This window comes from Taudactylus pleione, unplaced genomic scaffold, assembly GCF_031769625.1.
Source record: "Taudactylus pleione unplaced genomic scaffold, aTauple2 ptg000426l, whole genome shotgun sequence".
Lineage (NCBI taxonomy): Eukaryota > Metazoa > Chordata > Amphibia > Anura > Myobatrachidae > Taudactylus > Taudactylus pleione.
Window position 1 is genome coordinate 752364 of NW_028284828.1, and position 72089 is coordinate 824452.

At 44.3% G+C, this 72089-nt stretch overlaps 1 protein-coding gene across 1 annotated transcript; it reads right to left on the reverse strand.

Annotated features, from left to right (window-relative positions):
- Nucleotides 1-2552: 2552 nt before the first annotated feature.
- Nucleotides 2553-55959, reverse strand: MGST1 (microsomal glutathione S-transferase 1). Its single transcript, XM_088447260.1, has 4 exons — nucleotides 55711-55959; nucleotides 46822-46948; nucleotides 37551-37645; nucleotides 2553-2954 (listed from the first exon to the last, which is right to left on the reverse strand). The coding sequence occupies exons 2-4, from the start codon at nucleotides 46945-46947 to the stop codon at nucleotides 2708-2710; spliced, it is 468 nt and encodes a 155-aa protein (XP_088303386.1). The 5' UTR covers nucleotide 46948; nucleotides 55711-55959; the 3' UTR covers nucleotides 2553-2707.
- Nucleotides 55960-72089: the final 16130 nt, after the last annotated feature.

Sequence of the window (72089 nt, forward strand, 5' to 3'; positions counted from 1 at the left end):
TGCAGAAGTGACCATGGACTGTAAGGTACCAATGAAGAGTTGGAAGTAAACTTGGTGGATACTGTTTGAAACTAAACAGAAAAATGGCATAATTGGGCACTTTGGCAGTGGATCAGAATGATTTACCATGGGCTGCATGGCCGGCGGTTCAAATCCCGGCAGCAGCACCCGACAGAGGAGGAAATTTTGATAGTCTAGAGGCAAGTATAACTCTAATTCCCCCCCTAACCCTCCTTTAGGGTGCCTAACCATAACCTCCCCCCAAGTGCCTAAACCTAATCCCCCATTCCCCGTCGCCTAAATCTAAGTCCCCCGGGGGGTGCCTAATCCTAACCTCCTCCTGGGGGTGCCTAACCCTAACCCCCCCTTCCCCTACCCTAACCTCCCGGGGGGGGTGCCTAACCCTAAGTCACCCCGGGAGCCCTAAACCTAACCCCCCGGTGCGGATGTCCAATCAGGATACAGGGCACCGGTCTCCCGACGTAGGTAAAATGACACTCGTCAGGATTTCGATGCCTATCATTTAACCCTTGCCAGGATTAAGCAGTCGGGAAGCCGGTGGTCGGCATTGCATCCGCCGGCTTCCCGACTGCTTCTCCTTTGGCAGAGCTGTAGGCATACCAAGATTGTTGCACCTTACTTTGGCATCAGATGTTTACAAGTCTGATCTGTCCTCTCCCCCCTTCCCCCTCCGCAGCTCCCTTGACCCCATTACATCCCAGCTCTTCTCCTGATTGTTTCTACCTCACACATCTCTTCTACCTTTTCTCTTTCTTCACTTTTCCTAGATCACCCATCCTCACTGAACCCCAACTCTCTGACTAGTGCCCAATCTCTCCCGTCCCCTATGCCTCTATCTTTCCACCTAACATCATTTCTTTCTACTCACTCACTTCTCAACCAACTTCAACCTGTCTTCTGTCTTTTCCACTTGAAACTGCCCTCACCAAGGTCACCAATTACTTTTTCACAGCAAAATCCAAGGGTCACCCCTCTCTCCTCATCCTCCTTGGTCTGTCTAAGGCCTTGGAACACCCTCTGCACTTCATTGGCCTCTGTGCCCCTAATCACCCTTAGTGACAGTCACTTCATATACCCTTAATCTAGTTACAATGACCCAATATACTATGTGTAGTGACAGTGACCTGATGGCAATTTAGTTGAGTGACCTCATAGTCCCTTGATCTAGTGACAATGACCAACAGTAATAGAGACCCTCAATCTAGTAACATGGATATGATCGAGGCACTCTACAGTCAGTAACCCAGGAGACCCTGTCTAAAAATAGTGAGTTGCTAGTGACCCTCATAGACCCTCAGTTGAGCAAAACTCAGCTGATATCTCTCTGGTTAAAATTACACAATAGAGACCTAAAATCTTGTGACAATGGCCTGATAGACCTTTAATTTGGTAACACAGAACCCTCAGCCTAGTAAAAATGGACCCTAGACAAGCGATAGTGACCCTATGGTGCAGTGTTTCTCAAAACCGGTCCTAACGCACACCCCCAACAGGTGATGGATCTAGTGCAGTTGTCTTGCTCAGTAATAATACAGAAATCCTGAAAACATGAGCTGTTTGGTTGCTTGAAGACCGGATTCGGGAAACACTTAAGAAAGCCACAGCTAGTGACAATGTCCTAGTTACTGTCTGTATTAGAATACTTTTCTGCTCTGTATACTGTATGTGTTACCGGTATATGTTTCTGCTCTGTATACTGTACGTGTTACCGGTATAATTTGTTTCTGCTCTGTATACTGTACGTGTTACCGGTATAATATGTTTCTGCTCTGTATACTGTACATGTTACCGGTATATGTTTCTGCTCTGTATACTGTATGTGTTACCGGTATATGTTTCTGCTCTGTATACTGTACGTATTACCAGCATAATTTGTTTCTGCTCTGTATACTGTACGTGTTACTGGTATAATTTGTTTCTGCTCTGTATACTGTACGTGTTACCGGTATAATATGTTTCTGCTCTGTATACTGTACGTGTTACCGGTATAATATGTTTCTGCTCTGTATACTGTACATGTTACCGGTATAATATGTTTCTGCTCTGTATACTGTACATGTTACCGGTATAATATGTTTCTGCTCTGTATACTATGTATGTGTTACCGGTATAATTTGTTTCTGCTCTGTATACTATGTATGTGTTACCGGTATAATATGTTTCTGCTCTGTATACTGTGTATGCGTTACCGGTATAATATGTTTCTGCTCTGTATACTGTGTATGCGTTACCGGTATAATATGTTTCTGCTCTGTATACTGTGTACGCGTTACCGGTATAATATGTTTCTGCTCTGTATACTGTGTACGCGTTACCGGTATAATATGTTTCTGCTCTGTATACTATGTACGTGTTACCGGTATAATATGTTTCTGCTCTGTATACTATGTACGTGTTACCGGTATAATATGTTTCTGCTCTGTATACTATGTATGTGTTACCGGTATTATTTCTTTCTGCTGAACCAAGAATATTTTGGCTGCAATAATTCAGGGTATAAGAAAGTAGCTAAGAAATATCCCAGAGAGACCTGAGGCAAAATCCAAATTTATTTTTTCTAATGGACACAAAAGGATTTCCTGCAGGAATGTTGTGTCCAGCTCATCCCAACATCACAGAACTCAATCTCATTACTGCGCCCATGGAACAGAGGACCACTTGGTTCTGGAGACAAAGCGGATCATCTTTAGAGATAGGAAATGCTCCGCAGAGTTGCATACGCCATGGAGACATTAACGAGGAATCCAACAAAAAAGGTCAGAGCTCGGCAGGGCTGCGGCAAAGGGGTCAAGTAAGAAATTGTGTGCAGGAAACGAGAGCCGGCAAAGATCCGGAAATGTAGAAGAGCCATGTAGAGGTCAGGATTACTGAGTGCGTACACCAGGCCAATACCGATAAACGGGACGATGTTCTCAATGTCGTTTAGATGACATCTGTAATCACAAAGAAACCCAGCAATGAGATGAATCACAGAAAATGGCAGATTTCATAAGATTCATGGATGCAGTGCTGGACTTTACAGTAACCACGGATGAACATGAGAGCTTAACGTTAGCCGGATGCCGCCATATAACGCTGTGAGGAGCAGAAGCTACTGAACCATCCCGTGTGTGTGTATTAAACTGCCTATTTTACGTCCTTTTCTATCACGCTGAGATAATGTATTTTCTAGTAAAAGTCATCAAGCTCTAATATAACCTGGTTAGTGGCTGTAATATTACTTTACACCTATCTGCTAGAAAACAAAGCACAAAGCCCTCATTCTTCCTGAGTGGGGAAAACATTCTCCATTAGAGAAATTGCTTTAGAATATCTAACACCAGCACCTGTGTATGATAATCGATGCCCACTGCTCCCCATAAAGCTTCATGTCCTGAAATAAGAGCTGTAATTTTATCAAATCCAAATACTCGTCTCTTCTCCATGTGGGGAGACAGATTCCATCTGGCCTGATTGCAGCTTGTACAAGCTAAACGGTATGAATAAGAAATTGGAGAAGAGAGAAATACTAAATCTGACACGTCGCGTCCTTAATCTGCGGGACGTTGATGTGAGAAGTCATTAAGAAAAGTGACAAGCGACTGAATGTGGCCATCAGCAGGAGATCAAGTATCTGTCCAGACGTATTACTACAGGGCTAAAATATGATTTCAACACACAGACACAAAGTCCTGGCAAATGGTGGTGTACGCAGCTTTATCTTTCTCTGTGTGTATCTGTGATACTAGTGTATGGGGGCAGCAGGAGAGGAAGGTAATCAGGAGATATCTGTGATACTAGTGTATGGGGACAGTGGGCCATTCCGGGACAGAAAGGTAAGTAGGAGATAGCTGTGAAACTAGTGTATGGGGGCAGCGGGAGAGGAAGGTAATCAGGAGATATCTGTGATACTAGTGTAGGGGGACAGTATGACATTCCGGGTGAGAGAAAGGTAAGCAGGAGATATCTGTGATACTTGTGTATGAGAACAGCGGCCATTCTGGGAGAGGAAGGTAAGCAGGAGATAGCTGTGACACTAGTGTATGGGGACAGCGGCCATTCTGGGAGAGGAAGGTAAGTGGGAGATATCTGTGATAATAGTGTATGGGGACAGCAGGCCATTCTGGGAGAGGAAGGTAAGAAGGAGACATCTGTGATACTAGTGTATGGGACAGCGGCCATTCATGGATAGGAAGGTAAGAAGGAGACATCTGTGATACTAGTGTATGGGGACAGCGGCCATTCATGGATAGGAAGGTAAGCAGGAGATATCTTTGATACTAGTGTATGGGGACAGCGGCCATTCATGGATAGGAAGGTAAGCAGGAGATATCTTTGATACTAGTGTATGGGGACAGCGGCCATTCATGGATAGGAAGGTAAGCAGGAGATATCTTTGATACTAGTGTATGGGGACAGCGGCCATTCATGGATAGGAAGGTAAGCAGGAGATATCTTTGATACTAGTGTATGGGGACAGCGGCCATTCATGGATAGGAAGGTAAGCAGGAGATATCTGTGATACTAGTGTATGGGGACAGCGGCCATTCCGGGAGAGGAAGGTAAGCAGGAGATATGTGTGATACTAGTGTATGGGGACAGCGAGGCCATCCCGGGAGAGGAAGGTAAGCAGGAGATATCTGTGATACTAGTGTATGGGGACAGCGGGCCATTCCGGGAGAGGCATGTAAGCAGGAGATATCTGTGATACTAGTGTATGGGGACAGCGGGCCATTCCGGGAGAGGCATGTAAGCAGGAGATATCTGTGATACTAGTGTATGGGGACAGCGGGCCATTCCGGGAGAGGCATGTAAGCAGGAGATATCTGTGATACTAGTGTATGGGGACAGCGGGCCATTCCGGGAGAAGAAGGTAAGCAGGAGATATCTGTGTTACTAGGGTATGGGGACAGCGGGCCATTCCGGGAGAGGAAGGTAAGCAGGAGATATCTGTGATACTAGTGTATGGGGACAGCGGCCATTCCAGGAGATATCTGTGATACTAGTGTATGGGGACAGCGGGAGAGGAAGGTAAGCAGAAGATATATGTGATACTAGTGTAGGGGGACAGCGGCCATTCCGGGAGAGAGAGTTAAGCAGGAGATATCTGTGATACTAGTTTATGAGGACAGCGGGACATTCCGGGAGAGGAAGGTAAGCAGGAGATATCTATGATACTAATGTATGAGGACAGCGGGCCATTCCGGGAGAGGAAGGTAAGCAGGAGACATCTGTGATACTGGTGTATGGGGACAGCGGGCCATTCCGGGAGAGGAAGGTAAGTAGGAGATATCTGTGTTACTAGGGTATGGGGACAGCGGGCTATTCCGGGCGAGAAAGGTAAGCAGGAGATTTCTGTGATACTAGTGTATGGGGACAGTATGACATTCCGGGTGAGAGAAAGGTAAGCAGGAGATATCTGTGATACTAGTGTATGGGGACAGTAGGATATTCCGGGAGAGAAAGGTAAGCAGGAGATATATGCAATACTAGTGTATGGGGACAGCGGCCATTCCGGGAGAGGAAGGTAAGTAGGAGTGATCTGTGATACTAGTGTATGGGGACAGCGGGGCCATTCCGGGAGAGGAAGGTAAGCAGGAGACATCTGTGATACTGGTGTATGGGGACAGCAGGCCATTCCGGGAGAGGAAGGTAAGCAGGAGATATATGCGATGCTAGTGTATGGGGACAGCGGCCATTCCGGGAGAGAGAGGTAAGCAGGAGATATCTGTGATACTAGTGTATGGGGACAGCGGGACATTCCGGGAGAGGAAGGTAAGCAGGAGATATCTGTGATACTAGTGTATGGGGACAGCGGCCATTCCACAGCCTGAGAACTCACTGCGTGTGACAAGACTTGCAATGTCTGAGGCACGTCAGACCTGCTGTTATTCTGCGTGAGGGGCCGAAGTCACCAATGTATACGCACTCTAATCGTTGTAATCCCCGTGCTCAGGATATTATCCCAACCGCTATCCTATAGAGGTGCACATTCCCCACCAAACCGTAACAACTAGTCAAATGTCTGTTTTCACTGTCTAACTGGCACTAGACAAGTAATAAAGTAATTGTTGATAGGTTGATGTGGTTCAGTGTAGAGTTTGCACTTAAATGTAAGGTTAATAAATAATCTGTGTGGTAAATATACTCAGATGTTCGTTACTATACATACGCATCGTTCCACCGTAGCACTGTCTGAGGTATACTAGTGCCCTCTAGTGGAAAAATGATGTATAACAGTAAGATCTACCACAGACCCCTGGAAGGAACAGAAATTAAGGGGTCTAATAATGGCAGAACTGATGTGATTATTATCTATCCATATCACAGGGGATATTTTCTTTTATAATGAAACTATCCGCATTATGTACAAAGGGGAATTTGCAGGGACAGTGGTTGCGATAATTGTTTGTTATATTACCAGCAGATTGTCAAAGTCTTTCACAGAAGTGAAATACTTGACCGGTGGAAGCTGATACGTTGCATGCACCCAGTGTGCGCTAACAGAACAGATCGGAAGCCTGGAGCCTCCATAGACTTAAAAAAGTTGTGAGATAGCAGTAGTGGGTGTCTCTATGCTGGCTGTGCTGTGGCTGATGTTACAGATGTATACACAGGACTGTGAGGTATTACAGATGTGAGATAGCAGTAGTGGGTGTCTCTATGCTGGCTGTGCTGTGGCTGATGTTACAGATGTATACACAGGACTGTGAGGTATTACAGATGTGAGATAGCAGTAGTGGGTGTCTCTATGCTGGCTGAGCTGTGGCTGATGTTACAGATGTATACACAGGACTGTGAGGTATTACAGATGTGAGATAGCAGTAGTGGGTGTCTCTATGCTGGCTGTGCTGTGGCTGATGTTACAGATGTATACACAGGACTGAGGTATTACAGATGTGAGATAGCTGTAGTGGGTGTCTCTATGCTGGCTGAGCTGTGGCTGATGTTACAGATGTATACACAGGACTGTGAGGTATTACAGATGTGAGATAGCAGTAGTGGGTGTCTCTATGCTGGCTGCGCTGTGGCTGATGTTACAGATGTATACACAGGACTGTGAGGTATTACAGATGTGAGATAGAAGTAGTGGGTGTCTCTATGCTGGCTGCGCTGTGGCTGATGTTACAGATGTATACACAGGACTGTGAGGTATTACAGATATGAGATAGTAGTGGGTGTCTCTATGCTGGCTGTGCTGTGGCTGATGTCACAGATGTATACACAGGACTGTGAGGTATTACAGATGTGAGATAGCAGTAGTGGGGGTCTCTATGCTGGCTGTGCTGTGGCTGATGTTACAGATGTATACACAGGACTGTGAGGTATTACAGATGTGAGATAGCAGTAGTGGGTGTCTCTATGCTGGCTGTGCTGTGGCTGATGTTACAGATGTATACACAGGACTGTGAGGTATTACAGATGTGAGATAGCAGTAGTGGGTGTCTCTATGCTGGCTGTGCTGTGGCTGATGTTACAGATGTATACACAGGACTGTGAGGTATTACAGATGTGAGGTAGCAGTAGTGGGTGTCTCTATGCTGGCTGTGCTGTGGCTGATGTTACAGATGTATACACAGGACTGTGAGGTATTACAGATGTGAGATAGCAGTAGTGGGTGTCTCTATGCTGGCTGAGCTGTGGCTGATGTTACAGATGTATACACAGGACTGTGAGGTATTACAGATGTGAGAAAGCAGTAGTGGGTGTCTCTATGCTGGCTGTGCTGTGGCTGATGTTACAGATGTATACACAGGACTGTGAGGTATTACAGATATGAGATAGTAGTGGGTGTCTCTATGCTGGCTGAGCTGTGGCTGATGTTACAGATGTATACACAGGACTGTGAGGTATTACAGATGTGAGAAAGCAGTAGTGGGTGTCTCTATGCTGGCTGTGCTGTGGCTGATGTTACAGCTGTATACACAGGACTGTGAGGTATTACAGATATGAGATAGTAGTGGGTGTCTCTATGCTGGCTGAGCTGTGGCTGATGTTACAGATGTATACACAGGACTGTGGTATTACAGATGTGAGATAGCAGTAGTGGGTGTCTCTATGCTGGCTGAGCTGTGGCTGATGTTACAGATGTATACACAGGACTGTGAGGTATTACAGATGTGAGATAGCAGTAGTGGGTGTCTCTATGCTGGCTGAGCTGTGGCTGATGTTACAGATGTATACACAGGACTGAGGTATTACAGATGTGAGATAGCAGTAGTGGGTGTCTCTATGCTGGCTGTGCTGTGGGTGATGTTACAGATGTATACACAGGACTGTGAGGTATTACAGATGTGAGATAGCAGTAGTGGGCGTCTCTATGCTGGCTGCGCTGTGGGTGATGTTACAGATGTATACACAGGACTGTGAGGTATTACAGATGTGAGATAGCAGTAGTGGGCGTCTCTATGCTGGCTGAGCTGTTACAGACTTTAGCATTTTCTTTAGGGTCCACAGGGAGACATTGGGGTGTAGGTGGGACCTGGAGGACCGGACACCAACATCAAAGCTTTTCAATCCCAGGATGCTCCAGTCCTTCCCCCTATACCCTACCCACAGCCTGAGGGCACTTCAGTTTCATTGGTGATCGGCTGGAGCTGGACTACCATTATAACAGAGGGCTGCATTAAGCAGCCCAAGCTTTAATTTTAGGATTTAATAACATTTTTATGTTTTACAAAAGGGCGAGCAGCACCAGATTGTCCTCCTTTTCTTAGTTCAGAAGCCCCATGGGTCTCATCGGCCTGTCCTCCACCTCAAAACTATGAACAAGTTTATCAAGGTGCCCAGGTTTTGTATGGAAACCCTCCGTTCTGTTATCCTAACTATGGAGCCAGGAGATTTTATGGTTTCCCTCTAGACATTCAGGATGCTTATCTACATGTACCTATAGCGCCTTCTCATCAACAATAACTCCGGATTGCTACACTGCAGCAACATTACCAATTTCAGACTCTGCCATTTGGCCTTTCAACGGCCCCTAGGGTCTTTACCAAGATCATGCCAGTAATGGCGGCCTCTCTTCATCATCAAGGGATCAGACTGCTCCCATACTTGGACAATCTCTTGCTGTTGGCCAGCTCCCCAGAGACTCTTCACCGCCATCTGCGGCTAACCATTGCCTTTCTTCAAATGCACGGTTGGCTGATCAACTGGAAAAACTCTTCCCTGACACCCTCTCAATGGATGGTACATTTGGGAGCCCTCCTGGAGCCTCGAGTTCAGGGAATCTTTCTAACAAATGGACAAGATTGCAGCACAGACTACGCAGACTGTGCCACAATCACAGAGTGCCGGTGCACTCTGTAATGCAGGATTTGGGATCAATGGTGTCAACTTTTGACATGGTGGAATTCGCCCAGTTTCACTCCAGGCCTCTACAACACCTGATCCTCTCCTGGTGGAACTGGATACCACATCTGCTCAGATCCAAGATGATGAGCCTCCCCCCAGAGGTTCGCCTGTCCCTAGCCTGGTGGCTACAGACTTCCCATTTGAACAAGGGTTGTCTCTTTTGGATCCCGGACTGGGCTTTCCTCACCATGGACGCAAGCCTGTGATGGTGGGGCACAGTAACCGGCCATCACTCCTTCCAGGGCTGATGGTCGTCAGTCGAGGCAGTGCTGCCAATCAATATCCCGGAATTTCGAGCAATCTACAGAGCTCTCACTCTGGCTCAGAATATTCAGAAAAACAGGCCAGTACAAGTACAGTCTGACAACACCACGGCTGTGGCCTACCTCAATCTCCAAGAGGGCGATCAATCAAAGTCAGTCAGCAATGACAGAAGTGTCCCGTATTCTCACCTGGGCCGAACGCAATATCTCAGCCATCTCCGCAGTTTTCATACCGAGGATTCTCAGTTGGGAGGCGGATTTCCTCAGCCGTCATGACGTGCATGCAGGAGAATGGTCTCTACATCCAGAAGTCTTTCAGCTTCCAGTGGACAAATTGAGTCTTCTGGAGGTGGATCTCATGGCCTCAAGACACAACAACAACAAGCTTCCAATTTATGGAGCCAGAACAAATTCCCCTGACGCGGCCTTCATAGACGCATTGTCGGTGAAATGGAACTTCCATTTAGCATATCTCTTCCCTCCAATATCGCTGCTTCCTCGAGTGCTTCGATGGTTCAGACAGGAGGGAGGCACAGTCATGTTAATAGCTCTTGCCAAGCCCAGACATCACTGGTACTCTGATCTTCAAAGGCTCTCCATAGACGTTTGTCTTCAGCTTCCTCTACAAGTAGACCTGTTGTCTCAGGCTCCATGTCTACATCCGGACCTAGCCCATCTGTCTTTAACAACTTGGCTCTTGAGACATCCCTCCTAACGGCTAAGGATTTCTCCAGCTCTGTGCTCCAGACCATGCTAAAAGCATGTACACCAGCCTCAGCCAGGATTTACCACAGAATATAGCATACATATTTCCAATGGTGTGCTCCAAGAAACTATGACCCTAGAATTCTTGCCTTTCTTCAGGCTGGATTGGATTTAGGCCTTCGCCTAGCATCTCTGAAAGTGCAGGTCTCTGCTTTGTCTATCTGGTTTCAGTGCAGAATTGCTCCTAAACCAGATATTCACACTTTCATACAGGGTGTTCTACGAATGCAACCTCCCTTTATCCCTCCTGTGGCTCCATGGGATTTGTCAGTGGGGCTCCAAGCACTTCAGGAACCTCTATTCGAACCCCTGGAATCAGTAGATATCAAATGGCTCACTGCGAAGACTCGGTTTCTTCTGGCTATAGCACCTGCTCGTAGGGTATCAGATTTACAGGGGATTTCATGTCGCTCCACCTTTTTGATATTTCACAGGGCTGTTCTTCGAACACGCCCAGGCTTCCTTCCCAAGGTGGTTTCTCGCTTCCATTTGAATGAGGAAATTGTGGTTCCGGCCTTTAATTTAACAGTCCTCTTGGCAAGTGAGGCCTCTTTGGATGTGGTCCGTGCTCTAAAGATCTACGTGGACCATACTGTTTCCATCCGGAAATCAGACTCCCTCTTTGTCCTATATGGATTCCATAAGAAGGGATGACCAGCTAACAAACACACTCTGTCCAGATGGCTTCGCATGACTATCTCGAAGGCTTACACGCAGATGGACCTTCCTGAGCCGACTACAGTCTTTGCTCATTCAACTTGCTCTGGGGTTCCCTCATGGGCAGCCACCTGGTCTTCTGTCCACACCTTTTTGTAGGCTTTATGCCTTTAATACATTTGCCTCTCAGGATGGTTCCTTCGGATGGGAGTAGGGTTCTCCTATTGTCCTAGAAGCATTTCTGCCCTTGAACAACTTCTTTGGGACATCCCCAATGTCTCCCTGTGGAGCCCTAAGGACCCTGAACAAGAAAATGAGAGTTATGGTAAAACTTACCCTTGTTAACTCCCTTTCTTCAAAGTCCATAGGGTCCACAGGGCACCCGCCCTGATGCCCCTAGCTTCAGGGCTGGCGCTAGCATTAGGCAGCTGCCTAAGGGCGTCGGCACCTTAAGGGCGGCACTCACTGTTTCTCCCTAACAAGAAAATTAAGCCTGCTTTTTTATTTAAGGAGCTGTGACGGAGAGAAGAGAGTGCAGAACTGTAAGGCAACTAAAGGGGTGGCATATAGGGAAAGGGGGGATGACTATTGAAGGGGGTGAACATGCAACCGGTGGGGTGGGCAAAATATGTATGTTACACAGAGGGGGTGCCTGGTAATTACTGATGATGGATAAGTAGCATGATATTGAATAGATAGAAAGGGGGGGGTACTACACAAAACAATTAAGTGGAGGGGGATGATATGTCTCTATGTGCCCCCTCCGTGTCTCTATGTGCCCCCTCCGTGTCTCTATGTGCCCCCTCCGTGTCTTTTTGAATGTATTGGAGTTGCTCCTACCCCCATCAGTAAATACTATTAATATGCTCCAGACAATCTCCCCTCCTACTGAATTTTTTGTTTAGTAACACAGTCATTTAGCTGCTACAGACTCTCCACAGTTTCAGTCTGTACCTAGCAGCTTTACTGAGTGAGGGGGAAGGGGGGGGGGCACTAGGCTGAAGCTATGCCTAGGGGGCCAAGAAACCTTGCACCTGCCCTGCCTGGCATCTATGGGTGTCTTCTCCTGGTCACCGGTTTCCCTTTCTCTGTGTGAGAGTGTGATTCCTCAGTGTACCAGTCTTCCTTCTCTGTGTGAGAGTGTGATTCCTCAGTGTACCAGTCTTCCTTCTCTGTGTGAGAGTGTGATTCCTCAGTGTCCCCAGTCTCCTTCTATGTGTGAGAGTATGATTCCTCAGTGTCCCCAGTCTCCTTCTCTGTGTGAGAGTGTGATTCCTCAGTGTACCAGTCTTACTTCTGTGTGAGAGTGTGATTCCTCAGTGTCCCCAGTCTCCTTCTCTGTGTGAGAGTGTGATTCCTCAGTGTACCAGTCTTACTTCTGTGTGAGAGTGTGATTCCTCAGTGTCCCCAGTCTCCTTCTCTGTGTGAGAGTGCGATTCCTCAGTGTCCCCAGTCTCCTTCTCTGTGTGAGAGTGTGATTCCTCAGTGTCCCAGTTTCCTTCTCTCTGTGAGAGAGTGTGATTCCTCAGTGTCCCTAGTCTCCTTCTCTGTGTGAGAGTGTGATTCCTCAGTGTCCACAGTCTCCTTCTCTCTGTGTGAGAGTGTGATTCCTCAGTGTACCAGCCTTCCTTCTCTGTGTGAGAGTGTGATTCCTCAGTGTACCAGTCTTCCTTCTGTGTGAGAGTGTGATTCCTCAGTGTCCCTAGTCTCCTTCTCTGTGTGAGAGTGTGATTCCTCAGTGTCCACAGTCTCCGTCTCTGTGTGAGAGTGTGATTCCTCAGTGTACCAGTCTTCCTTCTCTGTGTGAGAGTGCGATTCCTCAGTGTCCCCAGTCTCCTTCTCTGTGTGAGTGTGATTCCTCAGTGTACCAGTCTTCCTTCTCTGTGTGAGAGTGTGATTCCTCAGTGTCCCCAGTCTCCTCTGTGTGAGAGTGTGATTCCTCAGTGTCCCCAGTCTCCTTCTCTGTGTGTGAGAGTGTGATTCCTCAGTGTCCCAGTCTCCTATCTGTGTGAGTGTGTGATTCCTCAGTGTACCAGCCTTCCTTCTCTCTGTGTGAGAGTGCGATTCCTCAGTGTCCCAGTCTCCTTCTCTCTCTGTGTGAGAGTTTGATTCCTCAGTGTCCCAGTCTCCTTTCTGTGTGAGAGTGTGATTCCTCAGTGTCCCAGTCTTCCTTCTCTCCTATCCTGCTCCTGCCTTGGGCTTGTTAACATAACTGAGTTGCCCTCAGGCTGTGGGTGGGGTATAGGGGGAAGGACCAGAGCATCCTGGGATTGACAAGCTTTACTGTTGATGTTCGGTCCTCCAGGTCCCACCTACACCCATTGTCTCCCCTGTGGACCCTATGGACTTAGAAGAAAGAGAGCTAACCAAGGTAAGTTTTACCATAACTCTTCTTTTCGCAGATTCATTGCGTGTTATGACGCAGCTGGGATCCGGGCTGAATCAGGCCCTTTCAAAAGACTCTATTGGCTTAAGGCCACACTGGGACTAAACTGTAGAAAGTTGGTGACCCAATCTGCCATAACGGGTGCACATAACTCCCAGCTGTTCCGCATTCTGCCGTTGTGTCCCGTGGTGGGGGGGGGGGTGAGTTGGGGGGAAGCATACACCGCTGCTTTGCATAACAGAACAGCGTGTATGTAGAGCGAGAATAGATGCTGTGCGCATACGCACAGCAACTATCCACAGTACAGGGGGAAGCCCGGGGGCAGCCCAGCATCTCGAAGATGCTGGGTACGCCCTTAGTGACGTAACGGGTCGTGCTGATAGGCCACGCCCCTTCTTGTATCGGCCACGCCCCCTTTTCGGGAGCGCGTGCCTCCGGCGCGCGGATATCCCGAGTTCATGTCTTCAAATGTTGTGAGTTATGGGTGCAGCAGAGTGACCCCAATATGTACAGTATTTACAGGAGCCGAGTTTTTTTGTGATATTAGGGTAAATCAGTGTACAAGTATAGAGACTGTATCAGCAGGTGTATTATAGTATAGTCAGTGTACAAGTATAGGGACTGTATCAGCAGGTGTATTATAGTCAGTGTACAAGTATAGGGACTGTATCAGCAGGTGTATTATAGTATAGTCAGTGTACAAGTATAGAGACTGTATCAGCAGGTGTATTATAGTCAGTGTACAAGTATAGGGACTGTATCAGCAGGTGTATTATAGTCAGTGTACAAGTATAGGGACTGTATCAGCAGGTGTATTATAGTATAGTCAGTGTACAAGTATAGAGACTGTATCAGCAGGTGTATTATAGTATAGTCAGTGTATAAGTATAGGGACTGTATCAGCAGGTGTATTATAGTCAGTGTACAAGTATAGAGACTGTATCAGCAGGTGTATTATAGTCAGTGTATAAGTATAGGGACTGTATCAGCAGGTGTATTATAGTCAGTGTACAAGTATAGAGACTGTATCAGCAGGTGTATTATAGTCAGTGTACAAGTATAGGGACTGTATCAGCAGGTGTATTATAGTCAGTGTACAAGTATAGGGACTGTATCAGCAGGTGTATTATAGTCAGTGTACAAGTATAGAGACTGTATCAGCAGGTGTATTATAGTCAGTGTACAAGTATAGGGACTGTATCAGCTGGTGTATTATAGTATAGTCAGTGTACAAGTATAGGGACTGTATCAGCAGGTGTATTATAGTCAGTGTACAAGTATAGAGACTGTATCAGCAGGTGTATTATAGTCAGTGTACAAGTATAGAGACTGTATCAGCAGGTGTATTATAGTCAGTGTACAAGTATAGGGACTGTATCAGCAGGTGTATTATAGTCAGTGTACAAGTATAGAGACTGTATCAGCAGGTGTATTATAGTCAGTGTACAAGTATAGGGACTGTATCAGCAGGTATATTATAGTATAGTCAGTGTACAAGTATAGGGACTGTATCAGCAGGTGTATTATAGTCAGTGTACAAGTATAGGGACTGGATCAGCAGGTGTATTATAGTCAGTGTACAAGTATAGGGACTGTATCAGCAGGTGTATTATAGTCAGTGTACAAGTATAGGGACTGTATCAGCAGGTGTATTATAGTATAGTCAGTGTACAAGTATAGGGACTGTATCAGCAGGTGTATTATAGTATAGTCAGTGTACAAGTATAGGGACTGTATCAGCAGGTATATTATAGTAAAGTCAGTGTACAAGTATAGGGACTGTATCAGCGTGTGTATTCTTGTCAGTGTACAAGTATAGGGACTGTATCAGCAGGTGTATTATAGTATAGTCAGTGTACAAGTATAGGGACTGTATCAGCAGGTGTATTCTAGTCAGTGTACAAGTATAGGGACTGTATCAGCAGGTGTATTATAGTATAGTCAGTGTACAAGTATAGAGACTGTATCAGCAGGTGTATTATAGTATAGTCAGTGTACAAGTATAGGGACTGTATCAGCAGGTGTATTATAGTCAGTGTACAAGTTTAGAGACTGTATCAGCAGGTGTATTATAGTCAGTGTACAAGTATAGAGACTGTATCAGCAGGTGTATTATAGTATAGTCAGTGTACAAGTATAGGGACTGTATCAGCAGGTGTATTATAGTATAGTCAGTGTACAAGTATAGGGACTGTATCAGCAGGTGTATTATAGTCAATGTACAAGTATAGAGACTGTATCAGCAGGTGTATTATAGTATAGTCAGTGTACAAGTATAGGGACTGTATCAGCAGGTATATTATAGTATAGTCAGTGTACAAGTATAGGGACTGTATCAGCAGGTGTATTATAGTCAGTGTACAAGTATAGAGACTATCAGCAGGTGTATTATAGTATAGTCAGTGTACAAGTATAGAGACTGTATCAGCAGGTGTATTATAGTATAGTCAGTGTACAAGTATAGAGACTGTATCAGCAGGTGTATTATAGTATAGTCAGTGTACAAGTATAGGGACTGTATCAGCAGGTGTATTATAGTATAGTCAGTGTACAAGTATAGGGACTGTATCAGCAGGTGTATTATAGTATAGTCAGTGTACAAGTATAGGGACTGTATCAGCAGGTGTATTATAGTATAGTCAGTGTACAAGTATAGGGACTGTATCAGCAGGTGTATTATAGTCAGTGTACAAGTTTAGAGACTGTATCAGCAGGTGTATTATAGTCAGTGTACAAGTATAGAGACTGTATCAGCAGGTGTATTATAGTATAGTCAGTGTACAAGTATAGGGACTGTATCAGCAGGTGTATTATAGTATAGTCAGTGTACAAGTATAGGGACTGTATCAGCAGGTGTATTATAGTCAGTGTACAAGTATAGAGACTGTATCAGCAGGTATATTATAGTATAGTCAGTGTACAAGTATAGGGACTGTATCAGCAGGTGTATTATAGTATAGTCAGTGTACAAGTATAGGGACTGTATCAGCAGGTGTATTATAGTATAGTCAGTGTACAAGTATAGGGACTGTATCAGCAGGTGTATTATAGTATAGTCAGTGTACAAGTATAGGGACTGTATCAGCAGGTGTATTATAGTATAGTCAGTGTACAAGTATAGGGACTGTATCAGCAGGTGTATTATAGTCAGTGTACAAGTTTAGAGACTGTATCAGCAGGTGTATTATAGTCAGTGTACAAGTATAGAGACTGTATCAGCAGGTGTATTATAGTATAGTCAGTGTACAAGTATAGGGACTGTATCAGCAGGTGTATTATAGTATAGTCAGTGTACAAGTATAGGGACTGTATCAGCAGGTATATTATAGTATAGTCAGTGTACAAGTATAGGGACTGTATCAGCAGGTGTATTATAGTCAGTGTACAAGTATAGAGACTATCAGCAGGTGTATTATAGTATAGTCAGTGTACAAGTATAGAGACTGTATCAGCAGGTGTATTATAGTATAGTCAGTGTACAAGTATAGAGACTGTATCAGCAGGTGTATTATAGTATAGTCAGTGTACAAGTATAGGGACTGTATCAGCAGGTGTATTATAGTATAGTCAGTGTACAAGTATAGAGACTGTATCAGCAGGTGTATTATAGTCAGTGTACAAGTATAGGGACTGTATCAGCAGGTGTATTATAGTATAGTCAGTGTACAAGTATAGGGACTGTATCAGCAGGTGTATTATAGTATAGTCAGTGTACAAGTATAGGGACTGTATCAGCAGGTGTATTATAGTATAGTCAGTGTACAAGTATAGAGACTGTATCAGCAGGTGTATTATAGTATAGTCAGTGTATAAGTATAGGGACTGTATCAGCAGGTGTATTATAGTCAGTGTACAAGTATAGAGACTGTATCAGCAGGTGTATTATAGTCAGTGTACAAGTATAGAGACTGTATCAGCAGGTGTATTATAGTCAGTGTACAAGTATAGGGACTGTATCAGCAGGTGTATTATAGTATAGTCAGTGTACAAGTATAGGGACTGTATCAGCAGATGTATTATAGTCAGTGTACAAGTATAGAGACTGTATCAGCAGGTGTATTATAGTCAGTGTACAAGTATAGGGACTGTATCAGCAGGTGTATTATAGTCAGTGTACAAGTATAGGGACTGTATCAGCAGGTGTATTATAGTCAGTGTACAAGTATAGAGACTATCAGCAGGTGTATTATAGTCAGTGTACAAGTATAGGGACTGTATCAGCAGGTGTATTATAGTATAGTCAGTGTACAAGTATAGGGACTGTATCAGCAGGTGTATTATAGTCAGTGTACAAGTATAGAGACTGTATCAGCAGGTGTATTATAGTCAGTGTACAAGTATAGGGACTGTATCAGCAGGTGTATTATAGTATAGTCAGTGTACAAGTATAGGGACTGTATCAGCAGGTGTATTATAGTATAGTCAGTGTACAAGTATAGGGACTGTATCAGCAGGTGTATTATAGTCAGTGTACAAGTATAGGGACTGTATCAGCAGGTGTATTATAGTCAGTGTACAAGTATAGGGACTGTATCAGCAGGTGTATTATAGTATAGTCAGTGTACAAGTATAGAGACTGTATCAGCAGGTGTAGTATAGTATAGTCAGTGTACAAGTATAGAGACTGTATCAGCAGGTGTATTATAGTATAGTCAGTGTACAAGTATAGGGACTGTATCAGCAGGTGTATTATAGTATAGTCAGTGTACAAGTATAGGGACTGTATCAGCAGGTATATTATAGTATAGTCAGTGTACAAGTATAGGGACTGTATCAGCAGGTGTATTATAGTATAGTCAGTGTACAAGTATAGGGACTGTATCAGCAGGTGTATTATAGTCAGTGTACAAGTTTAGAGACTGTATCAGCAGGTGTATTATAGTCAGTGTACAAGTATAGGGACTGTATCAGCAGGTGTATTATAGTCAGTGTACAAGTATAGGGACTGTATCAGCAGGTGTATTATAGTATAGTCAGTGTACAAGTATAGGGACTGTATCAGCAGGTGTATTATAGTATAGTCAGTGTACAAGTATAGGGACTGTATCAGCAGGTGTATTATAGTCAATGTACAAGTATAGAGACTGTATCAGCAGGTGTATTATAGTATAGTCAGTGTACAAGTATAGGGACTGTATCAGCAGGTATATTATAGTATAGTCAGTGTACAAGTATAGGGACTGTATCAGCAGGTGTATTATAGTCAGTGTACAAGTATAGAGACTATCAGCAGGTGTATTATAGTATAGTCAGTGTACAAGTATAGAGACTGTATCAGCAGGTGTATTATAGTATAGTCAGTGTACAAGTATAGAGACTGTATCAGCAGGTGTATTATAGTATAGTCAGTGTACAAGTATAGGGACTGTATCAGCAGGTGTATTATAGTATAGTCAGTGTACAAGTATAGGGACTGTATCAGCAGGTGTATTATAGTATAGTCAGTGTACAAGTATAGGGACTGTATCAGCAGGTGTATTATAGTATAGTCAGTGTACAAGTATAGGGACTGTATCAGCAGGTGTATTATAGTCAGTGTACAAGTTTAGAGACTGTATCAGCAGGTGTATTATAGTCAGTGTACAAGTATAGAGACTGTATCAGCAGGTGTATTATAGTATAGTCAGTGTACAAGTATAGGGACTGTATCAGCAGGTGTATTATAGTATAGTCAGTGTACAAGTATAGGGACTGTATCAGCAGGTGTATTATAGTCAGTGTACAAGTATAGAGACTGTATCAGCAGGTATATTATAGTATAGTCAGTGTACAAGTATAGGGACTGTATCAGCAGGTGTATTATAGTATAGTCAGTGTACAAGTATAGGGACTGTATCAGCAGGTGTATTATAGTATAGTCAGTGTACAAGTATAGGGACTGTATCAGCAGGTGTATTATAGTATAGTCAGTGTACAAGTATAGGGACTGTATCAGCAGGTGTATTATAGTATAGTCAGTGTACAAGTATAGGGACTGTATCAGCAGGTGTATTATAGTCAGTGTACAAGTTTAGAGACTGTATCAGCAGGTGTATTATAGTCAGTGTACAAGTATAGAGACTGTATCAGCAGGTGTATTATAGTATAGTCAGTGTACAAGTATAGGGACTGTATCAGCAGGTGTATTATAGTATAGTCAGTGTACAAGTATAGGGACTGTATCAGCAGGTATATTATAGTATAGTCAGTGTACAAGTATAGGGACTGTATCAGCAGGTGTATTATAGTCAGTGTACAAGTATAGAGACTATCAGCAGGTGTATTATAGTATAGTCAGTGTACAAGTATAGAGACTGTATCAGCAGGTGTATTATAGTATAGTCAGTGTACAAGTATAGAGACTGTATCAGCAGGTGTATTATAGTATAGTCAGTGTACAAGTATAGGGACTGTATCAGCAGGTGTATTATAGTATAGTCAGTGTACAAGTATAGAGACTGTATCAGCAGGTGTATTATAGTCAGTGTACAAGTATAGGGACTGTATCAGCAGGTGTATTATAGTATAGTCAGTGTACAAGTATAGGGACTGTATCAGCAGGTGTATTATAGTATAGTCAGTGTACAAGTATAGGGACTGTATCAGCAGGTGTATTATAGTATAGTCAGTGTACAAGTATAGAGACTGTATCAGCAGATGTATTATAGTATAGTCAGTGTATAAGTATAGGGACTGTATCAGCAGGTGTATTATAGTCAGTGTACAAGTATAGAGACTGTATCAGCAGGTGTATTATAGTCAGTGTACAAGTATAGAGACTGTATCAGCAGGTGTATTATAGTCAGTGTACAAGTATAGGGACTGTATCAGCAGGTGTATTATAGTATAGTCAGTGTACAAGTATAGGGACTGTATCAGCAGATGTATTATAGTCAGTGTACAAGTATAGAGACTGTATCAGCAGGTGTATTATAGTCAGTGTACAAGTATAGGGACTGTATCAGCAGGTGTATTATAGTCAGTGTACAAGTATAGGGACTGTATCAGCAGGTGTATTATAGTCAGTGTACAAGTATAGAGACTATCAGCAGGTGTATTATAGTCAGTGTACAAGTATAGGGACTGTATCAGCAGGTGTATTATAGTATAGTCAGTGTACAAGTATAGGGACTGTATCAGCAGGTGTATTATAGTCAGTGTACAAGTATAGAGACTGTATCAGCAGGTGTATTATAGTCAGTGTACAAGTATAGGGACTGTATCAGCAGGTGTATTATAGTATAGTCAGTGTACAAGTATAGGGACTGTATCAGCAGGTGTATTATAGTATAGTCAGTGTACAAGTATAGGGACTGTATCAGCAGGTGTATTATAGTCAGTGTACAAGTATAGGGACTGTATCAGCAGGTGTATTATAGTCAGTGTACAAGTATAGGGACTGTATCAGCAGGTGTATTATAGTATAGTCAGTGTACAAGTATAGAGACTGTATCAGCAGGTGTAGTATAGTATAGTCAGTGTACAAGTATAGAGACTGTATCAGCAGGTGTATTATAGTATAGTCAGTGTACAAGTATAGGGACTGTATCAGCAGGTGTATTATAGTATAGTCAGTGTACAAGTATAGGGACTGTATCAGCAGGTATATTATAGTATAGTCAGTGTACAAGTATAGGGACTGTATCAGCAGGTGTATTATAGTATAGTCAGTGTACAAGTATAGGGACTGTATCAGCAGGTGTATTATAGTATAGTCAGTGTACAAGTATAGAGACTGTATCAGCAGGTGTATTCTAGTCAGTGTACAAGTATAGAGACTGTATCAGCAGGTGTATTATAGTCAGTGTACAAGTATAGGGACTGTATCAGCGTGTGTATTCTAGTCAGTGTACAAGTATAGAGACTGTATCAGCAGGTGTTTTATAGTCAGTGTACAAGTATAGGGACTGTATCAGCAGGTGTATTATAGTATAGTCAGTGTACAAGTATAGAGACTGTATCAGCGGGTGTATTCTAGTCAGTGTACAAGTATAGAGACTGTATCAGCAGGTGTATTATAGTATAGTCAGTGTACAAGTATAGAGACTGTATCAGCAGGTGTATTATAGTATAGTCAGTGTACAAGTATAGGGACTGTATCAGCAGGTGTATTATAGTCAGTGTACAAGTATAGAGACTGTATCAGCAGGTGTATTATAGTATAGTCAGTGTACAAGTATAGGGACTGTATCAGCAGGTGTATTATAGTATAGTCAGTGTACAAGTATAGAGACTGTATCAGCAGGTGTATTATAGTATAGTCAGTGTACAAGTATAGGGACTGTATCAGCAGGTGTATTATAGTATAGTCAGTGTACAAGTATAGGGACTGTATCAGCAGGTGTATTATAGTCAGTGTACAAGTATAGGGACTGTATCAGCAGGTGTATTATAGTATAGTCAGTGTACAAGTATAGAGACTGTATCAGCAGGTGTATTATAGTCAGTGTACAAGTATAGGGACTGTATCAGCAGGTGTATTATAGTATAGTCAGTGTACAAGTATAGGGACTGTATCAGCGGGTGTATTCTAGTCAGTGTACAAGTATAGAGACTGTATCAGCAGGTGTATTATAGTATAGTCAGTGTACAAGTATAGGGACTGTATCAGCAGGTGTATTCTAGTCAGTGTACAAGTATAGAGACTGTATCAGCAGGTGTATTATAGTATAGTCAGTGTACAAGTATAGGGACTGTATCAGCAGGTGTATTCTAGTCAGTGTACAAGTATAGAGACTGTATCAGCAGGTGTATTATAGTCAGTGTACAAGTATAGAGACTGTATCAGCAGGTGTATTATAGTCAGTGTACAAGTATAGGGACTGTATCAGCAGGTGTATTATAGTCAGTGTACAAGTATAGGGACTGTATCAGCAGGTGTATTATAGTATAGTCAGTGTACAAGTATAGGGACTGTATCAGCGGGTGTATTCTAGTCAGTGTACAAGTATAGAGACTGTATCAGCAGGTGTATTATAGTATAGTCAGTGTACAAGTATAGGGACTGTATCAGCAGGTGTATTCTAGTCAGTGTACAAGTATAGAGACTGTATCAGCAGGTGTATTATAGTATAGTCAGTGTACAAGTATAGGGACTGTATCAGCAGGTGTATTCTAGTCAGTGTACAAGTATAGAGACTGTATCAGCAGGTGTATTATAGTCAGTGTACAAGTATAGAGACTGTATCAGCAGGTGTATTATAGTCAGTGTACAAGTATAGGGACTGTATCAGCAGGTGTATTATAGTCAGTGTACAAGTATAGGGACTGTATCAGCAGGTGTATTATAGTATAGTCAGTGTACAAGTATAGGGACTGTATCAGCAGGTGTATTATAGTCAGTGTACAAGTATAGAGACTGTATCAGCGGGTGTATTATAGTCAGTGTACAAGTATAGAGACTGTATCAGCAGGTGTATTATAGTATAGTCAGTGTACAAGTATAGGGACTGTATCAGCAGGTGTATTATAGTATAGTCAGTGTACAAGTATAGGGACTGTATCAGCAGGTGTATTATAGTCAGTGTACAAGTATAGAGACTGTATCACCAGGTGTATTATAGTATAGTCAGTGTACAAGTATAGAGACTGTATCAGCAGGTGTATTATAGTCAGTGTACAAGTATAGAGACTGTATCACCAGGTGTATTATAGTATAGTCAGTGTACAAGTATAGAGACTGTATCAGCGGGTGTATTCTAGTCAGTGTACAAGTATAGAGACTGTATCAGCAGGTGTATTATAGTATAGTCACTGTACAAGTATAGAGACTGTATCAGCAGGTGTATTATAGTATAGTCAGTGTACAAGTATAGAGACTGTATCAGCAGGTGTATTCTAGTCAGTGTACAAGTATAGAGACTGTATCAGCAGGTGTATTATAGTATAGTCAGTGTACAAGTATAGAGACTGTATCAGCAGGTGTATTATAGTATAGTCAGTGTACAAGAATAGAGACTGTATCAGCAGGTGTATTATAGTCAGTGTACAAGTATAGAGACTGTATCAGCAGGTGTATTATAGTATAGTCAGTGTACAAGTATAGAGACTGTATCAGCAGGTGTATTATAGTCAGTGTACAAGTATAGAGACTGTATCAGCAGGTGTATTATAGTATAGTCAGTGTACAAGTATAGAGACTGTATCAGCAGGTGTATTATAGTCAGTGTACAAGTATAGAGACTGTATCAGCAGGTGTATTATAGTATAGTCAGTGTACAAGTATAGAGACTGTATCAGCGGGTGTATTCTAGTCAGTGTACAAGTATAGAGACTGTATCAGCAGGTGTATTATAGTATAGTCAGTGTACAAGTATAGAGACTGTATCAGCAGGTGTATTATAGTCAGTGTACAAGTATAGAGACTGTATCAGCAGGTGTATTATAGTATAGTCAGTGTACAAGTATAGAGACTGTATCAGCAGGTGTATTATAGTATAGTCAGTGTAAAAGTATAGAGACTGTATCAGCAGGTGTATTATAGTATAGTCAGTGTACAAGTATAGGGACTGTATCAGCAGGTGTATTCTAGTCAGTGTACAAGTATAGAGACTGTATCAGCAGGTGTATTATAGTATAGTCAGTGTACAAGTATAGGGACTGTATCAGCAGGTGTATTATAGTATAGTCAGTGTACAAGAATAGAGACTGTATCAGCAGGTGTATTATAGTATAGTCAGTGTACAAGTATAGAGACTGTATCAGCAGGTGTATTATAGTCAGTGTACAAGTATAGAGACTGTATCAGCAGGTGTATTATAGTATAGTCAGTGTACAAGTATAGAGACTGTATCAGCAGGTGTATTATAGTCAGTGTACAAGTATAGAGACTGTATCAGCAGGTGTATTATAGTATAGTCAGTGTACAAGTATAGAGACTGTATCAGCAGGTGTATTATAGTATAGTCAGTGTATAAGTATAGGGACTGTATCAGCAGGTGTATTCTAGTCAGTGTACAAGTATAGAGACTGTATCAGCGGGTGTATTCTAGTCAGTGTACAAGTATAGAGACTGTATCAGCGGGTGTATTCTAGTCAGTGTACAAGTATAGAGACTGTATCAGCAGGTGTATTATAGTATAGTCAGTGTACAAGTATAGGGACTGTATCAGCAGGTGTATTACAGTATAGTCAGTGTACAAGTATAGGGACTGTATCAGCAGGTGTATTCTAGTCAGTGTACAAGTATAGAGACTGTATCAGCAGGTGTATTATAGTATAGTCAGTGTACAAGTATAGGGACTGTATCAGCAGGTGTATTACAGTATAGTCAGTGTACAAGTATAGGGACTGTATCAGCAGGTGTATTACAGTATAGTCAGTGTACAAGTATAGAGACTGTATCAGCAGTTGTATTATAGTATAGTCAGTGTACAAGTATAGAGACTGTATCAGCAGGTGTATTATAGTCAGTGTACAAGTATAGAGACTGTATCAGCAGGTGTATTATAGTATAGTCAGTGTACAAGTATAGAGACTGTATCACCAGGTGTATTATAGTATAGTCAGTGTACAAGTATAGAGACTGTATCAGCAGGTGTATTATAGTATAGTCAGTGTACAAGTATAGGGACTGTATCAGCAGGTGTATTATAGTCAGTGTACAAGTATAGAGACTGTATCACCAGGTGTATTATAGTATAGTCAGTGTACAAGTATAGAGACTGTATCAGCAGGTGTATTATATTATAGTCAGTGTACAAGTATAGAGACTGTATCAGCAGGTGTATTATAGTATAGTCAGTGTACAAGTATAGGGACTGTATCAGCAGGTGTATTATAGTCAGTGTACAAGTATAGAGACTGTATCAGCAGGTGTATTATAGTATAGTCAGTGTACAAGTATAGGGACTGTATCAGCAGGTGTATTATAGTCAGTGTACAAGTATAGAGACTGTATCAGCAGGTGTATTATAGTATAGTCAGTGTACAAGTATAGAGACTGTATCAGCAGGTGTATTATAGTATAGTCAGTGTACAAGTATAGAGACTGTATCAGCAGGTATATTATAGTATAGTCAGTGTACAAGTATAGGGACTGTATCAGCAGGTGTATTATAGTCAGTGTACAAGTATAGGGACTGTATCAGCAGGTGTATTATAGTCAGTGTACAAGTATAGAGACTGTATCAGCAGGTGTATTATAGTCAGTGTACAAGTATAGGGACTGCATCAGCAGGTGTATTATAGTCAGTGTACAAGTTTAGAGACTGTATCAGCAGGTGTATTATAGTCAGTGTACAAGTATAGGGACTGTATCAGCAGGTGTATTATAGTCAGTGTACAAGTATAGAGACTGTATCAGCAGGTGTATTATAGTATAGTCAGTGTACAAGTATAGGGACTGTATCAGCAGGTGTATTATAGTCAGTGTACAAGTATAGAGACTGTATCAGCAGGTGTATTATAGTATAGTCAGTGTACAAGTATAGGGACTGTATCAGCAGGTATATTATAGTATAGTCAGTGTACAAGTATAGGGACTGTATCAGCAGGTGTATTATAGTCAGTGTACAAGTATAGAGACTATCAGCAGGTGTATTATAGTATAGTCAGTGTACAAGTATAGAGACTGTATCAGCAGGTGTATTATAGTATAGTCAGTGTACAAGTATAGGGACTGTATCAGCAGGTGTATTATAGTATAGTCAGTGTACAAGTATAGAGACTGTTTCAGCAGGTGTATTATAGTATAGTCAGTGTACAAGTATAGGGACTGTATCAGCAGGTGTATTATAGTATAGTCAGTGTACAAGTATAGAGACTGTATCAGCAGGTGTATTATAGTCAGTGTACAAGTATAGGGACTGTATCAGCAGGTGTATTATAGTATAGTCAGTGTACAAGTATAGGGACTGTATCAGCAGGTGTATTATAGTATAGTCAGTGTACAAGTATAGGGACTGTATCAGCAGGTGTATTATAGTATAGTCAGTGTACAAGTATAGAGACTGTATCAGCAGGTGTATTATAGTATAGTCAGTGTATAAGTATAGGGACTGTATCAGCAGGTGTATTATAGTCAGTGTACAAGTATAGAGACTGTATCAGCAGGTGTATTATAGTCAGTGTACAAGTATAGAGACTGTATCAGCAGGTGTATTATAGTCAGTGTACAAGTATAGAGACTGTATCAGCAGGTGTATTATAGTCAGTGTAGAAGTATAGGGACTGTATCAGCAGGTGTATTATAGTATAGTCAGTGTACAAGTATAGGGACTGTATCAGCAGGTGTATTATAGTATAGTCAGTGTACAAGTATAGAGACTGTATCAGCAGGTGTATTATAGTCAGTGTACAAGTATAGGGACTGTATCAGCAGGTGTATTATAGTATAGTCAGTGTACAAGTATAGGGACTGTATCAGCAGGTGTATTATAGTATAGTCAGTGTAGAAGTATAGGGACTGTATCAGCAGGTGTATTATAGTATAGTCAGTGTACAAGTATAGGGACTGTATCAGCAGGTGTATTATAGTATAGTCAGTGTACAAGTATAGAGACTGTATCAGCAGGTGTATTATAGTCAGTGTACAAGTATAGGGACTGTATCAGCAGGTGTATTATAGTCAGTGTACAAGTATAGGGACTGTATCAGCAGGTGTATTATAGTCAGTGTACAAGTATAGAGACTATCAGCAGGTGTATTATAGTCAGTGTACAAGTATAGGGACTGTATCAGCAGGTGTATTATAGTATAGTCAGTGTACAAGTATAGGGACTGTATCAGCAGGTGTATTATAGTATAGTCAGTGTACAAGTATAGAGACTGTATCAGCAGGTGTATTATAGTATAGTCAGTGTACAAGTATAGGGACTGTATCAGCAGGTGTATTATAGTATAGTCAGTGTACAAGTATAGAGACTGTATCAGCAGGTGTATTATAGTCAGTGTACAAGTATAGGGACTGTATCAGCAGGTGTATTATAGTCAGTGTACAAGTATAGGGACTGTATCAGCAGGTGTATTATAGTCAGTGTACAAGTATAGGGACTGTATCAGCAGGTGTATTATAGTCAGTGTACAAGTATAGAGACTATCAGCAGGTGTATTATAGTCAGTGTACAAGTATAGGGACTGTATCAGCAGGTGTATTATAGTATAGTCAGTGTACAAGTATAGGGACTGTATCAGCAGGTGTATTATAGTATAGTCAGTGTACAAGTATAGAGACTGTATCAGCAGGTGTATTATAGTCAGTGTACAAGTATAGGGACTGTATCAGCAGGTGTATTATAGTCAGTGTACAAGTATAGAGACTGTATCAGTAGGTGTATTATAGTATAGTCAGTGTACAAGTATAGGGACTGTATCAGCAGGTGTATTATAGTCAGTGTACAAGTATAGAGACTGTATCAGCAGGTGTATTATAGTATAGTCAGTGTATAAGTATAGGGACTGTATCAGCAGGTGTATTATAGTCAGTGTACAAGTATAGAGACTGTATCAGCAGGTGTATTATAGTATAGTCAGTGTACAAGTATAGAGACTGTATCAGCAGGTGTATTATAGTCAGTGTACAAGTATAGGGACTGTATCAGCAGGTGTATTATAGTCAGTGTACAAGTATAGGGACTGTATCAGCAGGTGTATTATAGTCAGTGTACAAGTATAGGGACTGTATCAGCAGGTGTATTATTGTCAGTGTACAAGTATAGGGACTGTATCAGCAGGTGTATTATAGTATAGTCAGTGTACAAGTATAGGGACTGTATCAGCAGGTGTATTATAGTATAGTCAGTGTACAAGTATAGAGACTGTATCAGCAGGTGTATTATAGTCAGTGTACAAGTATAGAGACTGCATCAGCAGGTGTATTATAGTCAGTGTACAAGTATAGGGACTGTATCAGCAGGTGTATTATAGTCAGTGTACAAGTATAGGGACTGTATCAGCAGGTGTATTATAGTCAGTGTACAAGTATAGAGACTGTATCAGCAGGTGTATTATAGTATAGTCAGTGTACAAGTATAGAGACTATCAGCAGGTGTATTATAGTCAGTGCACAAGTATAGGGACTGTATCAGCAGGTGTATTATAGTATAGTCAGTGTACAAGTATAGAGACTGTATCAGCAGGTGTATTATAGTATAGTCAGTGTACAAGTATAGAGACTGTATCAGCAGGTGTATTATAGTATAGTCAGTGTACAAGTATAGGGAATGTATCAGCAGGTGTATTATAGTCAGTGTACAAGTATAGAGACTGTATCAGCAGGTGTATTATAGTCAGTGTACAAGTATAGAGACTGTATCAGCAGGTGTATTATAGTCAGTGTACAAGTATAGAGACTGTATCAGCAGGTGTATTATAATCAGTGTACAAGTATAGGGACTGTATCAGCAGGTGTATTATAGTCAGTGTACAAGTATAGGGACTGTATCAGCAGGTGTATTATAGTCAGTGTACAAGTATAGGGACTGTATCAGCGGGTGTATTACAGTCAGTGTACAAGTATAGAGACTGTATCAGCGGGTGTATTATAGTCAGTGTACAAGTATAGGGACTGTATCAGTAGGTGTATTATAGTCAGTGTACAAGTATAGAGACTGTATCAGTAGGTGTATTATAGTATAGTCAGTGTACAAGTATAGGGACTGTATCAGCAGGTGTATTATAGTCAGTGTACAAGTATAGAGACTGTATCAGTAGGTGTATTATAGTATAGTCAGTGTACAAGTATAGGGACTGTATCAGTAGGTGTATTATAGTCAGTGTACAAGTATAGAGACTGTATCAGCAGGTGTATTATAGTATAGTCAGTGTATAAGTATAGGGACTGTATCAGCAGGTGTATTATAGTCAGTGTACAAGTATAGAGACTGTATCAGCAGGTGTATTATAGTCAGTGTACAAGTATAGAGACTGTATCAGTAGGTGTATTATAGTATAGTCAGTGTACAAGTATAGGGACTGTATCAGCAGGTGTATTATAGTCAGTGTACAAGTATAGAGACTGTATCAGCAGGTGTATTATAGTCAGTGTACAAGTATAGAGACTGTATCAGCAGGTGTATTATAGTCAGTGTACAAGTATAGAGACTGTATCAGCAGGTGTATTATAGTATAGTCAGTGTACAAGTATAGAGACTGTATCAGCAGGTGTATTATAGTATAGTCAGTGTACAAGTATAGAGACTGTATCAGCAGGTGTATTATAGTATAGTCAGTGTACAAGTATAGAGACTGTATCAGCAGGTGTATTATAGTCAGTGTACAAGTATAGAGACTGTATCAGCAGGTGTATTATAGTCAGTGTACAAGTATAGAGACTGTATCAGCAGGTGTATTATAGTCAGTGTACAAGTATAGAGACTGTATCAGCAGGTGTATTATAGTATAGTCAGTGTACAAGTATAGAGACTGTATCAGCAGGTGTATTATAGTATAGTCAGTGTACAAGTATAGGGAATGTATCAGCAGGTGTATTATAGTCAGTGTACAAGTATAGAGACTGTATCAGCAGGTGTATTATAGTCAGTGTACAAGTATAGAGACTGTATCAGCAGGTGTATTATAGTATAGTCAGTGTATAAGTATAGGGACTGTATCAGCAGGTGTATTATAGTATAGTCAGTGTACAAGTATAGAGACTGTATCAGCAGGTGTATTATAGTCAGTGTACAAGTATAGAGACTATCAGCAGGTGTATTATAGTATAGTCAGTGTACAAGTATAGAGACTGTATCAGCAGGTGTATTATAGTCAGTGTACAAGTATAGGGACTGTATCAGCAGGTGTATTATAGTCAGTGTACAAGTATAGGGACTGTATCAGCAGGTGTATTATAGTATAGTCAGTGTACAAGTATAGAGACTGTATCAGCAGGTGTATTATAGTATAGTCAGTGTACAAGTATAGGGACTGTATCAGCAGGTGTATTATAGTCAGTGTACAAGTATAGGGACTGTATCAGCAGGTGTATTATAGTATAGTCAGTGTACAAGTATAGAGACTGTATCAGCAGGTGTATTATAGTATAGTCAGTGTACAAGTATAGGGACTGTATCAGCGGGTGTATTATAGTCAGTGTACAAGTATAGAGACTGTATCAGCGGGTGTATTATAGTATAGTCAGTGTACAAGTATAGGGACTGTATCAGCGGGTGTATTATAGTCAGTGTACAAGTATAGAGACTGTATCAGCGGGTGTATTATAGTCAGTGTACAAGTATAGGGACTGTATCAGTAGGTGTATTATAGTATAGTCAGTGTACAAGTATAGGGACTGTATCAGCAGGTGTATTATAGTATAGTCAGTGTACAAGTATAGGGACTGTATCAGCAGGTGTATTATAGTATAGTCAGTGTACAAGTATAGGGACTGTATCAGCGGGTGTATTATAGTCAGTGTACAAGTATAGAGACTGTATCAGCAGGTGTATTATAGTCAGTGTACAAGTATAGAGACTGTATCAGCAGGTGTATTATATTATAGTCAGTGTACAAGTATAGGGACTGTATCAGCAGGTGTATTATAGTCAGTGTACAAGTATAGAGACTGTATCAGCAGGTGTATTAAAGTATAGGGACTGTATCAGCAGGTGTATTATAGTCAGTGTACAAGTATAGAGACTGTATCAGCAGGTGTATTATAGTATAGTCAGTGTACAAGTATAGGGACTGTATCAGCAGGTGTATTATAGTATAGTCAGTGTATAAGTATAGGGACTGTATCAGCAGGTGTATTATAGTCAGTGTACAAGTATAGAGACTGTATCAGCAGGTGTATTATAGTATAGTCAGTGTACAAGTATAGAGACTGTATCAGCAGGTGTATTATAGTATAGTCAGTGTACAAGTATAGAGACTGTATCAGCAGGTGTATTATAGTCAGTGTACAAGTATAGGGACTGTATCAGCAGGTGTATTATAGTCAGTGTACAAGTATAGGGACTGTATCAGCAGGTGTATTATAGTCAGTGTACAAGTATAGGGACTGTATCAGCAGGTGTAGTATAGTATAGTCAGTGTACAAGTATAGAGACTGTATCAGCAGGTGTATTATAGTCAGTGTACAAGTATAGAGACTGTATCAGCAGGTGTATTATAGTATAGTCAGTGTACAAGTATAGGGACTGTATCAGCAGGTGTATTATAGTCAGTGTACAAGTATAGGGACTGTATCAGCAGGTGTATTATAGTATAGTCAGTGTACAAGTATAGGGACTGTATCAGCAGGTGTATTATAGTATAGTCAGTGTACAAGTATAGAGACTGTATCAGCAGGTGTATTATAGTCAGTGTACAAGTATAGAGACTGCATCAGCAGGTGTATTATAGTATAGTCAGTGTACAAGTATAGAGACTGTATCAGCAGGTGTATTATAGTCAGTGTACAAGTATAGAGACTGTATCAGCAGGTGTATTATAGTATAGTCAGTGTACAAGTATAGAGACTGTATCAGCAGGTGTATTATAGTCAGTGTACAAGTATAGGGACTGTATCAGCAGGTGTATTATAGTCAGTGTACAAGTATAGAGACTGTATCAGCAGGTGTATTATAGTCAGTGTACAAGTATAGAGACTGTATCAGCAGGTGTATTATAGTATAGTCAGTGTACAAGTATAGAGACTGTATCAGCAGGTGTATTATAGTCAGTGCACAAGTATAGGGACTGTATCAGCAGGTGTATTATAGTATAGTCAGTGTACAAGTATAGAGACTATCAGCAGGTGTATTATAGTCAGTGCACAAGTATAGGGACTGTATCAGCAGGTGTATTATAGTATAGTCAGTGTACAAGTATAGAGACTGTATCAGCAGGTGTATTATAGTATAGTCAGTGTACAAGTATAGAGACTGTATCAGCAGGTGTATTATAGTATAGTCAGTGTACAAGTATAGGGAATGTATCAGCAGGTGTATTATAGTCAGTGTACAAGTATAGAGACTGTATCAGCAGGTGTATTATAGTCAGTGTACAAGTATAGAGACTGTATCAGCAGGTGTATTATAGTCAGTGTACAAGTATAGAGACTGTATCAGCAGGTGTATTATAGTCAGTGTACAAGTATAGGGACTGTATCAGCAGGTGTATTATAGTCAGTGTACAAGTATAGGGACTGTATCAGCAGGTGTATTATAGTCAGTGTACAAGTATAGGGACTGTATCAGCAGGTGTATTATAGTCAGTGTACAAGTATAGGGACTGTATCAGCGGGTGTATTACAGTCAGTGTACAAGTATAGAGACTGTATCAGCAGGTGTATTATAGTCAGTGTACAAGTATAGGGACTGTATCAGCAGGTGTATTATAGTATAGTCAGTGTACAAGTATAGAGACTATATCAGCAGGTGTATTATAGTATAGTCAGTGTACAAGTATAGAGACTGTATCAGCAGGTGTATTATAGTATAGTCAGTGTACAAGTATAGGGACTGTATCAGCAGGTGTATTATAGTCAGTGTACAAGTATAGAGACTGTATCAGCAGGTGTATTATAGTCAGTGTACAAGTATAGAGACTGTATCAGCAGGTGTATTATAGTATAGTCAGTGTACAAGTATAGAGACTGTATCAGCAGGTGTATTATAGTATAGTCAGTGTACAAGTATAGGGACTGTATCAGCAGGTGTATTATAGTCAGTGTACAAGTATAGAGACTGTATCAGCAGGTGTATTATAGTCAGTGTACAAGTATAGGGACTGTATCAGCAGGTGTATTATAGTCAGTGTACAAGTATAGGGACTGTATCAGCAGGTGTATTATAGTATAGTCAGTGTACAAGTATAGAGACTGTATCAGCAGGTGTATTACAGTCAGTGTACAAGTATAGAGACTGTATCAGCGGGTGTATTACAGTATAGTCAGTGTACAAGTATAGGGACTGTATCAGCAGGTGTATTATAGTATAGTCAGTGTACAAGTATAGAGACTATATCAGCAGGTGTATTATAGTATAGTCAGTGTACAAGTATAGAGACTGTATCAGCAGGTGTATTATAGTATAGTCAGTGTACAAGTATAGGGACTGTATCAGCAGGTGTATTATAGTCAGTGTACAAGTATAGAGACTGTATCAGCAGGTGTATTATAGTATAGTCAGTGTACAAGTATAGAGACTGTATCAGCAGGTGTATTATAGTATAGTCAGTGTACAAGTATAGGGACTGTATCAGCAGGTGTATTATAGTCAGTGTACAAGTATAGGGACTGTATCAGCAGGTGTATTATAGTCAGTGTACAAGTATAGAGACTGTATCAGCAGGTGTATTATAGTCAGTGTACAAGTATAGAGACTGTATCAGCAGGTGTATTATAGTATAGTCAGTGTACAAGTATAGGGACTGTATCAGCAGGTGTATTATAGTCAGTGTACAAGTATAGAGACTGTATCAGCAGGTGTGTTTTAGTCAGTGTACAAGTATAGAGACTGTATCAGCAGGTGTATTATAGTATAGTCAGTGTACAAGTATAGGGACTGTATCAGCAGGTGTATTATAGTCAGTGTACAAGTATAGGGACTGTATCAGCAGGTGTATTATAGTCAGTGTACAAGTATAGAGACTGTATCAGCGGGTGTATTATAGTCAGTGTACAAGTATAGGGACTGCATCAGCAGGTGTATTATAGTCAGTGTACAAGTATAGGGACTGTATCAGCAGGTGTATTATAGTCAGTGTACAAGTATAGAGACTGTATCAGCGGGTGTATTATAGTCAGTGTACAAGTATAGAGACTGTATCATCAGGTGTATTATAGTATAGTCAGTGTACAAGTATAGGGACTGTATCAGCAGGTGTATTATAGTCAGTGTACAAGTATAGGGACTGTATCAGCAGGTGTATTATAGTATAGTCAGTGTACACGTATAGAGACTGTATCAGCAGGTGTATTATAGTCAGTGTACAAGTATAGAGACTGTATCAGCAGGTGTATTATAGTCAGTGTACAAGTATAGGGACTGTATCAGCAGGTGTATTATAGTCAGTGTACAAGTATAGGGAATGTATCAGCAGGTGTATTATAGTATAGTCAGTGTACAAGTATAGAGACTGTATCAGCAGGTGTATTATAGTCAGTGTACAAGTATAGGGACTGTATCAGCAGGTGTATTATAGTATAGTCAGTGTACACGTATAGAGACTGTATCAGCAGGTGTATTATAGTCAGTGTACAAGTATAGAGACTGTATCAGCAGGTGTATTATAGTCAGTGTACAAGTATAGAGACTGTATCAGCAGGTGTATTATAGTATAGTCAGTGTATAAGTATAGGGACTGTATCAGCAGGTGTATTATAGTATAGTCAGTGTACAAGTATAGAGACTGTATCAGCAGGTGTATTATAGTATAGTCAGTGTACAAGTATAGAGACTGTATCAGCAGGTGTATTATAGTCAGTGTAGAAGTAGAGAGACTGTATCAGCAGGTGTATTATAGTATAGTCAGTGTACAAGTATAGGGACTGTATCAGCGGGTGTATTATAGTCAGTGTACAAGTATAGGGACTGTATCAGTAGGTGTATTATAGTATAGTCAGTGTACAAGTATAGGGACTGTATCAGCAGGTGTATTATAGTATAGTCAGTGTACAAGTATAGGGACTGTATCAGCAGGTGTATTATAGTATAGTCAGTGTACAAGTATAGAGACTGTATTAGCAGGTGTATTATAGTATAGTCAGTGTACAAGTATAGAGACTGTATCAGCAGGTGTATTATAGTATAGTCAGTGTACAAGTATAGGGACTGTATCAGCGGGTGTATTATAGTCAGTGTACAAGTATAGGGACTGTATCAGCAGGTGTATTATAGTATAGTCAGTGTACAAGTATAGAGACTGTATCAGCAGGTGTATTATAGTCAGTGTACAAGTAGAGAGACTGTATCAGTAGGTGTATTATAGTCAGTGTACAAGTATAGGGACTGTATCAGCAGGTGTATTATAGTCAGTGTACAAGTATAGGGACTGTATCAGCAGGTGTATTATAGTCAGTGTACAAGTATAGGGACTGTATCAGCAGGTGTATTATAGTCAGTGTACAAGTATAGAGACTGTATCAGCAGGTGTATTATAGTCAGTGTACAAGTATAGGGACTGTATCAGCGGGTGTATTATAGTCAGTGTACAAGTATAGGGACTGTATCAGTAGGTGTATTATAGTATAGTCAGTGTACAAGTATAGGGACTGTATCAGCAGGTGTATTATAGTCAGTGTACAAGTATAGAGACTATCAGCAGGTGTATTATAGTATAGTCAGTGTACAAGTATAGAGACTGTATCAGCAGGTGTATTATAGTCAGTGTACAAGTATAGGGACTGTATCAGCAGGTGTATTATAGTATAGTCAGTGTACAAGTATAGAGACTGTATCAGCAGGTGTATTATAGTATAGTCAGTGTACAAGTATAGAGACTGTATCAGCAGGTGTATTATAGTATAGTCAGTGTACAAGTATAGGGACTGTATCAGCGGGTGTATTATAGTCAGTGTACAAGTATAGAGACTGTATCAGCGGGTGTATTATAGTATAGTCAGTGTAAAGTATAGGGACTGTATCAGCGGGTGTATTATAGTCAGTGTACAAGTATAGAGACTGTATCAGCAGGTGTATTATAGTATAGTCAGTGTACAAGTATAGGGACTGTATCAGCAGGTGTATTATAGTATAGTCAGTGTACAAGTATAGGGACTGTATCAGCAGGTGTATTATAGTATAGTCAGTGTACAAGTATAGGGACTGTATCAGCAGGTGTATTATAGTATAGTCAGTGTACAAGTATAGAGACTGTATTAGCAGGTGTATTATAGTATAGTCAGTGTACAAGTATAGAGACTGTATCAGCAGGTGTATTATAGTATAGTCAGTGTACAAGTATAGGGACTGTATCAGCGGGTGTATTATAGTCAGTGTACAAGTATAGGGACTGTATCAGCAGGTGTATTATAGTATAGTCAGTGTACAAGTATAGAGACTGTATCAGCAGGTGTATTATAGTCAGTGTACAAGTAGAGAGACTGTATCAGCAGGTGTATTATAGTCAGTGTACAAGTATAGGGACTGTATCAGCAGGTGTATTATAGTCAGTGTACAAGTATAGGGACTGTATCAGAAGGTGTATTATAGTATAGTCAGTGTACAAGTATAGAGACTGTATCAGCAGGTGTATTATAGTATAGTCAGTGTACAAGTATAGGGACTGTATCAGCAGGTGTATTATAGTCAGTGTACAAGTATAGAGACTGTATCAGCAGGTGTATTATAGTCAGTGTACAAGTAGAGAGACTGTATCAGCAGGTGTATTATAGTTAGTGTACAAGTATAGGGACTGTATCAGCAGGTGTATTATAGTCAGTGTACAAGTATAGGGACTGTATCAGCTTGTGTATTATAGTCAGTGTACAAGTATAGGGACTGTATCAGCAGGTGTATTATAGTATAGTCAGTGTACAAGTATAGGGACTGTATCAGCAGGTGTATTATAGTATAGTCAGTGTACAAGTATAGAGACTGTATTAGCAGGTGTATTATAGTATAGTCAGTGTACAAGTATAGAGACTGTATCAGCAGGTGTATTATAGTCAGTGTACAAGTATAGGGACTGGATCAGCAGGTGTATTATAGTATAGTCAGTGTACAAGTATAGGGACTGTATCAGCAGGTGTATTATAGTCAGTGTACAAGTATAGGGACTGTATCAGCAGGTGTATTATAGTCAGTGTACAAGTATAGGGACTGTATCAGCAGGTGTATTATAGTATAGTCAGTGTACAAGTATAGAGACTGTATCAGCAGGTGTATTATAGTCAGTGTACAAGTATAGGGACTGGATCAGCAGGTGTATTATAGTATAGTCAGTGTACAAGTATAGGGACTGTATCAGCAGGTGTATTATAGTCAGTGTACAAGTATAGGGACTGTATCAGCAGGTGTATTATAGTCAGTGTACAAGTATAGGGACTGTATCAGCAGGTGTATTATAGTATAGTCAGTGTACAAGTATAGGGACTGGATCAGCAGGTGTATTATAGTATAGTCAGTGTACAAGTATAGGGACTGTATCAGCAGGTGTATTATAGTCAGTGTACAAGTATAGGGACTGTATCAGCAGGTGTATTATAGTCAGTGTACAAGTATAGGGACTGTATCAGCAGGTGTATTATAATCAGCAATATATTATACAAAACCTATAATTACCTGCGCACCCGTTCCACGTCCTGGTCGATCCTGATGTACTTTTTTGTATCGCCACCTTTAACATGGGCTGCAGCGTCCTCAGGATTGGCAAACACCTGCACACAGGGTATAAGAGGGTAACATACCGCCTCATTCATGATATAACTGTATTCCTGTATGTACCTATTTTTCACTGGGTTACCCCGTCTCACCCCTGGTCACAGGACTGCACAACCGCAGAGGGCATCATTTTCTGTATGCTGACCGGCTCCATCTGTGAGCGCAGTGGGAGCCATTAGCGGGATGTGTGGGGGGGCATATCTCAGATCCCACTACCTTTAATGGAGACCTTTTCTGATTACATACTTGGCAGCCAGGTCGCCCTAGAGGAAGTGTGGCAGCCGCCTAGGTGGGCTGTACAGGGGTATGCGATCGCGTCAGCCAGGCCCCACCCCTTATACAGTGTCATGGTCACAGGCATTCTATAATGGGGGGCTGAGCTATGATTACACGATTCAGTGCGAATCGCGCCCTTGTCCCCGGACAGCCCACTTGTGCTCTGTAACTGGACGGCTGTTGGGGTTTGCGAGCAACTGGTGGCAGGGTCGTCTCTATAATGGGGGGGGCACGGTGTGTGGTACATATGTTCCCAGAGACCTGCGCATAATGTCAGACTACTGCACCGCCCGAGAGGAGGGGACACATTCTGTGCTGGCACTAGGCCCCCTCCTCTCTTATAGTGCCTCTGGCTGGTGGGGAAGGGTGCGATCAGCTAGAGGGGGTGTCAGAGACTGTCCTCTATTTCTGGAGGCCAAAAGTGCCACCAGATTTCCTGGAGCCTCCCGACCATTCTGGGAGAGTAGGCAAGTATGCCAAATTATTATTATTATATAGGTGCTATAAATAATTATTCATCTATATCGTTGGTATATGGAGTGCGCTACTGCACTTCCTCCATGTTTCTTCATACCTGAAGCATTTGTACCTAACCAAGATGGCCGCACATGCACTACGCCATTTTATTACTGTGTTTGAGCACTGCAGTGGTATAGACGCGTGTACAACTCAGTCCAAAGGGACCCTGCACTTACCAGCATTCTGTCCTGTGATCCTGCCTACATGCGTGATCGGCTGGTCCTCTATATGCTCCGCTCTATCCCTGCTATGTGTACACAGGAGTGTGAGTGTGGCTGTACTATCACTATCTGTACACAGGAGTGTGAGTGTGGCTGTACTATCACTATCTGTACACAGGAGTGTGAGTGTGGCTGTACTATCACTGCTATATGTACACAGGAGTGTGAGTGTGGCTGTACTATCACTATCTGTACACAGGAGTGTGAGTGTGGCTGTACTATCACTGCTATATGTACACAGGAGTGTGAGTGTGGCTGTACTATCGCTGCTATATGTACACAGGAGTGTGAGTATGGCTGTACTATCGCTATGTGTACACAGGAGTGTGAGTATGGCTGTACTATCGCTATGTGTACACAGGAGTGTGAGTGTGGCTGTACTATCGCTATGTGTACACAGGAGTGTGAGTGTGGCTGTACTATCGCTGCTATGTGTACACAGGAGTGTGAGTGTGGCTGTACTATCGCTATCTGTACACAGGAGTGTGAGTATGGCTGTACTATCACTGCTATATGTACACAGGAGTGTGAGTATGGCTGTACTATCGCTATGTGTACACAGGAGTGTGAGTATGGCTGTACTATCGCTGCTATCTGTACACAGGAGTGTGAGTGTGGCTGTACTATCGCTGCTATCTGTACACAGGAGTGTGAGTGTGGCTGTACTATCGCTATGTGTACACAGGAGTGTGACTGTACTATCACTGCTATATGTACACAGGAGTGTGAGTGTGGCTGTACTATCACTATCTGTACACAGGAGTGTGAGTATGGCTGTACTATCACTGCTATGTGTACACAGGAGTGTGAGTGTGGCTGTACTATCGCTGCTATGTGTACACAGGAGTGTGAGTATGGCTGTACTATCACTGCTATGTGTACACAGGAGTGTGAGTGTGGCTGTACTATCGCTGCTATGTGTACACAGGAGTGTGAGTATGGCTGTACTATCGCTATGTGTACAGAGGAGTGTGAGTGTGGCTGTACTATCGCTATGTGTACACAGGAGTGTGAGTGTGGCTGTACTATCACCGCTATGTGTACACAGGAGTGTGAGTATGGCTGTACTATCGCTATGTGTACACAGGAGTGTGAGTGTGGCTGTACTATCGCTATGTGTACACAGGAGTGTGAGTGTGGCTGTACTATCACTATCTGTACACAGGAGTGTGAGTGTGGCTGTACTATCGCTATGTGTACACAGGAGTGTGAGTGTGGCTGTACTATCGCTGCTATGTGTACACAGGAGTGTGAGTATGGCTGTACTATCGCTATGTGTACAAAGGAGTGTGAGTATGGCTGTACTATCGCTATGTGTACACAGGAGTGTGAGTGTGGCTGTACTATCGCTATGTGTACACAGGAGTGTGAGTGTGGCTGTACTATCGCTGCTATGTGTACACAGGAGTGTGAGTATAGCTGTACTATCGCTGCTATATGTACACAGGAGTGTGAGTGTGGCTGTACTATCGCTGCTATGTGTACACAGGAGTGTGAGTGTGGCTGTACTATCGCTGCTATGTGTACACAGGAGTGTGAGTGTGGCTGTACTATCGCTATGTGTACACAGGATTGTGAGTGTGGCTGTACTATCGCTATATGTACACAGGAGTGTGAGTGTGGCTGTACTATCGCTATGTGTACACAGGAGTGTGAGTATGGCTGTACTATCGCTGCTATGTGTACACAGGAGTGTGAGTGTGGCTGTACTATCGCTATGTGTACACAGGAGTGTGAGTGTGGCTGTACTATCGCTGCTATGTGTACACAGGAGTGTGAGTATGGCTGTACTATCGCTGCTATGTGTACACAGGAGTGTGAGTATGGCTGTACTATCACTATCTGTACACAGGAGTGTGAGTGTGGCTGTACTATCGCTGCTATGTGTACACAGGAGTGTGAGTATGGCTGTACTATCGCTACTATGTGTACACAGGAGTGTGAGTGTGGCTGTACTATCGCTACTATGTGTACACACTACACAGGAGTGTGAGTGTGGCTGTACTATCGCTATGTGTACACAGGAGTGTGAGTATGGCTGTACTATCGCTATGTGTACACAGGAGTGTGAGTTTGGCTGTACTATCGCTGCTATGTGTACACAGGAGTGTGAGTGTGGCTGTACTATCGCTATCTGTACACAGGAGTGTGAGTGTGGCTGTACTATCACTATCTGTACACAGGAGTGTGAGTGTGGCTGTACTATCGCTGCTATGTGTACACAGGAGTGTGAGTGTGGCTGTACTATCGCTGCTATGTGTACACAGGAGTGTGAGTGTGGCTGTACTATCACCGCTATGTGTACAGAGGAGTGTGAGTGTGGCTGTACTATCGCTATGTGTACACAGGAGTGTGAGTGTGGCTGTACTATCACCGCTATGTGTACAGAGGAGTGTGAGTATAGCTGTACTGTCGCTATGTGTACACAGGAGTGTGAGTATGGCTGTACTATCGCTATGTGTACACAGGAGTGAGAGTGTGGCTGTACTATCGCTATGTGTACACAGGAGTGTGAGTGTGGCTGTACTATCACCGCTATGTGTACAGAGGAGTGTGAGTATAGCTGTACTATCGCTATGTGTACACAGGAGTGTGAGTGTGGCTGTACTATCGCTGATATGTGTACACAGGAGTGTGAGTGTGGCTGTACTATCGCTGCTATGTGTACACAGGAGTGTGAGTGTGGCTGTACTATCGCTGCTATGAGTACACAGGAGTGTGAGTGTGGCTGTACTATCGCTGCTATGTGTACACAGGAGTGTGAGTGTGGCTGTACTATCGCTATGTGTACACAGGAGTGTGAGTGTGGCTGTACTATCGCTGCTATGTGTACACAGGAGTGTGAGTGTGGCTGTACTATCACTATCTGTACACAGGAGTGTGAGTGTGGCTGTACTATCGCTGCTATGTGTACACAGGAGTGTGAGTATGGCTGTACTATCGCTGCTATGTGTACACAGGAGTGTGAGTATGACTGTACTATCGCTGCTATGTGTACACAGGAGTGTGAGTGTGGCTGTACTATCGCTATGTGTACACAGGAGTGTGAGTGTGGCTGTACTATCGCTACTGTGTGTACACAGGAGTGTGAGTATGGCTGTACTATCGCTGCTATGTGTACACAGGAGTGTGAGTGTGGCTGTACTATCGCTGCTATGTGTACACAGGAGTGTGAGTGTGGCTGTACTATCGCTGCTATGTGTACACAGGAGTGTGAGTGTGGCTGTACTATCGCTATGTGTACACAGGAGTGTGAGTGTGGCTGTACTATCGCTGCTATGTGTACACAGGAGTGTGAGTATGGCTGTACTATCGCTGCTATGTGTACACAGGAGTGTGAGTGTGGCTGTACTATCACTATCTGTACACAGGAGTGTGAGTGTGGCTGTACTATCGCTGCTATGTGTACACAGGAGTGTGAGTATGGCTGTACTATCGCCGCTATGTGTACACAGGAGTGTGAGTATGGCTGTACTATCGCCGCTATGTGTACAGAGGAGTGTGAGTGTGGCTGTACTATCGCTATGTGTACACAGGAGTGTGAGTGTGGCTGTACTATCGCTGCTATGTGTACACAGGAGTGTGAGTATGGCTGTACTATCGCTGCTATGTGTACACAGGAGTGTGAGTATGGCTGTACTATCGCTGCTATGTGTACACAGGAGTGTGAGTGTGGCTGTACTATCACCGCTATGTGTACAGAGGAGTGTGAGTGTGGCTGTACTATCGCTATGTGTACACAGGAGTGTGAGTGTGGCTGTACTATCGCTATGTGTACACAGGAGTGTGAGTGTGGCTGTACTATCACCGCTATGTGTACACAGGAGTGTGAGTATGGCTGTACTATCACCGCTATGTGTACACAGGAGTGTGAGTATGGCTGTACTATCGCTATGTGTACACAGGAGTGTGAGTGTGGCTGTACTATCGCTATGTGTAGACAGGAGTGTGAGTATGGCTGTACTATCGCTACTATGTGTACACAGGAGTGTGAGTGTGGCTGTACTATCACTATCTGTACACAGGAGTGAGAGTGTGGCTGTACTATCGCTGCTATGTGTACACAGGAGTGTGAGTGTGGCTGTACTATCGCTGCTATGTGTACACAGGAGTGTGAGTATGGCTGTACTATCGCTATGTGTACACAGGAGTGTGAGTATGGCTGTACTATCGCTATGTGTACACAGGAGTGTGAGTATGGCTGTACTATCGCTATGTGTACACAGGAGTGTGAGTGTGGCTGTACTATCGCTATGTGTACACAGGAGTGTGAGTGTGGCTGTACTATCGCTATGTGTACACAGGAGTGTGAGTATAGCTGTACTATCGCTGCTATGTGTACACAGGAGTGTGAGTGTGGCTGTACTATCGCTATGTGTACACAGGAGTGTGAGTATGGCTGTACTATCGCTGCTATGTGTACACAGGAGTGTGAGTGTGGCTGTACTATCACTATCTGTACACAGGAGTGTGAGTATGGCTGTACTATCGCTATGTGTACACAGGAGTGTGAGTATAGCTGTACTATCGCTGCTATGTGTACACAGGAGTGTGAGTATGGCTGTACTATCGCTGCTATGTGTACACAGGAGTGTGAGTATGGCTGTACTATCGCTATGTGTACACAGGAGTGTGAGTGTGGCTGTACTATCACCGCTATGTGTACACAGGAGTGTGAGTGTGGCTGTACTATCGCTGCTATGTGTACACAGGAGTGTGAGTATGGCTGTACTATCGCTATGTGTACACAGGAGTGTGAGTGTGGCTGTACTATCGCTGCTATGTGTACACAGGAGTGTGAGTGTGGCTGTACTATCGCTGCTATGTGTACACAGGAGTGTGAGTATGGCTGTACTATCGCTGCTATGTGTACAGAGGAGTGTGAGTGTGGCTGTACTATCGCTATGTGTACACAGTAGTGTGAGTGTGGCTGTACTATCACCGCTATGTGTACAGAGGAGTGTGAGTATAGCTGTACTATCGCTATGTGTACACAGGAGTGTGAGTGTGGCTGTACTATCGCTATGTGTACACAGGAGTGTGAGTGTGGCTGTACTATCGCTGATATGTGTACACAGGAGTGTGAGTGTGGCTGTACTATCGCTGATATGTGTACACAGGAGTGTGAGTGTGGCTGTACTATCGCTGCTATGTGTACACAGGAGTGTGAGTGTGGCTGTACTATCGCTGCTATGTGTACACAGGAGTGTGAGTGTGGCTGTACTATCGCTATGTGTACACAGGAGTGTGAGTATGGCTGTACTATCGCTGCTATGTGTACACAGGAGTGTGAGTATGGCTGTACTATCGCTGCTATGTGTACACAGGAGTGTGAGTGTGGCTGTACTATCGCTATGTGTACACAGGAGTGTGAGTGTGGCTGTACTATCGCTGCTATGTGTACACAGGAGTGTGAGTGTGGCTGTACTATCACTATCTGTACACAGGAGTGTGAGTGTGGCTGTACTATCGCTGCTATGTGTACACAGGAGTGTGAGTATGGCTGTACTATCGCTGCTATGTGTACACAGGAGTGGGAGTATGGCTGTACTATCGCTGCTATGTGTACACAGGAGTGTGAGTGTGGCTGTACTATCGCTATGTGTACACAGGAGTGTGAGTGTGGCTGTACTATCGCTACTATGTGTACACAGGAGTGTGAGTATGGCTGTACTATCGCTGCTATGTGTACACAGGAGTGTGAGTATAGCTGTACTATCGCTATGTGTACACAGGAGTGTGAGTGTGGCTGTACTATCGCTGCTATGTGTACACAGGAGTGTGAGTGTGGCTGTACTATCGCTGCTATGTGTACAGAGGAGTGTGAGTGTGGCTGTACTATCGCTATGTGTACACAGGAGTGTGAGTGTGGCTGTACTATCGCTATGTGTACACAGGAGTGTGAGTATGGCTGTACTATCGCTGCTATGTGTACACAGGAGTGTGAGTATGGCTGTACTATCACTATCTGTACACAGGAGTGTGAGTGTGGCTGTACTATCGCTGCTATGTGTACACAGGAGTGTGAGTATGGCTGTACTATCGCTGCTATGTGTACACAGGAGTGTGAGTATGGCTGTACTATCACCGCTATGTGTACAGAGGAGTGTGAGTGTGGCTGTACTATCGCTATGTGTACACAGGAGTGTGAGTGTGGCTGTACTATCGCTATGTGTACACAGGAGTGTGAGTATGGCTGTACTATCGCTGCTATGTGTACACAGGAGTGTGAGTATGGCTGTACTATCGCTGCTATGTGTACACAGGAGTGTGAGTGTGGCTGTACTATCACCGCTATGTGTACAGAGGAGTGTGAGTGTGGCTGTACTATCGCTATGTGTACACAGGAGTGTGAGTGTGGCTGTACTATCACCGCTATGTGTACAGAGGAGTGTGAGTATGGCTGTACTATCGCTATGTGTACACAGGAGTGTGAGTGTGGCTGTACTATCACCGCTATGTGTACACAGGAGTGTGAGTGTGGCTGTACTATCGCTATGTGTACACAGGAGTGTGAGTATAGCTGTACTATCGCTATGTGTACACAGGAGTGTGAGTGTGGCTGTACTATCGCTATGTGTACACAGGAGTGTGAGTGTGGCTGTACTATCACCGCTATGTGTACAGAGGAGTGTGAGTATGGCTGTACTATCGCTATGTGTACACAGGAGTGTGAGTGTGGCTGTACTATCGCTGCTATGTGTACACAGGAGTGTGAGTGTGGCTGTACTATCGCTATGTGTACACAGGAGTGTGAGTGTGGCTGTACTATCGCTGCTATCTGTACACAGGAGTGTGAGTATGGCTGTACTATCGCTATGTGTACACAGGAGTGTGAGTGTGGCTGTACTATCGCTATGTGTACACAGGAGTGTGAGTGTGGCTGTACTATCGCTGCTATGTGTACACAGGAGTGTGAGTGTGGCTGTACTATCGCTATGTGTACACAGGAGTGTGAGTATGGCTGTACTATCGCTATGTGTACACAGGAGTGTGAGTGTGGCTGTACTATCGCTATGTGTACACAGGAGTGTGAGTGTGGCTGTACTATCGCTATGTGTACACAGGAGTGTGAGTATGGCTGTACTATCGCTATGTGTACACAGGAGTGTGTGTGTGGCTGTACTATCGCTGCTATGTGTACACAGGAGTGTGAGTGTGGCTGTACTATCGCTATGTGTACACAGGAGTGTGAGTATGGCTGTACTATCGCTATGTGTACACAGGAGTGTGAGTGTGGCTGTACTATCGCTATGTGTACACAGGAGTGTGAGTGTGGCTGTACTATCGCTGCTATGTGTACACAGGAGTGTGAGTGTGGCTGTACTATCGCTATGTGTACACAGGAGTGTGAGTGTGGCTGTACTATCGCTGCTATGTGTACACAGGAGTGTGAGTATGGCTGTACTATCGCTATGTGTACACAGGAGTGTGAGTGTGGCTGTACTATCGCTATGTGTACACAGGAGTGTGAGTGTGGCTGTACTATCGCTATGTGTACACAGGAGTGTGAGTATGGCTGTACTATCGCTATGTGTACACAGGAGTGTGTGTGTGGCTTTACTATCGCTGCTATGTGTACACAGGAGTGTGAGTGTGGCTGTACTATCGCTATGTGTACACAGGAGTGTGAGTATGGCTGTACTATCGGTGGACACTACAATAAACACTAGTCCCTGGTTATTGGCAGGATGTACTGAAGGGGAATATGCTATGTTACAGGATACCCCATACGTACAAAGTACCAGAATGCGATGTATTCCGATGCTTCTTCCCAATGGTTAGCGCCATCTTCAGGTGGTGTTACCAAATAGAAGCCTAAGGGCAGTTTTTCGGGACGCCTCTTCTGAGAGGGATCCAATCAGATCCCTCTCATGTTGACACACCCCAAATTTTCAGTGGCCATGCCCCTTGTTGCATGCGGCCACAACCACTTTTCAGCACGCGGCTACGGTGTGCACACAAGTGGGGAGGTTTCTATTTGTACCCTAGTTACGCCACTGGGTGGGGACAGCGGGACAGTGCCCGACAAACAGGCGGTTTGTTATAATAATAATGTGATAAATAGTAATTTCCCATGGGAGCTTGGTGGGAATTAGTTACACCGGTATCGTACACTCTATGACCTGTACAGAGGTGTAATTACCATCACTTACGTTCTTAGTCAGCCTGTGGTAAGAGGTTATAAGACTCATTAACATCATTTTTAGGAGGACAATAGCTGTGTATGTAGCGTAGGCCCGAAACACCTCCTGCTCGGCCAGCTGCTCCACCACGGACATTCTGCAAAGAAAACACATCTCTACTATATTATATTCTATTACTCAGCAATTATCAAACCACACATATGCTGGTACATTGGGCCCAATCAGAGGTGGAAGCTGCTGCGTCCGCTCTTTCCGGAGCCGTGGCTGCGATAGTATACACAATATATCAGCCTGCGCCTGACTGTGCGAGGACTGAGACGCCCACTTTCAGCACCTCGCTGTAACACCGCCGGTGATTCTTTACACGCCACCATCGCTCCCACCATCGCCATTTGTACCAACCCCATGGCAGGCGGAGTATTGCCATCTTCTCACAATGGCCTCCTATGTCTGCGGCTGTGCGTCATTTACTGACCTATATAAGAATCCAGCGCTTCAGTGTGGTCTGGTGACTAATGTGTCTGACAAAGCTGTTCACCAAATGGGGGTGGCTCACCCCTCTGACCCAAGTAACCCCTCTAACCCCAGTAACTCCTCTGACCCCTCTTACCTCACTAATCCCTCTGACCCCTCTTACCTCACTAATCCCTCTGACCCCTCTTACCTCACTAATCCCTCTGACCCCAGTAACCCCAGTAAACCCTCTGACCCCTCTTAATTCACTAACCCCTCTGACCCCAGTAACCCCTCTGACCTCACTAACCCCAATAACCCCACTGACCCCTCTTTTATAAAGAAATAATGAAAAGGAATGGGGGCGCCTGATCAGATATATTTAGTATGTAAAAATAACATAATGTAACAAATACTCTGCATAGAGACAGATCCAAATAAATTGATACAAATTCAGAAACAGTCACTGCAGCAGCAATAATACTATATACTCCTATATGTATGGGGTGCAGCATACACATATAAAACCAGGTTCATGTTGTATTATCAGACTGAAGTGAATAAATCCATAGGGTGTTACAGGTGTGGCCCATGCTGGGCTGTAGGCATGGAAAGAAATTAGGTGGAGAAAAATGCATTGGTGCATGGATCATTTGCATTGATCTGAATGGAAGAACACAGAGCATCACATTTCATCACCGGTAACTCTAAGAGTCTGATTTACACTATAGAATGTAGTTGCAATAAATTTTATATTGGACGCACTACTAGGAACTTAAAACTTCGGATTGGGGAACATCTTAGGAATATTAGGAATGGTTTGGAGTCCCACAGTGCATAACTGCTCTGCCTGCACACTGCATAACTGCTCTGCCTGCACACTGCATAACTGCTCTGCCTGCACACTGCATAACTGCTCTACGAATGAGATAAAAAGTTTTGTGGTATCAACATAGTAAAAGAATCACAACGATATAAGTAAGGACAACAAATCTCTTATCGCTCGAGAAGAGATGAAATTAATTTATAGACACAAAACTTTAACTCCAGGAGGCCTGAATCAGGACATTGTGCATTTTAAACTCTTGTCTGTTGAAGGTTTTTATTATAATTTTATTTTTCTTATGAAAACGTGATTTTATCATTTTATTTTATTGGTTTTATTTATTGTATTATCTTGTTTTATTTGCTGTCTATATGTATGGGCATTTTGCTGCTTGTTTTATCAAATTTCATGGTATTAGATTAGGTCTCCAGATACACCACGTGTTTATCTATGAAAATGAGGCACGCGGTAGCCTCTGGCTTCCTCCCCATGTCTCCTCACCCGCACATGGCGCTGCACCAGAAGTGACGTCTTTTGTTTACATCCGTCACTTCCAGGCGGTGGACTAGACAGTCGGAGTTTCTTCTCCGTGGGTTTGCGTACACATGGGTCCCTTAGGCAATGACTATGAGCGCACGTGGTTTACATTCATAAACCCAGTGCATGCGCAGCACTACTTACAGCTGCGGTAAGTTTGTGTGCCCCCCCCAACCCCCTCCTCTCTCTGCTCACCTTCCCCCCATCCCGCACTTACCTGCCCGCGCAAACTGCCTCCGGCTCAGTCCTGCTGCTATGACACCTGGTCTCCCAGCTGAACACAGTACAGTTTAGAAAGAAAAAAGTTTTTTTTTTCTCTAAACTTTATTGTGTTCTGCTGGGAGAACACAGTGTGCGAGCAACCACTGGAGGAGGGACTAGAGCGCTGGAGGGAGCTGCGGGGGACCTGTCCAGCTGGAAGCAGGTAAGTGTTACCTACTATACGCCACCTCACAGTGGTGAATAGTACCTCCATCAAATTCCGAAAATACATAATTTTCGGAATTTGATGAATACTATAATTTCCATATCCCCATACTAATGTCCTCGTACTAATGTACCCATACTAATGTACCCATATACCCATACTAATGTACTAATATCCCCATACTAATATACCCTTACTAATGTACTAATATCCCCATACTAATATACCCTTACTAATGTACCCATACTAATGTACTAATATACCCATACTAATGTACCCATACTAATGTACTAATGTCCTCATACTAATGTACTCATACTAATGTACTAATGTATGGGGAGTGTGGAAATTAACGCAGGGGGACTTAGCATGGAGATATCAGTGATATCTCCTGTGCGAAGTGTGTTCGTGAACACCAAAATAACGATATTTAAGGAAAATATCCTTAAAAACGTTATTTTAGTGTTGATGAATAGGCCCCTTAGTCACAGTAATGTGCAAAATAGCCTCTTAAATATATTCTGAAAGAAAGTCCAGGTAATATGGCAATTACTGTATGTGTATGGGACCAGAATCTGCTTTGATCCAATCTTCCTAAAAAACATTTGTTAGAACAGTTACAAGATTAATAATGGGGGAGAGAGGGAAACCCTGGACAGAGGGGGGGGGGGAGAGAGAGGGAGACCCTGGACAGAGGGGGGGGGGGAGAGAGGGAGACCCTGGACAGAGGGGGGGGGGGGAGAGAGAGAGGGAGACCCTGGACAGAGGGGGGGGGGGGAGAGAGAGGGAGACCCTGGACAGAGGGGGGGGGGGAAGAGAGAGAGGGAGACCCTGGACAGAGGGGGGGGGGGGGGAGAGAGAGGGAGACCCTGGACAGAGGGGGGGGGGGGGGGAGAGAGAGGGAGACCCTGGACAGAGGGGGGAGAGAGAGGGAGACCCTGGACAGAGGGGGGAGAGAGAGGGAGACCCTGGACAGAGGGGGGAGAGAGAGGGAGACCCTGGACAGAGGGGGGAGAGAGAGGGAGACCCTGGACAGAGGGGGGAGAGAGAGGGAGACCCTGGACAGAGGGGGGAGAGAGAGGGAGACCCTGGACAGAGTTTATTGCTAGCATCTCTATGATCTGTTGTGGCTAGAGGGTACACCTTTTACAGGCGTTCATCAGGTGTTCATCATGAACCTTGAGATATATGTGATCCAACGAACAAAAACCTATGTACACTTTTTTGAGCCAAAATATTTTTGCCCCCAGTAATGCCCCTTATATAATGCCAACGCTTGAAGTGTAAGGTCGTATTTAACGATAATATATAATAATTGTAGCCCCTGCTTCGGGGTGACCGTTGGGGCCATGACAATTAGAGGCAGAGCTGGAAGGGCAGAAGCTGGGTGATCTGCACATCAAGGGAAGAGAAAGCCTGATGGGCAGCCAAAGGTGAAGGATACACCAGCTGAGTGAGCCCCCTAAGTGCTGACTTACTCCGGAACTGTGAGCATGGGAGGAGCAAGCTCCCTGATTTACACACAATGAGATACAGGGTTAGGGGTAAGACCCCTCATTGTTTGTCGGGAGGCTGGTGGGTAGGTAGGCAAGCCTCACAACTGCCGCTGGAGAGGGTAAAGTGAAAAGTAATTTCACTTGCCATCTCCACAGCCAGGGGAGCGGGCTGGCGCGGCTCCTGTGACTTGTGCATGCACACGCTCGGCTGTCCACTGACTCTTCCTCATCTGAGGAATAAGACTTCTGCACCCGGTCAGGTCAGAGGACAGCAGGGACAGCTCTGAGGCAGACATTATGCCTCTGGAGATTCACGCCCCAACCATTTCACCTTTCTCACATAAGGTTGTGAGGAAAAGTCCTCAAAAAGGAAAAATGTGAGCAATACAAGAGTCGCCTGATCAGGGCTAAACGTCTCTTTCCCAGGTATTGCTCGTAGCTGTAATACCTCTATGGTGCACAACAAACCACCATCTCCTGCCCCTAGCCAGCATTTATCTACAGCCACTACCTGGCACCAAGAGCTACTGCGCTCCCACAAAGGGTCCAGTAAGGAGCGTTCTCTGGCCCCTGTTCAATATGATGATGCCAGTTCCAACTCAGTAGACTGGGAGTCAGAAGAAGTCATCAGAACTTCAGCATCCTCTAAGAGAGGCGAGTATAGAGACCTGCAAATGGCCAGAGTGGCATTAGCAGGCATAACATTCCCTAATGAGGTTCACGCCTCTCACTGGGCACTGAGTGAACGCTCCCATGTGTACAATTTTGCCCAGTTAGCCTTTAGAACCGCCCTCATAAAGGAGGCTGAAGTGGTTCTTCATACTCAGAGGGATTCCAGATATTCCTGCTCTTTTTGCTCCCCAAAATTGACCCAGCACTATCCTCCCTCACTGGTGACAGAACTCAGAGTGACACTATTGACAAATCCAGCGTAAAGTATCTGATGCTGCAGGCTCTCTGCTGTTTGTACTGGATAAAGCAGAGAAAGAGGGATGGGCTAGCGCAGGGGTCTTCAACCTTTAAGGCAGTATGGGCCACATTAATAAATTCAAGGGAGCTGAGGGCCACTAAGCTATACTGCCCCTCCTCACACAATTATGACCCATAACTGCCCTCTCCTACAATTTTAATTATATCCCATAACTGCCCCCTCTGCAGTGCCCCCAGTAGTACCACTTAAACAGTTACCCCAGTAGTGGTCCCCCCCAATGCAGTGACCCCAGTAATAGTCCCCCCCTGCTGTGCTCCCAGTAGTGCCCCTTATACAGTGCCCCCAATAGTGGTCCCCCTTATGCAGGCCCCCAGAGTGATGCCCCTATGAAATGCCCCTTATATAATGCCCCCAGTATAGTGGTCCCCCATATGCTGGCCCCCAGTAGTGCCCATTATACAATGCCCCCTGTAGTGGCCCCCTTTATGCAGGTCCCCCAGTAGTGATGCCCCTAATACAGTGCCCCCAGTAGTGGTCCCCCTTATGCAGGCCCCCAGTAGTGATGCCCCCTATGCAGTGCCTCCAGTAGTGCCCTTTATATAGTGCCCTCAGTAATAGTCCCCCCCCTATACAGTGCCCCCAGGAGTGGTCCCCCCTGATACAGTGCCCCCCGATGCAGTGGTCCCCCCAGCAGTGCCCCAAATAGTAGTCCCCCCCAATGCAGTGACCCCAGCAGTAGTCCATCCCCCCCAGTAGTGCAGACAAACACTTAAAAAAAAAAAACCCTTTTCAGAATTCCCGATCCCGCTCCTTTTCTGTCCTCCCGGGCCAGCCTGCTCTGAATTATGGGAGAGATGTCATGATGTCTCTCCCATTACCCACTGCAGGAGCTGGAAGATGGAGCTCATGAGTGAGCTCTAGCCCGGCTCCTGCAGTGTGTGCAGCAGCCAATGAGAGCCTGTCTGACTCTCATTGGCTGGTAAAACAAAACACACTGCTGCCAGCGCTAATGTTTGCTTCAGTCTGTAGTGCAAACTGCACTTACTGCGGTCTGCACTACAGTAGCCATCGGTGGTCCACGGGGAATGGGCCAGGGGTTGGATCCTTAGATTCCTTTGTAGCGTCCAAGATGGTTCTCTTAAAAGCTATAAGCAGAGTGACCCTAAAGGTAGGATAGACTTTATTTCAGAAAACAAAGCAATACATAGAAGTACAGAGAGCTCAGCTTTCCCCAGCGGTCCCCCCTGATTAGTGTACATATCACTTCCCATACACTAGTATAAGGAGAGTGATACATAGAAGCAGAGAGCTCTGGATGGGGTATGGGGGTTTGTTGGGGGAGATAGCAGGGAAGAGTCCAGTCTCCCCTCCTCCTCCCTGTACTCTACGCCCCTTCACTGACAGCTAGCCAATTACAGGGGCCCATGGAGAATGGGGAGGGAGAAAAATTCTGCCCCTGCTCCCCATGTGAGGGGCACTTTAATGAAAATGAACAGACAGAGAGCATATATAAGTTTAGAGACTGCTGCCCACCCGTTGCCCCCATGGCCAGCCACTCTGCCCCTACCCCTGCTGCTATTAGTTAGGTGAGCTGGCATATGTAGTCCCAGCCAGTGCACCTTCGCTTTGCCCCTACCTACCCCCCTCTGCCCCAGTGCATGCGCAGTAGAAGGAAAAATGAAAAAAAAAATAATCACAAAAAAAAAACCGAGAGAGTAGAAGACGTCATTGCTGAGTGGCGTCCTTACCTTAGGTTGCACCCGCTGCGGGTGTACAAGAGTGCGCTCGCCGGGGAAAAGGGGTGGGGCCTCATGTGTGGGGGTGGGGCCACATACCTGAACCCCGGTTTTAGTGTCTCCGGGGGGTCTAGGAGGTGCGGGCTGCCCCCGGGGACCAGTATGCTTGTAGTGCTGGCTCCCTCACTGTGACAGGAGCAGAGTGCTGCACATAATTCTACAGTGCAGCACCCAGCTCCTGTCACCAGGGGGGGGGGGGGCTGCACTTTGGTGTCACCCCTCGGCGGGTGACACCTGGGTGAGGCCCGCACCCCCCTTGTGACACCACTGACTGTTGCTCCGGGTTTTACTGCACTCCTGCTCCAAACAGGACATGAATTTCTATTATATAAGTTATAGATTGCATCGAACTAATGCAATCTATAGTGATAAAGTGATAAGTAACAATTTACCACCGCACATCTACAGTACATGAATAGACCCCAATATTATTCAAAAAGTGTCCACAGGAAATCTTGATCCATATACTGTATATTTGTCTGAAGTAATCTAGAAAAGATGTTCTGCATGGACTGCAATTAGATGTACAGAAATAGTGTATATAGTATAGACATTGATATGCAGTGCAGGGAGTTGGAGCCACATTGCACAATCCTGGGTAGGTAATGTGTTGTACACCTGCCTCCTAATCTGCCCCTCCCCTGGGAATTTGCTGTAATCCCCCAGCAGAATGTGTTTGGTTCCTGGGTGGCAGTGTACATTTGTTGTACTCTCTGTTGTACAGCACTGAGCAATAGGTAGGCCAGGGGTATTCAACATGCGGTCTTCCAGCTGCTGTAGAATGCCCTAATAAAAATTGTGCAAGGCATGCTGGGGTGAGTAGTTCCACAGCAGCAGGCGGGCCGCAGGTTGAATACCTCTGATGTAGGAGTTATGAATATTGATAAAAGGAATTGGCTATAAGGTGTAATAATATACTGAGCACAGCAGCTTATAAACAGGGAGGGAACGTGACGGCATTGTATAATGTGTGACCTGATCCTCTGTAGGGTACATGTGAGAGCAGCTTATACACAGGGAGGGAACGTGACGGCTTTGTATAATGTGTGACCTGATCCTCTGTAGGGTACATGTGAGAGCAGCTTATACACAGGGAGGGAACGTGACGGCTTTGTATAATGTGTGACCTGATCCTCTGTAGGGGACATGTGAGAGCAGCTTATACACAGGGAGGGAACGTGACGGCTTTGTATAATGTGTGACCTGATCCTCTGTAGGGTACATGTGAGAGCAGCTTATACACAGGGAGGGAACGTGACGGCTTTGTATAATGTGTGACCTGATCCTCTGTAGGGTACATGTGAGAGCAGCTTATACACAGGGAGGGAACGTGACGGCTTTGTATAATGTGTGACCTGATCCTCTGTAGGGTACATGTGAGAGCAGCTTATACACAGGGAGGGAACGTGACGGCTTTGTATAATGTGTGACCTGATCCTCTGTAGGGTACATGTGAGAGCAGCTTATACACAGGGAGGGAACGTGACGGCTTTGTATAATGTGTGACTTAATCCTCTGTAGGGGACATGTGAGAGCAGCTTATACACAGGGAGGGAACGTGACGGCTTTGTATAATGTGTGACCTGATCCTCTGTAGGGGACATGTGAGAGCAGCTTATACACAGGGAGGGAACGTGACGGCTTTGTATAATGTGTGACCTGATCCTCTGTAGGGGACATGTGAGAGCAGCTTATACACAGGGAGGGAACGTGACGGCTTTGTATAATGTGTGACCTGATCCTCTGTAGGGTACATGTGAGAGCAGCTTATACACAGGGAGGGAACGTGACGGCTTTGTATAATGTGTGACTTAATCCTCTGTAGGGGACATGTGAGAGCAGCTTATACACAGGGAGGGAACGTGACGGCATTGTATAATGTGTGACCTGATCCTCTGTAGGGTACATGTGAGAGCAGCTTATACACAGGGAGGGAACGTGACGGCATTGTATAATGTGTGACCTGATCCTCTGTAGGGTACATGTGAGAGCAGCTTATACACAGGGAGGGAACGTGACGGCATTGTATAATGTGTGACCTGATCCTCTGTAGGGTACATGTGAGAGCAGCTTATACACAGGGAGGGAACGTGACGGCTTTGTATAATGTGTGACCTGATCCTCTGTAGGGGACATGTGAGAGCAGCTTATACACAGGGAGGGAACGTGACGGCTTTGTATAATGTGTGACCTGATCCTCTGTAGGGTACATGTGAGAGCAGCTTATACACAGGGAGGGAACGTGACGGCATTGTATAATGTGTGACCTGATCCTCTGTAGGGTACATGTGAGAGCAGCTTATACACAGGGAGGGAACGTGACGGCTTTGTATAATGTGTGACCTGATCCTCTGCTCAAAGTCTGAAAATAATCCATAGAAACTGATAAGAAGAAATTACAGAATCTGAGGAGAATAAATGTCACAATTTACCTGGACTCTGTGTGATCTGATCCTCTCTGCTCAGCCTGACGGGGTCTGTAGTCAAATCCTCTCTGTGAAAGCAGCACCACAACTTCTCTCCAGTACTCTGACTGTGCAACCTCTGCTCTAACTGTGCCTCCTCCTTACATACACCTCCCCTCTACTCCCTTCTCCTCCCTGCTACACCCAATACCTTCCCTCTACTCCAACTTCTCCCCTCTGCATACACCTCTCCTCCCATCTACTCTCGCCTCTCCTCACTCCACAAACACCCACTCCAACTTCTCCACCCCTTTACTCCCAACTATTCCTTCCCTCTGCATCCAACTTCTCCCCTCTGCAGCCAACTTCTCCCCCTCTGCATACACCTCCCATTTGCACCTGACACCTCCCCTCTACTCCCAACTCTTCTCCCTTCATACCCCTCCACTCCAACTTCTCCTCCCCTTTACTCCCAACTTTTCCTCCCCTCTGCATCCAACTTCTCCTCCCCTATGCATACACCTCCCCTCTACTCCCTTCTCCTCCCTGCTACACCCAATACCTTCCCTCTACTCCAACTTCTCCCCTCTGCATACACCTCTCCTCCCATCTACTCTCGCCTCTCCTCACTCCACAAACACCCACTCCAACTTCTACTCCCCTTTACTCCCAACTTTTCCTCCCCTCTGCATCCAACTTCTCCTCCCCTATGCATACACCTCCCATCTGCACCCAACACCTTCCTTCTACTCCCACCTCTCCTCCCTTCATACACCTCCACTACTGTACATCACCTCTTTACACCCAGCACGTCCCCTCTACTCCAACTTCTCTTCCCTTTTGCATCCAACATCTCCTCCCCTCTATACCAAACACTTCCCTCTGCTCCAACTTCTCCCCTCTTTGTACATATACCACCCATCTGAGCCCAAAACCTCCCCTTTACTCTAACTTCTCCCCTCTGCATACGCCTCCCATCTACTCCAACTTCTCCAGGAAGGGAGCACTTGGTGTAAAAGGGAGGAGTTGGGTGTATACAGGAAGGGAGCACTTGGTGTAAGAGGGAGGAGTTGGGTGTAGGGAGGAGCTTATGGCCTGATTTAGAGATGGATGTAGTTCATCGCTGCTGCACCCGGCACTGTCCCCATCCTGCCATGACCACAGCCTGTCAATCCAGCTGTGGCTCAGAGGGCACTGAGTATGACAATGCAGAACCCATTCTACATATGCGCAGAGGGAGTCAGAGAAGTACACAAGCCATCGGGTTTGTGTACATCTCTGGATTAGGCCCTTAGCTTATAGGTGAGTTGTTGTGGGTAAGCAGTAGGAGCTTAATGTAGCGGGTGGTGTTGTGTGTAGGGATGAGGTGGAGGTGCTGTGTAATTAGAATATGTTGAAGGATGAGTAGTTGCTCATGGCGAATGGATGTTTGAAATGTAGAGGGGAGGCATTGGGTGTACAGGTGAGGTGTTGGGTTTAGAGAAGAGCAGCTGGGTGTAAAGGTATGGTGATGGGTGGAGAGGAGATTAGTGTATAGGGGAGGCATTGGGTGTAGAAGTGGTGAGGTGTGGGGTTTAGGAAAGAGCAGCTGGGTGTAAAGGTATGGTGTTGGGTGGAGAGAGAAGCTTAGGGGGTCATTCAGACCCGCTCGCGAAGTTCGCTTGCAAGCGGGTCGATGTTTGGTGTATGCGCACGACGGAGGGAGCTCCCTCGTGCGCATGCGCGAGACCCGGCGAGCGACGAGAAATACGTTGCTCGGGGTCTCGCACCAAAGGGGGCATGCTGTCGATGGTGACTGACAGCACGCCCCCTTTGGTGGGCGTGCCAGGGGCGTGGCGGCCAGACAGAGGCGTTCCCATGGGAATGCCTACCGTCTGAGTCCGGCCCCACTGACATCAGTAATGATGTCAGTGGGAGTGACTTTGGCTCTGATAAAGCCAAAATCACTCCTGGGCTTGCGACAGCGAGACCCTACCGCAGGGTCTTGTCGCAAGCCCGATGATCTTTGACCATCGCGACCATCATCATGGACGCTCGCATAAGCTGTGTGTGGTAACCCACAGCTATGCGAGCATCCATGAGGATGCTCCAAAAACAGGTAGGAGGGCCCTGATTCAGAGCGAGCGCTCTGGTCAGAGCTTTCAGCTCTGAATCAGGCCCTTAGTGTAGAGGGGAGGATTTGGGTGTACAAGTGACGAGATGTGAGGTTTAGGGAGAGCAGCTTGGTGTAAAGATATGGTGTTGGGTGGAGAGAGGAGCTTAGTGTAGAGGGGAGGTATGCAGAACCCATTCTACATATGCGCAGAGGGAGTCAGAGAAGTACACAAGCCATCGGGTTTGTGTACATCTCTGGATTAGGCCCTTAGCTTATAGGTGAGTTGTTGTGGGTAAGCAGTAGGAGCTTAATGTAGCGGGTGGTGTTGTGTGTAGGGATGAGGTGGAGGTGCTGTGTAATTAGAATATGTTGAAGGATGAGTAGCTGCTCGTGGCGAATGGATGTTTGAAGAGGGGAGGCATTGGGTGTACAGGTGAGGTGTTGGGTTTAGAGAAGAGCAGCTGGGTGTAAATGTATGGTGATGGGTGGAGAGGAGCTTAGTGTAGAGGGGAGGAATTTGGTGTACAGGTGAGGTGTGGGGTTTAGTAAGGGACAGCTGGGTGTAAAGGTATGGTGATGGGTGGAGAAAGGAGCTTAGTGTATAGGGGAGGCATTAGGTGTAGAAGTGACGAAGTGTGGGGTGTAGGAAAGAGCAGCTGGGTGTAAAGGTATGGTGTTGGGTGGAGAGAGAAGCTTAGTGTAGAGGGGAGGCATTGGGTGTAGAAGTGACGAGGTGTGGGGTTTAGGAAAGAGCAGCTGGGTGTAAAGGTATGGATTTGGGTGGAGAGAGAAGCTTAGTTTAGAGAGAAGGCATTGGGTGTACAGGTGGGGGGTGGGGTTTAGGGAGGAGCAGTTGGGTATAAAGGTATGGTGTTGGGTGGAGAGAGGAGCTTAGTGTAGAGCGGAGGTTTTCACAGAAAAGAAAATTGCTGATGCACTATGTCATCATTACTGTTCAAACTTGAATATACTTTGTAATTAAATATAATTTCAGAGGTAGTTGGCATATTAGTGGCCAATGATATGGGCCTGCCCACCAGCATCCAAGTCACCTCATTGAGCAGGTCCCTAACACTCTGGGGTTCACATCTGGGGTGCATGGCACCCCAAAACCAGCTCAGCTAAGGACCCCCCCAGGGCATCACACGAAAAAAAGGTGACAGTGAAGTGTTATAACGTATCAAGTGTGTGAAAGTAGCTATTGAGTGTTATAGTAACAAAGGTAAAGAATATGTGAAATAATACATGAATAATAAACAAACATAAAAAGTGACTGTGTATTAAGTGGTGATGCCCTGAAGATAGGGCCGCCATAAGGGGGGGGGGGGGGAAGGGGGGACTGCCGGGACTGGGGGCCCAGGCAGAGAGGGCCCCCCCCCACAATCCCAGTCCCACCACTGCTTATAGATCCATCGCCACTGCTTAACGAGTGACGTTTTTCTGTGAGACGTAGATTCTTGTCTCCATGTCACTGGCGTTCCCCATGCCTGCCTGCCTGTCAGTGAATGGAGCTACCGCACATGTGTGGCAGCTCCTCATAGCCATAGAGATCACAGAATGAGGGGAGCTAATGCCACACAACTGCTCCCAGGCAACTCGTGCTGTCAGGTCATTTGGTTTCAGTGCTCAGTCAGCCACTGCACTCCTGCTCCGGCTGCAGGTAAGGCACACCTTTATACGTTGGGGGATTGGGCTGGGAGATGTCACATGTTGGGGGGAATCATCAGAATAAATAACTGGCGTGTGTATAATAAAATATATATATATATTTATTATTGTTTTACATGGTGCCACAAGTGTTTTGCAGCACCTTACAAAGTACATAAACAAATAGGTGACCAGTGACTTACAGTACAGTACAATACAGGACCAGGACATGGATAATATACATAGTTACATTAGTGACCAGTGACTTACAGTACAATACAGGATGAGGACATGGATAATATATATAGCTACATTAGTGACCAGTGACTTACAGTACAGGACGAGGACATGGATAATATACATAGCTACATTAGTGACCAGTGACTTACAGTACAGTACAATACAGGACCAGGACATGGATAATGTACATAGCTACATTAGTGACCAGTGACTTACAGTACAGTACAATACAGGACCAGGACATGGATAATGTACATTGCTGCCTTAGCGACCAGAACACTCAAATAAGCAACAGAGCAAAGTGACCAAGTGTTAGGTGCCCTAGTGGGGAGTAAGAAGTAGATGAAAGTTGAGAACGGAGAAGCACAAGAGTGTAGAGGGCCCTGCTCGGAAGAGCTTACATTCAAAAAGGGAGGGGCATACAAACAGAAGTGACAGAATGGGGTAGGCGGGGAGAAAGGCAGATGTAGCAGCAAGTTAAGATGAGAGTTTGAAGGCTTTGATGAAGTACTGGGTCTTAAGAGCCCGTTTGAAGGTTTGTAGAGAGGTGCAGAGTCTGATGGGGAGAGGGAGAGAGTTCCAGAGGTGGGGAGCAGCGCAGGCAAAATCTTGGAGGCAGGAGTGGGAGGAAGTAATCAGTTGGCATGAGAGGAGACGTGCATTTGTTGAACAAAGATGGTGGACAGGAGAGTAAAGGGAGATGAGGTCCGAGATGTAAGTGGGAGAGGAATGGGTGAGGGCTTTGTAAGTGAGTGTGTGAACCTTAAATCGGTTTCTGAAAGGGAAGAGGAGCTAGTGGAGAGCTTGTAGTAGAGGGGACACAGATGCAGAGCATTTTCAAAGGAAGATGAGCTGATCAGCAGCATTGAGGACAGACTGGAGAGGGAAGAGAAGGGATTTGGGGAGGCCAGATAGGAGGAAGTTACAGTAGTCCAATCTGGAGATGACCAATGAGTGTGAGGGTTTTAGTGGCATCCTGGGTGAGAAAGGGTCTAATCTTGGAAATATTTTTAAGATGAAAATGACAGGACTGCGATAGGTTCTGGATATGTGGTTTGAAGGAGAGGTAGGAGTCCAGGATAACTCCAAGACAGCGCACTTTTGGGCTAGAGGAGATAGTTGTGCCATCAATTGCTAGAGAAATGGTGGGAAGTGTGGTTATGTAGGGGGGAGGGAAGATGATTAGCTCAGTCTTAGACATATTAAGTTTAAGACATCATTGGGACATCCAGGAAGAGATGGCAGAGAGACAGTTGGAGATATGAGTAAGTAGTGAGGGGGAGAGGTCAGAAGAGGAAAGGATCTGAGTATCATCAGCATAGAGATGATATTGGAGATCAAAAGAGCTGATGAGTTCACCTAGTGAGGACATATAGAGTGAGAAAAGGAGAGGTCCAAGAACAGAACCTTGGGGAACACCTACTTTAAGCAGCTGTGGGTGGGGGAGAGGAGTCATGAGAGGAGCCAGAGAAGGATCGGTCAGAGAGGTAGGAGGACAGCCAAGAGAGGGCAGGGTCACATAGACCAAGGGAGTCAAGGATTTGCAGGAGAGGGTGGTCCACAGTGTCAAATGCAGCAGAGAGGTCAAGTAGAATGAGTAGAGAGTAGTTGCCCTTGGATTTAGCAGCAAGGAGGTCATTGCTGACTTTTGTGAGGGCACTTTCAGTGGAGTGGAGAGAACAGAAGCCAGACTGAAAAGTGTCAAGGAGGAAGTGGGAGGAAAGAAAGGTGGTGAGAGGGCTGTAAACATCATGCTCAAGGAGGTTGGAGGCAAAAGGGAGGAGAGAGATGGGACGGTAGTTGGAGAGAGTGTTAGGATCAAGGGTAGGTTTTCTAAGAATGGGGGAGACATGGGCATGTTTGAATGCAGAAGGGACAGTGCCTGATTATAGGGAGAGATTAAGGAGGTGGGCAAGATGGGAGCAGGCAGGAGAGAGGTAGCAAAGGAGATGTGAAAGGATAAGGTCAACGAGGGAGGTGGAAGGGGGGGGGAATCAGATGAGGGACATGACTTCCTCTCCAGATACAGGGGAGAAGAATGTTAAAGTTGGTAAAATGTATGGGGAGGGGTGATCTAGGAAAGGAGAAGGTGGAAAGCAGGGAGACTGGTGGGATATGATGTCCTGATGTATGGAGTCAATTTTAGATGTAAAGTAGGTAACAAAGTTAAGGGCAGAGAGCGAGGAGGGGGTGGGCAGAGGAGGGAGTTGATGAGGATTTGAGGACTGAGAGATGAGGTTCTTGAAATATGACTGTTTTGAAAGGGAAAGGGCATCACTTTAGGATGAGAGCATAAATTTGAAATGGAGAAAATCTGTCTTCGAGCGTGATCTTCTCCACTGTCGCTCGGCGGTTTATGAACACTTTTGCAGGTATCTGGTGCATTTGGAATGCCAAGGTTGAGATGTGGATCTGCGAGGGTGAGTAGTGATCACCAGAGCAACAGATTCCAGAGCAGAAGTAAGGGAGGTATTGTATAGGGAAGTGACTTGTTCAGGGCATGAGAGAGACAGGATAGGGGAGAGAAGAGAGTCAAGCTGGGAAGAAAAAGAAATGGTGTCAATAGCCTCAGTGCTACTCTTAGTGATGGTGGCCTTTTGAGGTAAAGGAAGGGAATGAGAGATGGACAAGTTAAAAGAGATGGTGATGGTCAGCGAGGGGGAATGGTGAATTGTAGTAATCAGAAATATCACAACGGTGAGTGAAGACCAAGTCAAGCGAATGCCCACTCACATGGGAGGGTGAGGAAGTCCATTGGGAGAGACCAAAACGAAGATGTGAGGGTAAGGAGTTTAGAGGCAGAGGTTTCTATGGGGATATATATTGGAATATTGAAGTCACCTAGGACAATAGAGGGAAGGTCAGGGGAGAGAAAGTGAGGGAGCCAGGAAGCAAAGTTCTCAAGGAATTTAGAAGGGGGACGGTAAATGACAGCAACTCTTAGGTGTACTGGTTGGAAGAGGCATATTGCATGAACCTCAAATGTAGAGAAAGTAAGAGATGGTTCAGAGGGTAGGAGTAATCAGGGGATAGAAGGACCCCCACACCACCACCATGGTGACCCCCAGGCCGAGGGGTGTGAGAGAAGGTGAGGCCCCCAGAGGAGAAAGCTGCAGCAGAAGTGGTGTTAGAGGGTGAAATCCAGGTTTCAGTAATGGCTGGGAGATGCAAGTTGTTGGAGATGAAAAGGTCATGGGTGGGTATGAGTTTGTTACATAATGATCTGGCATTCCAGAGGGCATAGGATAGAGGGACAGTGTTTGTGGGAGAGATGTGAATGAGATTATCAGGGTAGCTGTAACGAGAAGGTGAGAATAATTTGGATGACCAAGATGAATTTAGTGGAGAGATTGTGTGGGGACCAGTGCTGGGAAGGGAATCTGTAGGTGGTGGGCAGGGAGGGAGTTTAATACAATGTGGATGGAGGTGGGGTGCAGTGACAAGGAGATGAGGTATTAGCAGTGGGGTAGTAGGACATAGGAGGGGTAGAAGATAGTGAAAGTGGAGTCATGGGAGAGGGAGGAAGACAGACAGAGGAGGGGAGATAAAGGAAGGAGGAGGTGGAGGAGACAAGGGGGAAGTGATAAAGGTGGAAGAAGAGGGCAGAGCAGAGGATTCGGTAGACACTGAGTGGAGGGGGAAGTACACATGATAATGGTGTGGATGAGGTACATAGGGGGAGGAAAACTAGATGTAGGAATAAAATATGAATGTTAGAGAAAGTACAGGAGATTAGCAGAGAAGCAAGTAAAAGTACAATGGAGGAAAAGATGGCTGAACAATTACCAAACTTTATTATTGAGCAGAGGAAAAGATTAGATTTAATGGGGAAGAAATGGAATATTAAAGGAAACTGAATTAGAAGACAGATGACAGGCTAGGAAAATAAATAAAGTAGGAAGACATTATGTCTAAGAAATAAACTGAAATTGGCACTGAGGGCCTGATTCAGACCCGCTCGCGGTCTTACGTTATTTATATTGCACTGAGTCACTTTACCTAAGATGTATGAATAATTCATAACTATGTGTTTCATCCTCTTATCTGGACTTCATCAAGGTAAGTACAGATGAAGTCCAGATAAGAGGACAAAACGCATTGGGACCCTGAGCTTTGCTCACATGAAGTCTACCAAACACTTTGAAAGATAAGCGGATATCAGTTTTTTAAAAATATTGCTATACATTGTATTTTATATTATCATCAACATTGTCTTTTTATCTCTTTCTAACCATTTATATATGTTCTTCTGTGTATTTTTTAAATAATTGTCATATTCTTAAACTTTTATACATGAAGTTTTAAGCTTGTCTTAACTTTTTACATATCTAATTGGTTTTTCATAATTATTAATTACTCATAGATCTTACGTTATTTATATTGCACCGAGTCACTTTATCTATCAGAGATAGATCTACCTGCACAGGCTGTATAAAATGTGCCCAGGCTGTAGAAGTTCACTTTACAAATGCACTAGTAGGCACCTTTGGTCAACTATACTGATAGATTGTATATATATTATATATATATATATATATATATATATATATATATATATATATATACACACACACACATACTAATTTGTGCGGCAGGCTGGACGGCACTCAGAGAATACATAAGAAAGGAGGTCTTGATAAAGGAGTTAGGTCTCTGATATGTGTCAGTCATGTTTGATGTATGCTCCCTGAGTGCTGTCCAGGCTGCCGCACAAATGTATATATTCAGTGAGGAAGGGCACCAGGACAACTATATAGCTGCACAAGTGTTGAGAGTGTGTGCATATATATATATATATATATCTATCTATCTATATCTACTTTGTTTGTCTATTGTCTATGTGATTGATGTATTTGGCTGCCTTGAAAAAAAAAAAAGCATCTGCTCTGAAACGTCGGCAGCTCTATGCCAAATACAAACTTTTCTACAATTTCATTGGCAGTGCCACGGCTTTATTCCTTTATGCACCATTCCATCCACTGAAGGCAACCCTCCATTATTTCTGCAATATTCAGCAGCAACGAGTGCCAGTCTTTTTTGCTCACCCTCTCTCTACATATACTGTATATAAAACCCCCTCTTGCAAATCTTGCAATCCCACTGCCCGCCTATTTTGCCGCCTGCCCACATCGCTGCTCGTCACACCGCACTTCTGAGAGGGAGGAGTGTGTCACATAGGGAGTAGGTCTCAGAGCAACAATAATATGGTAAGTATGGGGGCTGTAGAGACAGAAGCTGGGCTGCCTGGAGACACAGAAGGGGGCAAGGCTAGAGAACTGGGTGCTGGCTGGGGAAACACAGAAGGGGTGCTGGCTGGGGAAACACAGAAGGGGGGAGGCTAGAGAACTGGGTGCTGGCTGGGGAAACACAGAAGGGGTGCTGGCGAGACACAGAAGGGGGTGCTGGCGAGACACAGAAGGGGGGGCTAGAGAAGGGGGTGCTGGCTGGAGAGACAGAAGGGGGTGCTGGCTGGGGAAACAGAAGGGGGGAGGCTAGAGAAGGGGGTGCTGGCTGGAGAGACACAGAAGGGGGTGCTGGCTGGAGAGACACAGAAGGGGGGGAGGCTAGAGGAGGGGGTGCTGGCTGGGGAGACAGAAGGGGTGCTGGCTGGGGAAACACAGAAGGGGGGAGGCTAGAGGAGGGGGTGCTGGCGAGACAAAGAAAGGGGGAGGCTAGAGAAGGGGGTGCTACCTGGGGAGACACAGAAGGGGGTGCTGGCTGGGGAGACACAGAAGGGGGTGCTGGCTGGGGAGACACAGAAGGGGGCGAGGCTAGAGAAGGGGGTGCTGGCTGGGGAGACACAGAAGGGGGTGCTGGCTGGAACTGGAAAGACACTGCATTGCAGGAGTTGCAGAAACATGGGGGGCTGCCTATTTTGTCTATCCCGGGCCCCATAATTTCTGATGGCAGCCCTGCCTAAGGAGACCAAGCCACAGCAGCTCAGGGGGCGCCACTCCCAAATGCTCACCCCAAATAAACTGACTCTACATACATATAGATAGGACTTACTTTGAACTATGCCTGTTACATAATTCAGTCAGATGCTAGTTTCCCTGCTTAAAAACATATAGAGGGAGGTTGGGGAGGGGAGTCAATGTAGACGGAAGTTATCTCAGACTTCAGATGTTGTATAGATACACATGACAGAGTATGAGGAGATAACTTCCGTCTACATTGACACCCCTCCCCCATCTCCCTCTATGTTTTTAAGCTCTGCCGGCTGCCTGGTGACTACACTGTGTGGGCACTACAGGTGGCATAATGTGTGGGGCACTACAGTGTAGTATGTTGTGTCAGGCACCCACTGTATCTCCATATCACCCACTGCCTCTCCCCATCTCTCTCTCCCTGTAACCCACTGCTTCCCCCTGTCACCTTCTTGTCTCTCCCTGTCTACCCCTTACCTCTCCCTCCCTGTCTACCCCTTACCTCTCCCTCCCTGTCTACCCCTTACCTCTCCCTCCCTGTCTACCCCTTACCTCTCCCTGTCTGTCTACCCCTTACCTCTCCCTGTCTGTCTACCCCTTACCTCTCCCTGTCTGTCTACCCCTTACCTCTCCCTGTCTGTCTACCCCTTACCTCTCCCTGTCTGTCTACCCCTTACCTCTCCCTGTCTGTCTACCCCTTACCTCTCCCTGTCTGTCTACCCCTTACCTCTCCCTGTCTGTCTACCCCTTACCTCTCCCTGTCTGTCTACCCCTTACCTCTCCCTGTCTGTCTACCCCTTACCTCTCCCTGTCACCCACTGCATTTTGAACTTGGAGTTCAGCGGAGGAGGGGGGCAAAAGCTCATTTTTGGACCTCTGCCCACCACTCACATGTTTTGCCACTGGCTGTGCTTTTCCTTTGTAGTAATCTGCATGTCTGGCCTTGGAGGGAATGACTCCGGGGACCTGTCTGAGAATCGCTGATGTATAAATGAGCATCACTGCATAAGTGTATAAGGATATAAGTGTATAAGGATATAAGTGTATAAGGATATAAGTGTATAAGGATATAAGTGTATAAGGATATAAGTGTATAAGGATATAAGTGTATAAGGATATAAGTGTATAAGGATATAAGTGTATAAGGATATAAGTGTATAAGGATATAAGTGTATAAGGGTATAAGTGTATAAGGGTATAAGGGTATAAGGGTATAAGTATATAAGGATATAAGGATATAAGGGTATAAGGATATAAGGGTATAAGGGTATAAGGATATATGGATATATGGATATATGGATATAAGGATATAAGGATATAAGGATATTACAATGTAGTAAAAGAAACACAAGAACGGTTACTCAGCAGTGAGTGTAAGTGATGTTGCAATTAGACAGCAAGAACAGTCATCGCAGAACGGACATAGCAAACAGCCCCCAAGACGCAGGAGGTAATACAGGGGTATCAGTGGTGCACAGTATATATACACAGTGGTAATAGCAGGTAACAGTAGTGCACAGTATATATACACAGTGGTAATAGCAGGTAACAGTAGTGCACAGTATATATACACAGTGGTAATAGCAGGTAACAGCGGGTGATGCAGGAGGTAATACAGGGGTATCAGTGGTGCACAGTATATATACACAGTGGTAATAGCAGGTAAATGTGGTGCACAGTATATATACACAGAGGTAATAGCAGGTAACAGTGGGTGATGCAGGAGGTAATACAGGGGTATTAGTAGTGCACAGTATATATACACACAGTGGTAATAGCAGGTAACAGTGGTGCACAGTATATATACACAGTGGTAATAGCAGGTAACAGTGGGTGATGCAGGAGGTAATACAGGGGTATTAGTAGTGCACAGTATATATACACAGTGGTAATAGCAGGTAACAGTGGTGCACAGTATATATACACAGTGGTAATAGCAGGTAACAGTAGTGCACAGTATATATACACAGTGGTAATAGCAGGTAACAGCGGGTGATGCAGGAGGTAATACAGGGGTATCAGTGGTGCACAGTATATATACACAGTGGTAATAGCAGGTAAATGTGGTGCACAGTATATATACACAGAGGTAATAGCAGATAACAGTGGGTGATGCAGGAGGTAATACAGGGGTATTAGTAGTGCACAGTATATATATACACAGTGGTAATAGCAGGTAACAGTAGTGCACAGTATATATACACAGTGGTAATAGCAGGTAACAGCGGGTGATGCAGGAGGTAATACAGGGGTATCAGTGGTGCACAGTATATATACACAGTGGTAATAGCAGGTAAATGTGGTGCACAGTATATATACACAGAGGTAATAGCAGGTAACAGTGGGTGATGCAGGAGGTAATACAGGGGTATTAGTAGTGCACAGTATATATACACACAGTGGTAATAGCAGGTAACAGTGGTGCACAGTATATATACACAGTGGTAATAGCAGGTAACAGTGGGTGATGCAGGAGGTAATACAGGGGTATTAGTAGTGCACAGTATATATACACAGTGGTAATAGCAGGTAACAGTGGTGCACAGTATATATACACAGAGGTAATAGCAGGTAACAGTGGGTGATGCAGGAGGTAATACAGGGGTATTAGTAGTGCACAGTATATATACACAGTGGTAATAGCAGGTAAATGTGGTGCACAGTATATATACACAGTGGTAATAGCAGGTAAATGTGGTGCACAGTATATATACACACAGAGGTAATAGCAGGTAACAGTGGGTGATGCAGGAGGTAATACAGGGGTATTAGTAGTGCACAGTATATATACACACAGTGGTAATAGCAGGTAACAGTGGTGCACAGTATATATACACAGTGGTAATAGCAGGTAACAGTGGGTGATGCAGGAGGTAATACAGGGGTATTAGTAGTGCACAGTATATATACACAGTGGTAATAGCAGGTAACAGTGGTGCACAGTATATATACACAGAGGTAATAGCAGGTAACAGTGGGTGATGCAGGAGGTAATACAGGGGTATTAGTAGTGCACAGTATATATACACAGTGGTAATAGCAGGTAAATGTGGTGCACAGTATATATACACAGTGGTAATAGCAGGTAACAGTGGTGCACAGTATATATACACAGTGGTAATAGCAGGTAACAGTGGTGCACAGTATATATATACACAGTGGTAATAGCAGGTAACAGTGGTGCACAGTATATATACACAGTGGTAATAGCAGGTAACAGCGGGTGATGCAGGAGGTAATACAGTGGTATCAGTAGTGCACAGTATATATACACAGTGGTAATAGCAGGTAACAGTGGGTGATGCAGGAGGTAATACAGTGGTATCAGTGGTGCACAGTATATATACACAGTGGTAATAGCAGGTAAATGTGGGTGATGCAGGAGGTAATAGTGGTATCAGTAGTGCACAGTATATATACACAGTGGTAATAGCAGGTAACAGCGGGTGATGCAGGAAGTAATACAGTGGTATCAGTAGTGCACAGTATATATACACAGAGGTAATAGCAGGTAACAGTGGGTGATGCAGGAGGTAATACAGGGGTATTAGTAGTGCACAGTATATATACACACAGTGGTAATAGCAGGTAACAGTGGTGCACAGTATATATACACAGTGGTAATAGCAGGTAACAGTGGGTGATGCAGGAGGTAATACAGGGGTATTAGTAGTGCACAGTATATATACACAGTGGTAATAGCAGGTAACAGTGGTGCACAGTATATATACACAGAGGTAATAGCAGGTAACAGTGGGTGTTGCAGGAGGTAATACAGGGGTATTAGTAGTGCACAGTATATATACACAGTGGTAATAGCAGGTAAATGTGGTGCACAGTATATATACACAGTGGTAATAGCAGGTAACAGTGGTGCACAGTATATATACACAGTGGTAATAGCAGGTAACAGTGGTGCACAGTATATATACACAGTGGTAATAGCAGGTAACAGTGGTGCACAGTATATATACACAGTGGTAATAGCAGGTAACAGCGGGTGATGCAGGAGGTAATACAGTGGTATCAGTAGTGCACAGTATATATACACAGTGGTAATAGCAGGTAACAGTGGGTGATGCAGGAGGTAATACAGTGGTATCAGTGGTGCACAGTATATATACACAGTGGTAATAGCAGGTAAATGTGGGTGATGCAGGAGGTAATAGTGGTATCAGTAGTGCACAGTATATATACACAGTGGTAATAGCAGGTAACAGCGGGTGATGCAGGAAGTAATACAGTGGTATCAGTAGTACATAGTGGTAATAGCAGGTAACAGTGGTGCACAGTATATATACACAGTGGTAATAGCAGGTAACAGTGGGTGACGCAGGAGGTAATACAGGGGTATCAGTGGTGCACAGTATATATACACAGTGGTAATAGCAGGTAACAGCGGGTGACGCAGGAAGTAATACAGTGGTATCAGTAGTACATAGTGGTAATAGCAGGTAACAGTGGTGCACAGTATATATACACAGAGGTAATAGCAGGTAACAGTGGTGCACAGTATAAATACACAGTGGTAATAGCAGGTAACAGCGGGTGATGCAGGAGGTAATACAGTGGTATCAGTAGTGTACAGTATATATAGACAGTGGTAATAGCAGGTAACAGTGGGTGACGCAGGAGGTAATACAGGGGTATCAGTAGTGCACAGTATATATACACAGTGGTAATAGCAGGTAACAGCGGCCGATGCAGGAGGTAATACAGGGGTATCAGTAGTGCACAGTATATATATATATATATACACACACAGTGGTAATAGCAGGTAACAGTGGTGCACAGTATATATACACAGTGGTAATAGCAGGTAACAGTGGGTGATGCGGGAGGTAATACAGGGGTAACGCAGGAGGTATTACAGGGGTAACAGAGTAACAGTGGGTGACGCAGGAGGTATTACAGGGGTAACAGAGTAACAGTGGGTGACGCAGAAGGTATTACAGGGGTAACAGAGTAACAGTGGGTGACGCAGAAGGTAATACAGGGGTAACAGAGTAACAGTGGATGATGCAGGAGGTAATACAGGGGTAACATAGTAACAGTGGATGATGCAGGAGGTAATACAGGGGTAACATAGTAACAGTGGATGATGCAGGAGGTAATACAGGGGTAACATAGTAACAGATCGTGTCACATACTTACCGACTCTCCGGGAGAAGCTTTGTATATCTGGCCACTTTGGTGGGTGGAGCCAAGCTTCTATGTCATTAGGCCCCACCCTCACCATGGGAAACTGATGCAAATAGAAAAAGGAGGGGGATTTAACCCCCTATTGTACCTCAGCACACTGAATAATACCTGCAACAATATATGAAGACTATATGGTCATAGAAATTCAGAGATATTAGTTGCATGCATTTGCAAATACATGGGAGGCTGCTGGGCCACGTCACGGCTTCTCTGTTACCAGCAGTCCCTAACACTAAGGGGTTCACGTCCGGGGCGCAGTGCACCCCAAAAAACGTCCAGCCCAGGACCCCCCCAGGACATCACACGAAAATGGAAAAAGAGTGACAGTGCAGTGTAAAGTATAGCTGTGTGTGAGTAATCATTAAGTGTGGAATGAGAGGTTAAAATATATGTGAAAAAATACATGAATAATAAACAAACATAAGAGGTGATGTGAAATGCAACTATGTGTATTAAGTGGTGATGCCCTGAGGAGGCCCAGCCAGACCAGTCCCAGGGGCCCTACGCCCAAACGCTCACCCCAAATGTAAAATAGGAGGGGGTGGTCATTTAGCCCCGCTCCCTCCATATGTGGCTGCAATTCCCGACAGTTATCTCCCCATCCTGTCCATTTCATTAGGAAGTACTGTAGGTGGGATGCAGGAGGTAATACAGGGGTAACAGTAACAGTGGGTGATGCAGGAGATCCGGACACTCCTCTGGGGGTGTGATGGGCTACCCCAAAAGTCAGAAGCCTCCTGCAGCTTCCGGGAGAGTAGGTAAGTACTGTATGCTCTGCTGTAACATACACAGATAACAGCAGTACTTAGGCCCTCATTCAGAGGCGGCCGTAAGAAGCGATCGCGCTTTCTGAATGAGGGCGGCCGCTTCGTTTTTGAAGTGCAGCCTCCTGGTCGTTCGTTAAGCTGTAGGTTACCACCCACAGCTTAACGACCGACCAGTTGATGCTCACGATGGTGAACACCATTGCGACCATCGGGGCTTAGGACCAGACCCTAAGGTTGGGTCTGGGTGCTCGTAAGCCCCAGGGAGCTTTCTGCTCTGATGTAGCAGGAAGCTCCCCACTGACATCACGGATGATGTCAGTGCGGACGCCCACAAAATGGTAGGCATTCGTTAAGGAACGCCGCCGTTTTGGAAACCAACCCCCCAGCCAGCGTACCAAACGGGGCTAGCTGTCGATCAACATCGACAGCCGCCCCTTTGGTAACGAGCTCCGGAGCGACAGTGTTTCTCTGTCACTCCGGGGCTTGCGCATGCACAGTGCGGCCGCTGCGCATGTGCAGGACTAACCA

Excerpts from the sequence above, each read along its gene's own strand:
- MGST1 (XM_088447260.1), bottom strand. The coding sequence starts at position 46,947 with ATGTCCGTGGTGGAGCAGCTGGCCGAGCAGGAGGTGTTTCGGGCCTAC. Across the intron at positions 37,646-46,821 it reads ACCACAGGCTGACTAAGAAC|GTGTTTGCCAATCCTGAGGA; the intron begins GTAAGTGATGGT and ends CCCTGTGTGCAG. Across the intron at positions 2,955-37,550 it reads GACGTGGAACGGGTGCGCAG|ATGTCATCTAAACGACATTG; the intron begins GTAATTATAGGT and ends TTGTGATTACAG.